The sequence below is a fragment of the Sphaerodactylus townsendi genome, linkage group LG01, assembly GCF_021028975.2.
Source record: "Sphaerodactylus townsendi isolate TG3544 linkage group LG01, MPM_Stown_v2.3, whole genome shotgun sequence".
Classification (NCBI taxonomy): Eukaryota; Metazoa; Chordata; class Lepidosauria; order Squamata; family Sphaerodactylidae; genus Sphaerodactylus; species Sphaerodactylus townsendi.
The window spans coordinates 19,603,485-19,664,882 of record NC_059425.1 but is presented as its reverse complement, the minus strand read 5'-3'; the positions used below and the strand labels follow the sequence as shown (position 1 = coordinate 19,664,882).

The following is a 61,398-nucleotide window of genomic DNA, read 5'->3' as shown; positions in this document are numbered from 1 at the left end:
CACTATTTCCTCTTTCTCATTACTGAAAGCCCCCATAGCCTCTACTTCATTCTGGCTTTATTCTCTTATTCTGATCCAGCAGCCAACCTACTGTCTTCAACTTTCCTTCCTTTCCTCAGGCAGGATCTACCCGAGAAAACGACAGCCAAACCATGGTGTTGCCACCAGCTCCAGTTGCACGGCGGGGAATCTGCAAGGATTTGTGGGGCCCCTGTGGCACTTCACTTTTTCAACTATCCCCCTCTACACTAAATTTCCTCTTTCCCTCCTCCTGGCAGCACCCATGTCCTTAACTTTCTCTGCTTCCTTCTCCCCTTCCTACCCACCAGCAACCACACCTTTATCTCCCCCCTATCTTGATCTATATTATTTATTTACTTCATTCATGCTCTGTTTTATTCTACATGGGGGACTGAAAACATGAGGATATCATTCTCCTCTCCTCCATTTTATTCTCACAACAATCTTGTGAGGTAGGTTAGGCTGCAAGTTTGGGTTTGGCCCAAAGCTACCCAGTGAGCTTCCACAGCACAGTGGGGATTTGGACCTGGGTCTCCCAGATCTCTAACTGAAACTTTAACTACTGCAATTATACTGCTTTCTTGGGGTGACTGCAAACAGCTTGGCCTGTGTAAGATGTGGTCCCATATCTTCAAGGATCCCAGACTGCTCAGGGCTTTAAAATTAGAACCAGAATCTTAAACTTGATCCGAAATTCAACCAGTAAGCAGTGCAGCTGCCACAGTCCAGGATTTATCCGAGGCCCCTGTAAGGACTTTTTGCTGCCCTGTTCTGGTTGCAGTTTCTGGAGCAATCTCACGGAAGCCCAGCATGGAGCAAATTACAATAATCCAGTCTGGAGGTGACCATTGCATGGATCACTGTGGCTAGGTCAGGGCAAAGCAGATAGGGAGTCAGCTGCCTCACATGGCAAAGATGGTGGAAAGCCAATTTGACTGTCCGTGTGACATCCAAAATCACACCCAGGCCATGGACCAAAGGCGAAGGTGCCAACGTCACCCCGTCCAATTCTTGCAGTCGACAACCCCTTTCCAGCCCTCTCCGATTTAATTTCAGCCTGCTCTGATGCAACCATTGCATGACGGCTCCCAACATTCTGCAAGATTTCCTGGAACAGTGCCTGGCCCGTCTCCCATTAATAGATAAAGCTGGGCAAAGGGTTGCATGTAGAAATTAAGTAACGTTGGGGAAAGGATTGCCTTTCCCTCCAAGCACCACCTTTTGTCCCCAATTCCAGAGGAACAAGGTCAGCCATTGCAAGACTTTTCCTGGATCCTGGAAACTGCACAGTGTTAGGTCAACGGGTCGTGATCGACTGCACCAAACACTGCTGTCTAAGAACAACCGCAGCACTGATCCACCTCTATTCATCTGGCACTGGAGATTGTCTGTGAGAGTTACCAGCATGGTCTCCATCCCTTGGTGGGATTTGAAGCCAGACTGAAATGGGTCCAATATTGAAGTCTCATCCAAGAACACCAGTAGCTGAGCCACCATCTCTCTCACAACTACCCTTCCCAGAAGAGACAAATTCAAGACTAGGCGGTAGTTGGCTAGATCAGACAGATCTATTTTCAAGAGTGGTTTCACCATTGCCTCCTTCAGCACCCCTCCTCCGAAAATCCCCATCTCTAAGGACAGGTTGACAATCTTCAACAGTGAGTGGTGTACCTCATCACAAATGGCCTTAACCAGCGATGAAGGGGCACACATCTGGGAGGTTGGCTTTACAGCTGTCAGATTCTTGTCCACCTCGGCTTGGGAGAGGAGGCTGAAATGGTCCAGTGTAGGACCTGAAGATGGAAAAGGGGCCTCCAGTTCACTTACTGTATCAATAATGACAGGGAGGTCCTGGCGAAGCAAGAAGACTTTATCCACAAAAAAGCTTGCAAAACCCTCACAACTATTGCCAGATCACAACTCGGAGAGGTATGTAAGTGATTAAATGACCCTAAACAATTGAGCTGGGCATGAGATAGCGGACGCAATGGAGGTTGTAAAAACTTTTCATCAGCCTTCAGAGGACTTCATAACCTCAAAGGACTTCATAAACATTCTAAAAGATGTTCTTGCAGCCTCGTCACAAGTTCACCGCCAACTTTGCTCTAGTTGTCTCAGGTCCTGTTTCATTATCCTCAGCTTTCCAGTATATCAAGGGGTCGGTTTTCAGTGAGTGCAGAGAGGACATCGATGGCTTCAGAGAGACAGCCGTGCCAATCTTCTACAACTCATTCAGCAAGATGCCAGGAGGCATCAGATCCTGAAGAACATTTCGAAATCCAGTAGGATCCACGAGTCTCCAAGGGTGAACATAAATCCGCTTGTCACCTACGCAGAGAGGGAGTAGAACCCCCAGCGGGGCCTTCAGGACAAAGTAATCTGACCATGGCACTCTATCTAAAGAGATTAGATCAACATCTACCTCCATGCCAAAAATCAAATCTAGTGTGTGGCTTGCTTAGTATGTGGGATCTGTCCTAACCAGGGAGAGTCCCAGTGCTGCCATGGACAACATTAGGTCCAAAGCTTGAAATGAGGAGGTCGAATTCAAATGGGCATTGAAATCCCCCAGCCCTGCCAGCCTGGGGAACCTCAAGGCCCAGTCCAACACAACCTCCAGCAGACTTGGCAGGGCATCTGCCGGTGCGGTAGGCAGCCGGTATATCAGCAGAATGGCCAAACTCTTTACAGAATTCCACGCCAGGTCAGTACAGTCAATGCTGGTGATTGCTGGAATGGGGATTGCACTGAAAGAGAAAGACATCCAAACAAGGGTTGCTACCCTCTTCCCACCCTTTGTCCAGGACTGATGGAGCACTGAGAACCCGGGGTGTGCAGGGAGGGCAAACTCTTTCAACGTGACTGTTTGTCCTCCCACACCTAGGTCTCCATCATGCATGCCAGGTCCACTTTATTCTCTGCAAAGTAATCCTGCAGTGCCCCTGTCTTATTATTGACAAACCTGGCACTACACAGCATCAGTGTCAGAGAAGGGTGCATATTCCTAGCCCACACCTCCATCGCTTCTCAGAATTCGACAAAAGTTCTCCCAGAAATTCCCATTCTGTAGTTCTTTGCTTGTGGGAAGAGATGCTTCGGTGAACAAAGTGGGCATCAAGCTAATCCCTGGTGGGCGTCATGCTGCCCATGGGTGCCACGTTGCGATAACTGTAGTAAATATACAGTACTCATACCCCTCACTCCCCCACCTAATTTTTGAGCTCTGCTTCAGCCATGCCAGCTAACTACAAGACATTCCCCAGGAGAAAATTTCTGAGTTCACGCTGATGTTAATCACAAACCAGTTTACGTTCTTCCCAGCTCACTGTTTACCTGGTCGACCTCCCAGATTTTTCCAGGTGGGTTTGTGGCAATGTACTTTACCTTAAGGACAGTTGCAGTGCTGAAGGCACCTATGTGAACTATTATGGCGCTATGTTCTCTCAGCCAACCAGGGGGAGGAGTTTGGTTAGGTTAGTCATGGCCCCACAAAATATTACCTGAATCCCAGCAGGACCTGCATTTCCACCTGGTCACACCTTGCCAGCCTTATCTAACCATTTTGTCATCTACCCCAGCAACAACTGTGCTAACTTGGCTTGCAAGATCTGTCACCACTACTATACCTGAAAGCCTGCTTGTTTTCCCCCACATAAATTTTGCTACACACCTTCAGATCTACAGAACTAATAATTAATACTGTGGGTGGTTCCTATTGCCTCATTCTCATTTTTACTGCTTGTGTATACGAACCTCACAATTCACTGCTAAGCAACAAATGGTGGCATTTCTGTTTCCTTTTCCCCCTACATTTTTTTCCTTTTCCCGCACAATGGTAGAAATCTGTGTGGCATCGAACTACGTAGGCTCATAAATTCACTTTGTGTAACCTGCTTGGTTAAAAACAACAACAACAGATATCCACAGGAGACAGATACCTGCACAGATCATTAACCACAAAGGTTTGCAGCTGCGTGTGTGTTACTTGTTTAGAAAAAAGGGGGAGTGGTCTTATCTGATCATGCCCACATGTGACATCAGTGAGCCCCCCCACCCCCATCAAACATGACCTACCTCTTTCTACAGTTGACACTTAGATGACGATTTGGAGAGTCAATGAACAATGCAACACAATCTTGGCCAAGGTAAGGAAAAAACTCTTTCTGGTTACAGCGAGTGAACACTCCCTCAGAAGATCAATGCGGTTATTATATGGAACTGACCTCAGAGGTTTCTTGATTCTCTCTGACAACCAAAATCAAGATCAAGGAGTGGGGGAACCCCCCACAGTACAGTTTGACAAATCTGTGTCCACCATATCTGCTTGCAGTATGCTAGAAATAAATAAATGGACTTGGTTGTGCAACCTTGGGAAAGGAACATTCTGTCAGCCTAACCTACCTTGCAGGGTTGCTCTGAAGACATTTGTTTAAATAAATGCCTGATGCCCTAGAAGGGGCTTGGAGAGAGAGCCGCATGTAATCATGCTAGAAGGCCAGGCCGACAAGGTTGTCCTTTCAGAAGGCAATCACTTTCTCTTCCATCAACCAGAATAAGATGCCACTGCCCCCACACCCAGTAGCATCCTGAATCTCACCCTTTACAAAGGGGGACCTTTCCCCACCCGCTTCTTAGACCCCTTCGGGTAGAAGAGAACCCAGGAATCCCAGTGCCTGCCTGCCTGGCCTTCCCCCAGCACCGATGCAATTTTCGGGAAGGTTCCCCTCTGCGGTGCTGATGTTGCGTTGCCATGGAAACCCCATGTAGGCAGCACATCTCCCCCTCCCATCACGTGACCGAGAAGATGCTCGTAGCAGGGTCTCTTCTCCCCCCCTCCAAACTAAGGGAAGTAAGACCCGCCTCCTCCTCTTCCCCCTCCCTTCCTCAGTAGTTGCAAGGGCGGAGTGAAACCCGGAAGAGGCAGATTTTGGAGAAGCACAAGAAGGGGTGGGGAGAAGCAGGAGGCGGTGATCAAGTGCAGTCGCGGCTGGGACCATCTCAGGTGTTTTGTTGGTCTTCTTCATTCTCTTTCTGTGGCTGGGACCCCGGCGGCTTGGCTCTCGATCCTTTGCCCCCCCCCCCCCCCCACCCGCTTGAAACTATTTCTTTCTTTCTCCCTATTGTAACTGTAGTTCTTGTCCTTCATCTGTACTCCCCGCGGTTGTGCGTGGGACCCAGGCGTCAGGGGATCTCATTTACCCTGTTTATCCCCCCCCCTCGCCCCCGTGGCTGGAGTCCGGGTAACCAGGCTTTTTAACCCCCCAATTCAGATGAAGGTAACATTTAGATTTCTCGTGCTTCCCCAGTGCTTCTCTCTCCCATATCTGTTCACTGTTGGATGCTGGTCTTACTTTTTCGCTCCCCTTCTTTTTCTGCCATATCACGACTTTTTATCCTTCCCTATTACATTTCTAAATGTGTATGAGTGGCTTTTTTTTTTAAACCCCCATCCCATGTTGCAGCTGAACTAGAGCTTTAACTTTCTCCCCCTCATCTCTCAGAGGTTAAAATATTAGTATCTAAGTTTCTTTAAACTATCTTCTCTCTTTTCCTCCCTATCCCCCCCACCCCCAAAGTGTCCTGGCTCTGTGTCCCAATGTGAAGTTGGAAGTAGGGTACCCCAACCCCCCCTTCCCAGCACAGACTGCAGCTTTCCCCTTCTCTTCCTAATAAGCAGGTGTGTACAGACTACGCCTGAAATTGTTTGCTCAATTTATGGCAGTGATGGTGAACCTATGGCACGGGTGCCAGAGGTGGCACTCAAAGCCTTCTCTGTGGGCACGCGCACACATTGTTTGTCATGTGTGGGGGCGGAAAATCATACCCTCCCTGCACACACATCTAGGCTGGCCTGGGCCACTGAGCACGACGTGCACACACAGCAGTGAGAAGGGAGGACTCGGCTGGTGGGCCTGGTGTCTGTGCTCCGGGTGGCTGCTGCCTTGGGGGGGGGGGGCGCAGAGGAGGAAGAGATGCTAAAGAGGCACAGAGCAGTGCGCTCGGGACTTGCTGGAGGCTAGAGCAGGCTGGCCCCTGCTTGAGGTGGGGCGGAGGCACTGGAGCAGTGAAGGGCAGAGCGGCTGGTGCACACAGGACTAAAACCTCAGTATTCAGGTTAAATAGCCATGTTGGCACTTTGCGATAAGTGGGTTTTGGGTTGCAATTTGGGCATTCGGTCTCAAAAAGGTTCGCCATCACTGACTTATGGAATTTGAGCATTGGGAGTTTTTCCTTTCTGAAAAATGATGGCCAGAATGCAGCTGTGCAGACATAACCAGAAAACTCTATCTGCTTGTCTTGTCTCGTCTCTGTTTATCCTCCAACAACACAAAATTATCTCCCTTTGGCCCACCATCCTTGTTTGGGGGAAGAGTATCGAGCACAGCTGGATCCTGGCCTTTTGTTGTTCGCGACTTAATGTGCCTTTTAAAAAAACTTTCCCTTAATTGGGGATGAATTCCAGGCTAAAATGAAGTGCCTTATCTATAATTGGGTTTTAATTGCCACTGCTCTTGTAGGAGATAACGGCTTTTTCGAGGTTGATAATCTGCCAGATGCGTTTCTGTTTCCTTTCCCATCCTGTCCCCGCACCCCAGCAGGAAATAGATTCTGAGAATGTTTGTTCTGTTTGGTTGTTAATCCAGAATCACCACTCCCACCCCCAAGCAAGAGAAATTCCAGAATATCTCATCCCTTCTCTCCCATTTCAGTAACAAGCCATGCTTGATTAGTTGCCCAAATTTGAAGCACTCCCTTTTTAGCCTTTCTCTAGAGTCCTTTATAACCCACCATATCCTTCTTGGGCCTTCTCCAGGACTCCGCCTTATCCTGAGCACCCCCTTTCTCTCAAATTCAGTGGCATCTTGGCTTTCTTCTTTGCTCACCTGTGTCTGGAATTATGGTTTTGTGTGTGCTTGGAGCGCTGCTAACCCTGGCTGCGGATTCTTTTCTTGTCTCCTCCAGGGTCCCTCCATCCCATGGCGATGCTGAGATTGCAGAGTGCCTGATTCCCAAGGGCTGGTGAGCTAGACAAAGCGACTCTGCCGCCTGCCATGCTCTGGAGTCATTGACTTCTGGGCTGTCCGGTATCTCTTGATGGATATAAACAGTATTCAGAAAGGCAAGAGGCACAGATGGCGTGGCATGCGAACCAGGAGTCAGAGTTTTTTCCCTGAGTAGGAGGCCTTCTCGTTGCAGCCCAGACGAGATCAAGGAGAACGCCTTCACTCGCCTCTGCGTTGCATAAATAATTGCTGTTCCATTCCGATCTCCTCCCAGTACCACAGGACAGCATTTGTTGCCCAGTTTGTTCCTCAATTCCTAGCATCCCTGGATCCTGGTCTGTTGCCTTTCTCTGCTGGTGCCATGGCAGGCAGCACTGGCCCCTTCCTGCTTTGGGCCCAGGATGTCACAACGCTGCTGATTCTACGGGTGCGCCGCACCGTTCTTCAGACAGCCATTCTGCTCTGTGTTTTACTGCTTCTCCTCTGGATCTCTATCTTCCTGTACGGCAGCTTCTACTACTCCTATATGCCTACAGTCAGCTACGTCAGCCCCGTGCACTACCAGTTCAGGTCAGTGGCTTGGGTAGGGAATGTGGGCGGAGAAAGGGGTTCATGGCTGGTATTGGACCACAGTAGTGGCCATCACCTGTGAATGGCTTTGTGATTTTCTGGTAGATAAGAACATAAGAACTAGCCTACTGGATCAGGCCCGAGTCCATATAGTCCAGCACTCTGCTACTCACAGTGGCCCACCAGTTGCCTTTGGGAGCTCACGTGCAGGATGTGAAAGCAATGGCCTTCTGCTGCTGCTGCTCCTGAGCACCTGGTCTGCTAAGGCATTTGCAACCTCAGATCAAAGAGGATCAAGATTGGTAGCTATAGATCGACTTCTCCTCCATAAATCTGTCCAAGCCCTTTTTAAAGCTATCCAGGTTAGTGGCCATCACCACCTCCCGTGGCAGCATATTCCAAACACCAATCACACGTTGCGTGAAGAAGTGTTTCCTTTTATTAGTCCTAAGTCTCCACCCCCCAGCATTTTCAATGTATGCCCCCTGGTTCTAGTATTGTGAGAAAGAGAGAAAAATTTCTCTCTGTCAACATTTTCTACCCCATGCATAAAGTTGTTTGAAGTTTGCAAAGGCATGTCAACTCAGTAAGTCTTCCAGCTATTGCAAAATACTTTTTTGTTTTGCTGTTACACACTTACCCAGCTTCCCTTCTGGAATTTAATTTCCAGACTTTTTTGCAGGATTCTTAGAGAAGACTTCTATCTCCACCCCTTGAATAGAACTCTTAAAATAATTACTTTTAGTTTGTGCACAAATAAGAACTGTGTACCTTCAAGAAAGCACATTCATTGCGTTTCTGCGCAAGTCACCATTCTGGGTGTATTTTGCGGTTGTAGTTTTGGTGGGTTTGCATCTGAGGCTGCCCTGCCCACCCCTGATGGAGGCTGATTGGAAAACTGCAAAGCCAGAGCAATAAATCTTTTATTCCTCCTGTGGGGATAAGTTGGCTGCACAGGAGTGTAGCAAAAATGTTTTTTGTAATTCATTTCTATAAATGCAGTTGAGAGTTTATGGGAGGAAGGGTTGAGCTAGGTGGGTGGAAGGTCTAACTGTACATATCCATGCATGCATGCCTTGGCTTGATTTTTATTGTGGCAGTCAATCTGGACTGTATGGTGTCAGGTTGCAAGTCTCAGTTTTGATGGTTGAATCACAGAATCATTGAGTTGGAAGAGACCACAAGGGCCATCCAGTCCAACCCCCTGCAATGCAGGAACACACAATCAAAGCACCCCTGAAAGTTGGCCATCCAGCCTCTGTTTAAAAACCTCCAAAGAAGGAGACTCCACCACACTCCAAGGTAGTGCATTCCACTGTCGAACAGCCCTTATTGTCAGGAAGTTTTTCCTGATGTTTAGGTGGAATCTCTTTTCCTTCACCTTGAACCCATTTTTCCTGGTTCTAGTCTCTGGAGCTACAGAAAACAAGCTTGCTCCCTCACCAGCATAACATCCCTTCAAATATCTAAACATGGCTGTCATGTCACCTCTTAACTTCACCAAACTAAACATCCCCAGCTCCCTAAGTCTCTCCTCGTAGACGTAGGACATGGATTCCAGACCTTTTACCATTTTGGTTGCCCTCATCTGGACCCATTCCAGCTTTTCAATGTTTCTGCATTCTTTGTTTTATTTAAATCAATTTTTAAAAAATCCTTCCAGATAGAATTGAGGAGCTTCTGCAAGCAAAGCATGTTCTCTACCACTAAGACCTTCCTCTCCCCACACAGTCAGAAGTGATAAAGCCAACAAGTGGGCTCCACCAGAAGAGCCATATTAGAGTCTGGCGGGTATTTCAGGAGGCGTGGGTCTCTTGAGTAAGGTGACCAGATTGTCACCTTTTAAAACCGGGATGGGGGTGGGTGCGCGCCCGTGCGCAGCCGCAGGAGCGCACTGCCTTTTGGGGCGCTCCCCGGATTCCCGCCCTGTCACAGAGCGGGAAATGGGAGCGCCCCAGACGAAATCGGGACAGGTACAAAACCCTGCAGAATGCGGGACAGGTTAGTGTAAGGCAGGACTGTCCCGCCAAAAGCGGGACGTCTGGTCACCTTACTCTTGAGAGGCAACCAAAACTCCCCAAAATGTTGGTACCTGACTTGGATCTTGGGGGGGTCTTCTCACTTTTTGTAGGTCAGATTGCAGCTTGTCTGGACCAGAGCTGTGCTCTTTTCCCGTTGCCAATGTTTCCTTCCTCAAGAACAGCCGCGACCAGGTAAGTGGCCAGCATCTGTGTTAGGTGTTTGGACAGTGAGTGTGATCCTAGGTTTTATGAAGGCACGATGAACACGTCCATGTATTCCAGGGGTCCCCCTGAGCCTGAGGGCACATTTGGAATTCTGACACAGCATGGGCACCGCAACAAAATGGCTGCTCCAGGAGGCAGTGCCAGACGCAAAACGGTTGCCGCAGGTTAACTTCAGTCACGCAGTGCAGATACTTGTGTTGGGGTGGCAGCTGCCAGCACCGCACATTTTAAAAAATATGCACAGCCAATCAGAAGGCTTGGTGGGTAAAAGCCCCTCCCACTTCATAAAAAACACTCTGCAGGCGCCAGAAAAGATCTCTGTGGGCTGTATGGCACTCATACGCATTGTGTTGAGGACCTCTGGATTTTATTCAGTAGCTTTTAGTATTATGTGCTCTGATGACCAGCAGTTCTTGGGTGAAGGATCTTTCTTAATATTTACCAGTAGAGATATTTTTAGACGTTCATCGCAGGAATTGAACCCAAGGTATGTCATTAGGAGGAGTTATGCAGAGCTAAAACAATCTCCTCCATCAGTCCAGCATTTGGAATCATGTTTTGAGAAGGTTTGTCTTCATGCAAAGTTTGAACTCTCATTGGGGCAAAAAAAAAAATCCACCATCTTTTTTGAAAAACACACAACAATGTTTTTGTGATTCTCAGTATTCAGAATACTTTGTTTACATTGTGTGGTAATCCTATGGGAAAGAAAGCTTCCTTCTGGGCCAGGAACTTCTGGCTCGGCTTACAGTCCCAAGTCACCCTTCTTATAAAAAGGCAGATGGACGTTTGAGGTGAGATGGATGAACATGGTTATTCCCTCCCCTCCCCCAAGATTTAGTTTGAAAAATTGAGAAGCAAAAATTCTTAGCCATCTGTTACACTTACGGTATTTCTGTTGCCATTACAAAACTGGAAATCACCTTTCCACTGAGTATGAAAGTTACAATTCGCTCAGGAGCAGAGACAGAGGCGGAGGCTTTCATCAGTGTTGACCAGGACAGTTTAAAGTAATGTTTCAGTTCAGAAGTTTATTATTATTATTTTTTATTTCATTAGATATACCTCCCTATCCCCAAAGGGCTCTGGGCGGTGTACAGCACAAATCATCATACATGAAATCATCATAAAACACAGGCATAACAAGAGGAGCGAATAAATAACTGACCAATAAATAAATAAATAAATACCTAAAGTTAATAACTCAAGCTCCATGAACTATAAAATACTAATTTCCATTAAAACAGCAATTACTACACTAAATTGGCGTCCCGTGAAAATCCCTTACTTAAACCCTCCTAAAGAAGAGGATGTAGGATGTTTCTGTATTGTCTAAGGCTTTCATGGCCGGAATCACTTGGGTGCTGTGTGGTTTCTGGGCTGTATGTCCGTGTTCTAGCAGCATTCTCTCCTGACATTTCACCTGCATGGTGGCTGGCATCTTCAGAGGATCTGATGTTGGGAAAGCAAGTGGACCTGTTGGAGTGTCCAGGGTGGGTGAAGAAACATTGTCTGTGAGTAACAAAGAAGACAGCCAGGTCAATAGGTGAGGCCATCTGAATAGAAGTATGAGTAACAATGACATCTGTAGCATGGGAGTAACAATGAAGATTGCAAGGTCAATAGGTGGGAGCATCTGAATAGAAGTATCCTGGCCTTTGTTTCTGTTTGATCACTCAGTGCTTAATTTAGTTCTGAATTCATCTTCATGCTTATTAACATGGAAACAAGTAGCACAAATCCAGATTTTCACAAGCTTGCCTCTCAAACTACCGTCCACATCATCAATATGAACTGACTTAGTAGAGAATTATTTCTCTACTAAAGGGATCAGTTCCCTCTCTTCCCCGCCCCATGCCAAAAAAATTACATTGGGGCTTCAGTAGTTCCTGAAACAGGGAATGTGTGTTCAGCTTCATGTCAGGGTTCCTTTGCTTGGATCCATTCAGCTTTTCTGTGGGTAAAGTAAAGAAAGTGGGTCTCCTTTAATCACCAAAAAGGGGGATCATGGGCATGCACAAGTGTCATGTGAAACAGGGGCTAACAGTGAGGAGACATGAATGAGACCAGGTGAAAAAGCTGGCTTGATCCAACTCTCTGAAATTATTTCAACTTGGACGTTAGGGGAACATCTTTCTTTTAACTTATTTGCTCAGTACCACCTTGCAAGTTCAGTGGTTTTGTTTTAAAAAGTTCCCATTTCTCAAAGTCAGGAATGTAAGTACCACCAGCTAGGATAACTGTGTTCTTGGAGTATATGGGGTAGTGAGTCTTACCAAATGTTATCTTTCATATAACAGAAACTGGAGTTACAAATAAATGATTCCTTGTGCTTCTTTAAAAATTCAAAACTCTCCTCCTAGGCAGGCTAGTGTGCATTTTTAGACCTGGCACGAGAAGGACACTAGAAGGCCACAAGCTCCATTAAGAATGTATTTATAATATAATGGACATGAAGGAAGACTGCAAGAGCTAAGATAAGGAGTCAGTATTGTGATTGGCATAAAACAACCTACAAAAACAAATAAACCAAATAAAATATAAGTTCAAACATTATGTCTTCAAGGATACCCAATTTCATGACTAGAGCAAGGTGTAACTCTTTTCCCTCAGCACATCTTCAAGGTCGCTTTTCTAATATTCCACAAAATGAGCGTTGCTGTCGATTCTGTCCTGATACAACTGATTCACTTTCTCATATTTTACTGTTCAAAATACAACAACATTAGAACTGATTTGAGGACTGCATTACCAACAGGATTTATGCTCCTTTCTGATAAGTTAAAAATGGCTAAGCTTCTAAATAATTCTAATGCTGAAATCTTGGAAGCTGTTGCTATATTTTTACTCTGTGTACTACAAGTTGTGCAATAATGACCTTCTTATTGTATTTGGAATTCTTGACACACACCGGTTTTATGCCTAATAAAGGTTCTGGAATGGAATGGATACCCAATTTATGTAATAGAGGGTGGATAAAATTTTCCAGACATTACCATAAAATTTACAATCAAAAAGCACGTGAATTTCAGATTCAATGCATTAACTGTTAGAACAAAGATAACGCACAACTATAACCATTAATAAAACCAGCTGCTGTAGTATTACCTGGCATGGGAGGATCAGTCCCCCTCTGCAGATGTTTCAATTGTTTCGGGGAGAGGGGGGTTGCTTCAAAGGGACCCCAAAAATAGCTTTTAAGGAATGTGTGGGTGTTGAGTTTCTGTGTGTGGGTGTGGGGTCTCTTTCCTGCTTTCCAGTGACAGCATGACCTCAATTCTTCTTGACAGTACAGTTCGGTGTGTGGGAAAGATGAATGCTTCTCCCCACAGCCTCTCCCCTGAAATCCAGATGCAGAATCCTTAGAACAATGCTGTGAAGCAGGGTTGTGTGATTATTCCCATATTACAGATGGAATGGCTGGAGGCAAAAAGAGAGAGTGACTGGTTTGAAAGCCACCCAGGGAGCTGACACTCGAGGCAAGATGTAAAGTGGGAACCTCCCATCTCAGGATCTTAGTCACTGTGCTAGACTGGTTTTGGAAGCTTTGTGCTGAAGACCATATAACATACTGGCCCACAAATCACTTTTGTTCACTCATTTCCCGATGCTGGCTGTTAGTGGCCTAATAAGAGGGGCCTCAGACAGTGCTAAAGCTTTTCCTAACCTACTTTACCATAGGCAAATAGTTGTTTCTGTTCCTGTGACTCTTGTTTGTATTTGAGGTGGAAAAGTGAACAGAATACCTTGGCTAGTCTCGGGGGTCCCCACCTTTAAGACAATGGGCAGCTTTGGAATTCTGGGAAAGGGTAGTGCAGTCACAAAATGGCTACCGTGTAGGAGCAGTCAGGAAATCACCAACCAGTTATTCTGTGATGAGAGGAGAGGCTATTTCCAAGGTGGCACTCTATGCAGACCCAAAGGTGAGTCTGTGTGGTATAGTGGTTAGTGTCAGACTAGGCTCTGGAAGAACCAAGTTCAAATCTCCATTATGTCATGGACTCTTGCTGGATGACCTTCCGGTCACATACTCTCAACCTAACCTACCTCATAGGAGTTGTTGTTGTGAGGGTAAAATGGAGGAGAGGAGAATTGTAAGCCACTTTGGGGCCCTATTGGGGAGCAAGGTGGGGTATAGAAGAAGTAAATAAATATTGAATGAATAAAGGCGAAAGGCCTTCTGAAGTATCTCTAATGATGTTGAGGAAAGCCCTGTCTCTGTGCTTTGGGGAAGAAGCAAGGGGGGCCCTAAGAAGCACATTGGCAGACCACCATGACATACAGAAATGCTGCATGGAAGGGAGAGGGGGTCACAAGACTACATCAGGAGAGTTCAGAGTCTTCTTCTTGATCAAAAATAATGTATTTATAACATTAAATGGGCTCCAGAATTGCTCAGTGGTGAGAATCTTCCCTCTAACGTGCTGTGTGTCTGCAGGTCCTCATGTACGGGCAGCCGTATCGCATCTCTGTGGAGCTGGAGCTGCCGGAGTCTCCCGTCAACCAGAACCTGGGGATGTTCATGGTGGCCATATCCTGCTACACCAAAGGCGGCCGCATCATTTCCTCCACAGCTAGATCCGTATGTGCCAAAAATGGGAGTGGGGGTGGGGGGCGCGAGAGGTGACTGCTGTGATGTGTGTTTTCAACTTGCTTCAGAATGAGTAGCTTCACGGCTGCCTTCTGTAGTTGTTCCATCTCCTGGAAACAAGTATACCCGGTTTTCCCCTGTCTATGGAAGCGAAAGGGGTGTTTGCATTAGATAAAATCTGACAAGGTGATATTATCTGAAATTATGCCCTCCTAGTTCTGTTGCTGGCACCGTAAACCTGGGTTTATGTGGAACCGGGCTTAACCCAAGAGTGTGGCTGAAAATTACTGCTTCTGACCTGGAAACTTGACTTAAAAGCTGAGGACAAAAAACTGTACCCTCTGCAGTGACATGTATATGACTGTGAGACTAAAAAGATAACTTCTAAAAGTCATGCTGGAGGTAGGTTGTAGAGGAAGAGCTGGACACTTTCTCCACATAGTTCTTTCAGCAGGATTATTTATAATGGTGAAATGGAACTTCCATGTACAGAGCAGTATACCTTTATGGTAGAGACAAGTAACAAAGGATGGCTCTCTTTGTCCTGCCTGTGTTTGTGAGCTTCCTGAAAGAATCTGGTTGGTTGCTACTGAAAACAGAACTTTGAACCCTTCATATTCAATTCTTAAATGAAACATTCATATGCAATTCTTAAATGAATTTTTCCATTATGTCTCTTCTGTTCCCTCATAAACATACTGGGTCATTTGTGCATTGTGAGGCGCTATGCTATCCTGACTATCATTTCAGAACTTTGTAAGAATCAAAATATTAGCGGTTCTAGAAAACTTCTGCTTGCCCTGGGAATTGGATAGAATGGGGGATGTATCTTAAAAAAAAAAAACTTCTTGCAATTTTTAAAGTCTTATGCTATTCCGGAAAAGTTACCTAACAAATAGGTTGAAATCAACCTAAGACATTTAACATAAAAGAACTGATTTCTTTTTCGGTGAATCTGGCCAACAGTAGAAGCAAAAATAAAGCCATTTTATACTGTCATAAATTTGCTTGGAAGAAGATTAACTTTTTATAACAGTAGATGGGGGGCAGCTATGCCAATATGCAAACCGCAGAATAGGTTAACTTCAAAAGAATGCTAGAAGAAAGCCTTGAACGAATACTCTAAGTTGTTGTATGTTAAAAGATATTCACTTAGCCAAATGAAAGGTTTTTTCCACAACTGCTGTAGCAGCTGCAAACCCAGGAGGATCATGACGGCTTTCCTTAGTCCGTGTGTGGTTCCATTCTCCCTTCAGGTTCCTTCTTTTTATTCCCAAATCTTTCTCCCCCTGGCTTTTCTTCATTTCTTTTTATTCCCCTTTTGTAATTCTTTTGCAGAGCAAGGATGGAGGTATTGGCTGCCACCACCTATGGTGGCCATTTTGGGTTTGGATCCGCCTCCTGCAGCAGCCATTTTGTGGTGGTGCTGGCCGCCTCCTTTCAAAATTAGAAAGGTACCCACTCAGAAAGGTTGGGGATCCTGTGTTGTGCTTTTATGGAAGTCTAGTTCCATAGTTACTTGGATCCAGTGACAGAAGGGGGGTGGTGAATTTCACTGACTCTCCCTTCTTTCTGTACCTGGAAGTCCATTGTCGTCGCCCCCCCCCTCCCCCCGGCAGCATTTTGGGCTGCAATGGGATAGGGAGGTAAGAAGGGAGAACATAAGAAAGAACCTGCTGGATCAGACCAGAGTCCACCCTCAAATTCTTCTTTTGGACGTCTATTTACAAGGTTAGCTAGTTTGGCCGTAATAGCATATTCTCTGATTTTGTCTTCCCAGCATTCTATCATGAGACCTTTGTCAGATTTCCAGTTCGTTGCAATTCTGACTCTTGCAGCAGATATTGAGTGCCAGCTCAGTTCATTCAGTTTCTTGGAAAGCTTTTCTGGTGGAATACCCAGCAGCACTGTTTTTGCAGTGAGAGGAAATGTAAATGTAATCATCTGCTTTATCCTCTTATGTACTTCTATCCAGAACTTCTTGGTTTTTTTTACAACTCCATCACATGTGAAACAAGGTTCCAGCCTCTTCGTTACATCTCTAGCAGATATTGTCATGTTGTTTAGAGAAGAAGAAGAAGAGTTTGGATTTATATCCCCTCTTTCTCTCCTGCAGGAGACTCAAAGGGGCTTACAATCGCCTTGCTCTTCCCCCCTCACAACAAACACCCTGTGAGGTGGGTGGGGATGAGAGAGCTCCGAGAAGCTGTGACTAGCCCAAGGTCACCCAGCTAGCGTGTGTGGGGGTGTACAGGCTAATCTGAATTCCCCAGATAAGCCTCCATAGCTCAGGCAGCAGAGCTGGGAATCAAACCCAGTTCCTCCAGATGAGATACACGAGCTCTTAACCTCCTACGCCACTGCTGCTCCTTGAGTTTTAGTCATCTTCTTAACCATTTCAGGTGTAATATGCCATTTAAAAACATTTTATACCAGTTCTCTTTCAGTACGTGACTTCCACTGTTCAATTAGTTTTAGTCCATAATGATTCCCACTGTCAAAGAATTATCTCTTCCTTAAAGTTCTGCATCCAGATCGTGTGTTAATTCAGTGTACCTGTTCCTCAAACACATTAGCCATTCTGAGTGCTTTAACAAATATTTATTTTTTTTCTAGTACATTTTTGTTCTTACAGATAATACCTTATTTCTTACTGATACAAAAGAGAAATGTCCTCATTTCTTCATGAATATTCCTGCTATATATGCAGGAGGAACATTACCTCTGCCACCCATTTTATCATTTCCTTGATCCAGTTGTTCACATCTAATGGGGACATTCTGTACCAGTGGCATACTGTAATTCTAGCACTTTTAAAAAGAAGAGAGCAAGCTAAGCATAATTGCTGCTGTTCTCCACTTAATTCCCAGAGCGTGGGGTATTCTCCTAGGATTGCAGGCAGACATGCAAGTAAACAATCATATTTAAACATACTTAAGCACTTCCTCTCTGGGTGATAATTCTACACATATTAATGGTATGATTCAGGCTGGCGTGTGAGTGGGGGGGATTTTTATGCCTCTTCCTCCCCCAGGTTAAAAAAAAATAAAGCAAAATACAAGACAGAAATCTATGCAGGAAATCATAACAAACAAGGATAATGAGAAAAATGTAAACGAATAGTCTATTATCTTGATAAGTCTGTAACATTTATACGTATCAAAATGTAATACTTTCATTTGGTTAATTCAGTTCTAAAGGAACACAGAAATGCTACGTGACACTAGTCACATGACTATCCATAACATTTTCCTATGTAACAAGGTGCTAAAGCCCTGCATGTGCCAGAAACAATGTTTTGTAAGAATATGGTACAAGATAAGAATGCCTAGGAAGCTTAGGTACACGATCCAGATGTGGGAACTTCAAGTTAATGAAATGGGTGGCAAAATACATCTTTATTTTTCCTGCCAGGCTGAAGTATCCTTTAATTGGCTGATGGAAAAAAGCAAAGCCTCTCACTGTAATTCTCCAGTTTTCTAATGTTTTCAATCTCCCACCCCACTCCCAAATCAAGTTCTTGAATTATGATGGAAAGCATATTGTATTTCTTCTTGCCACACATAATAATGTGTGGCTTGTGTCAGCTGCAAAAGTAAGAAAGGCAAGCCACCCACAGGAAGGGCAAGGGCTTCTGTGTACTCAGGCAATGCCCCAGACATGCAGGAAAAAATGACATTCTATAGTAAACAAAAGGACATCCCCAAAAGACAGGACCTTTTAATGTAAGTCTCAACCTTCTCATCTAGTGATGACAACTCAGTAGGCCTCCAAAACATTTTGAGCAATGTGCGTATACAAAAACGGTATTTTTATTAAGATGATATAGACCTGTGGTGGCGAACCTTTGGCACTCCAGATGTTATGGGCTACAATTCCCATCAGCCCCTGCCAATTGGCCATTCTGGCTGGGGCTGATGGGAATTGTAGTCCATAACATCTGGAGTTCCAAAGGTTCGCCACCACTGATATAGATTCTATGAAGGCTGAAAATTTGTGGGTACCAAAAGTATTACATAAACATCAGATATGCAACGTCCAAAAACAGTTTTTTCTGATACAGTTTTTTCGGGTACCAAAAGTATGTCATAAGAAGAGCCCTGCTGAATTGAGCCATCTATCTAGTCCAGCATTGTATTTTTCACAGCAGCCAACCAGATGCCCTTCAGAAAACCTGTCAGGCTGTTTTAGAGGGTGAAGCTTCTTTGGCTGCTCCTAGCAATAAGCACAGCTAGGCTGCGTCTGAATATGGATGGTTCATTTAAGCCATTAAAGCTACTGATGGGTTTAACCTGTGTGATGTCAGACTGAGCCAGTTACCTAGATGGACTCATAAATGTGTTAAATGTGTATATAAATGTATTGATTGAAAAGGTTAACAGTCTGTGGCTGTCTCGATCCATGGCAACTTCTGTGAAAGCTCCTTCCATCCCCCACACAGAGAGTGTAGGACAAAAGGGCTTCCATTGCAAAAGGCTGCTCAGATCTCCTGGGTCAATCCCCTCCACTAGCGCTGGGAGCAGGCCAGGGAAGTGCTGAGCTCAGCAGGCTGCCCTTTGGCTGATCTTCAGCAGCGTCAGGCATGCAGGCAGGTGGGCAATGGAGAGGGAGCCCCCGTGAAGAACACAGGACAGGAGTCAGCCCACCTGCGGGGCCCTCCTCGTGGGTGTCTCTTGGAGGAGCTTCCCACAAGGAGATGTGGTGGTGCTGCTGGGCACCTCGGGCATGACATCGCCCTGGTGGGAAACCAGCTCTGCTAAACAAACACGCACAAGGTTGCTATGAGGAAGGCAGGCAGGCGCTTGCCCTCCATAGCTGCTTGGCCAGCTTTGCCAGGCTGTCTGCAGCACCTGGCTGCAGAAAATCTCTTCTATGCATCCTGCAGTGTTTTTACATCAATGTATTGATTTATCATTAGAAGAAGAGTTTGGATTTATATCCCCCCTTTCTTTCCTGCAGGAGACTCAAAGGGCCTTACAATCTCCTTGCCCTTCCCCCCTCACAACAAGCACCCTGTGAGGTAGGTGGGGCTGAGAGAGCTCCGAGAAGCTGTGACTAGCCCAAGGTCACCCAGCTGGCATGTGTGGGAGTGTACAGGCTAATCTGAATTCCCCAGAGAAGCCTCCATAGCTCAGGCAGCAGAGCAGGGAATCAAACCCGGTTCCTCCAGATGAGATACACGAGCTCTTAACCTCCTACACCACTGTCATTTAATTAAAGATCTAAAGATATACAGGAGGGAGGAGGCCATGAGCGATAGAAATGATCCCACAGAACAAGAAGCGGGAAAGTTTGTTTCCTGAAAGGACAGGTGCCGAGACTCCTGCTTGCCAGAAAAACATGTCTAGCCTCTGAAAGCCTTTTCTTTATCCCTTGTTTGTGTGCAACAGAAAGGGCTGGCCGTGGTGCTCTGCATGGGCTCAGAGGCAGCCTTTCTGCTTGCTCTCTATATGTCTCTGCAAACAGATTCTGGGGCTCAGACCAAGCCTTCATACTACCTGTCTTCTCACTATGCACAGAAACTCCCTTCCCACATCTGCTCCTCTTTGGAACCCCAAACCCTTCTGTTCCTTTAAAGGCGGCAACTGGAAACGAAGCCTGCCTTGCTGTCACGGCCACTCCATGCACACACACACACCCCAAGACCCAGGTCCAAAAAGCCAAAACTCTTCTGGTGGCCCCACTTGCGAAGCCAGCTGTTCACCCCTGCAATTCTTGTTTTCCTCCCTGGGCCGTGTCCTTCAGCTGGGTGTAGAGATGAAATGACAGCCTGCGCATCCGGATCCTTCAGCTTCCTTCCCAGAGCCTCAAAATCCTTTTTGGATGTCCCGAAAGCTACATCTCGCAGTTTCATTTGTTCCCACGTAGATCAAAAGGAAAGGATAACAGTCAGCGGACTTGACAAGTCTTGTGTAAGGAATTCCAAAGAGCAGAAATAAAAAGGCTTTTTGATTATAAGTCCGTTTATTCAGACATCCTGGAAAGCACACACACACGACATGGCAGGAATGAGCAACCCCGCTCAAGCAACAGATTATAATGCTGACTAACCCATCCCCCCGGCTCCGTTCTCATGAGAACGGAATTCTACTATGCGAAAGCGAGATAAGCATTCTCACAAGGTTGGTGCAGGTCCTGGCCGGACGCCCGGCCAAGAGAATCTCCGTCAAGGCCAGGTTTGGCTGTAAGGGAAACAAGAACGACTGAGATCCTTACACTCTGCCTCTTCTAAAAGAAATCTCCCCCTTTTTCCCCCTCCCGGTTTGTCCGGGAAAGCTTGGTGAAATGCAGCAATTAAAGAGGGGGCATCGATATTCTCCTTATACACCCATTGATTATGGCCAGAAGAATAGAAGCCAACCCATGACACTCAGATATTGTAGACGCTATGAAAGAAGTCCAGGATAGCATCTATTTCATAATGCTTATGTCCATCAATTATAACTGGGCGGGGTGTCTCCCGAGGGTCGCGGGCCGGTATAATCTAAAGCGGAGCCCTGCTGGAATGAAAGGCGGGATGAATGTTACTTAGTGAATTAGGCAGATCTAAAGCTGCAGCAGATCACATCACTTTTGAACCAAAGGGACCCACAAATTTCTTGCCAAGTTTTGAATATTTGTGCACGCGTCTGGAAGGTTTTAGTGGACAAATAAACCCAAGCCCCAACCGTAAGGGGAATTCTACGTGTTTACCCGCCTGAAACTTTTGGGCTTCTTGAGCCTGTTTAAGGTAGACTGAACTGTTTTTCCAGCCTTCAGCTAGTGACAAAATCCATTGATTGAATTCTGGTGGCTGCAACACCGCAGCTGGGGCAACGGGCGGAAGGATCGACCAGAGACTTCCAAATGGGTTTTCGCGTTACTGCTATGAATTGCATTATTGTAAGCATACTCTGCGAAGGGAAGCAATTCACACCAGTTGTCCTGATGGTAGTTTGTATAACAACCGTAAATACGTTGCTCTAGTGTTCTGTCTCCGTTCACTTTGCCCTCGTCACTTTCGAGCGTGGTAGGGGCGGCGACTGCTGGTGTGGTTCCCAATAACTCCAGGAAAGCCTCCAAAATCGAGAAATGAATTGGGGCCACGATCCGATACCACCTTCTCAGGAGGAATGCAGGCGGTAGATGTGTTGAATGAACAACCGGCTGGTTGGGGAGCTGAAGGTATGGTGGTGCGCGAATGAAATGCTTGTTTGGAAAAGAGATCCACCACCACCCACAAAAACAGTGTTCCTGACTGTCCGCAAGTCAGTGATAAAATCCATTGAAATAACCTGCCAGGGTCGGAGGCAGCGGGAGGGGTTTCAGTAATCCATGATGCTTTCCTGGTTGGACTTGGCCTCGCGCATATGGAACACCCTTTAACTTGTCAAGATCTCCAGCGTCGCTTGAAAAGCATAGAAGCGCCATTCAAAACTGGCGGCGGAAAGCTAGAATGAAGGGCTTTTCACAAACCGAAGATGCCCGGCCTGACGGAAAGCATCATGGCATGCTGGAAGAATCTGCTGGTTGAAGGAGGAGGAGCGATCAACACACCTGCCTTCTTCCAGACACTGCATCCTCAAAGCCGTGGCTGTGCATCTTTTCTCTGTTGGTAGCTTTCGTGGTAATCCCGCCTCGCTTGAATTCCCTGGAGGAAGTGGGGGAGGCCGATGGCTGCAGGATGAAACGGGGAGACGAGAAGTTGTGAGCTGGTGACGAAGCCAATCCCTAGCTGGGGAGGAGAGAAGCGGTCGCGTGGAATATCTGGTAGGGATCGTGCGCCCTCCCCGGGAGGCCGGGACAACGCATCAGCCAGCTTATTGCTTTTACCACAGGGAAAAAAATGGACCGTAAAGGAAAAGCGAGAGAAAAATCAGCCCAACGTAATTGTTTAGCCGGACATTTTGAAGGGGGGGGGGTGTGGAAAGCGCCCAGCCAAATTTTCTTATGATCCGACCAGACTTTGAAAGGGTGCTTGGCTCCCTTCTAACCAATGGCTTCGTGCTCAACGCAGGTAAGTTGATAGCAGCCAGTTTCCTTATCTCCGACAGTCCAGTTTAGTTCGGGATCCAGAAAATTTTTTGGATAAATAAGCACACGGCGATTTACCAATTTATTGTCTTTATTTTTTTTTCTGCAAGAGGGCAGCCCAGTGCGCTTGTCCGAAGCATCCACGTGAGCGCATGAAAGCGGAAGCTCAGGGTCGGGGATGTGTCAGAATTGGTTCAGTTGTGAAAGCGGTTTTCAGCTGCTGGAGCGGCTAATTGGCATTCCTGCGACCATTAGAGGGGTTCGGGCTTGGCGGCTTAGCGCGTCCTTTCGCTTTTTTAGATGCTAAAAGATCAGTGAGCGGTAAAGGCAAGTTTGGCAAAATGGGGAATGAAGTCACGATAGAAGTTAAGCAAAGCCTAAGAAAGATTGCAATTCCCTTCTATTGGTGGGGGCAGGCCAGTCAACCACTCTTTGCGGCACACTTTAGCCGGGATTCCATTTCTAGACCGTCCAGAGGATATTCGATAGCTCAGGTAGTGGTCTATATGGAGGATTGGTGAAAACAGCATCTCTTTGACAACTTGGCAAAGAGAGGAGTTATCGGGTAAACGGCGTTGTAAAACTTCCTCGGACTAAAGCCTCATGCTCTTCCAGGGTCTGTGAGTAAAATCAAAACATCCCATCCAAATATCACCTAATTACCCCTTGTACAACAAATCATGTGTAATTCTGCTATTATGAGGGCCATGAAGGCCCCTGGGGCCCCAGATGTAATCCGAAGGGCATTATTAAATATTCATATTGCCCTAATTTTGTATTAAATGCTGTTAAATGTTTCATACCCCTCACATCTTGGACACAGTATCAAGCTTCTTCTTCCATAAATCCAATTTGGTAAAATCCGGCCTTTGCCTAGGGCATCCAAAGAGGTCCCTTTTATTAAGGGCAAAGCGATATTTGTTGGAGATGGAAACAGCATTTAGTCCACGATAATCGAGTACAAAGTCTTAACGAACCCGTCTTTTTTTCTTGAATCCTATCAAAAACAGAGGCCGACATGGGTATGTTTTGTGGCTGCACCCGTGTATGAATCCAGCGGGCTAAATTTTTATCTAAGAAGGCCGAGCTCCTTTTTCCTCGCCGGTGGGGACTCATGCGATAGATCCTACCCTTAGGTAATTGAGTCGGGTTGTGTAGCAGGATCTTGCAATCCAGGATCCTCATGGGGAAGTGCGATCGACTCCTTTTCCTGGAAAACTCTGGATAATGAGTCTTGTTGATATGCTTTGGGATCTCTCTACCACAGCAAGGAGCCCGACAGTGCATTGAAAGCTGTAGAGATCGCGTTGGATTCTCCCCCTGGTACCGATGGGATCTTCCCCCCATCCATGTGATCTCCTCAAGAGGGGGGATCTGAGACTTGAAAAGGATTAAGTTCCTTAAGGATTAAGGATTAAAGATCCACTCAGGTGCCGCTGAAAGAGCTGCTGCGGTTTCTTCCTCTTCGACATCCCTCATCAAATGTAGCTTTGGACCTATATCCTTGAGTTGGCAGGCTGGATTTGCGTGGAGGCTTGGCAGAAGGAGTGCGCGGGCCCGGGAGGGGAGGTAAGTCTTCTGCTTCTTGCCGGGCAGTTGGCAGCCAGGTGGCCCAGGACCTCCGCGAGTAAAGGCACAATCCTGGGAACGGGCGACGGCGTTCGATGGTCTCGCCGCCTACGTCAAGCAGTTTTCTGGCGTCGCGGCGCAGGCGCAGCTACGCTGGTTTCGAGGCGTGAAGCTGACCTCCTGCTTGCCGGGTATAGGCAAGACGGGCAGCAACCTATGAGTTGTTCGCATCCAACTTAAGCGCTATCGCGGGATCCGGCCATGATCACTGTTACGGGAAAGTTTAATATCCATAGCTTGAAAAAGATACCGCGATTTTCATGCGCTCAGGCCAGTCCGAGGAAGTCTACTGGCCGCTGCATCGAATTCACAGGCAAAATCAGCAAAGGAGCGTTGCCCTGTTGGATGGTTTACTAACAATAGGATGGCATCGTTTTCCAGCATTGGGATCTTGGGAACCATATGAACGCTGAGGAGAAGCCCGCTACCGTCGCGAAGGGTATCGCCCCCTGCAATTCATAAAGAGTGAAAACAAACCACTCAAAGCGGTTACCCGGCATCCAACACTGACCCAATAAGTCTCGGTGATATTTTTCGGCGTTCAGAACTGACATATAGATCATGAAAATTCTTGCATAAGGGCATCGAGAGTTGCAGGATGAAGTAAAGGAAGCTTAGAAATGCGGTGCCATCAAAGCTTGGCGAGCTGGGATGGGGGGTCTGTAGAACCCTCTTTCAATGCAGCTTCTAGGTGCGCAGGTTAGGGTTGCTGCTGCATGTAACCTGGTTGTTGTACTGGGATAGGTGTAGCTGAGGAGCAGGGCGAAGTTGAGGATATTCCCTAAGTTGAAGAGTTGGAACTCAGGACGCTTTGCCGCCAGCGGCCCGGCAGAAACGGCCGGTGCGGGGTGAAAGGTGGTAGGCACCAACTGGGGGCTCTAACCAACGCCTTCGTTACGCGTCGTCAGAGATTTGTTCTCGCTCAGCCAATTCCCCTTTCCTTGTGTGTTAAAAGGCATCTTGGTGCCGCGTAAATTTTTAGCTGCCCTCTGCGGATTCCGCTAATTTGGCTCGCTTCGTCTGCTGGAATGGCTAAAGTCCCAGTTCATTCTGGGTTTTGGATGGTTGTGATGTTTCGCTGGCGCTGTAAATCCAGATTTGGACTGATCCAGTACTTTGTCATGAATCGTCAGATTCTGTCGACACTGCTGGACTTGGCAGCTTCTCTTTTCCACGGTCCAACTCCATTTGCAGTTTCCTTGCTGTTGCTTTTCCACCCGGTCCCGCTGCAGACTTTTCGCTCCTCTTCAATACACAGTTCGCTCGGGCCCCAGGCAAGCTTTAGCGTCCCTCGCGAAAGATGGCCACCGTGCATGCGCCCCAGGTATTTTCTTTTCGAGGGCATAGGTAATCCATTCGATCGGGGATCCAGTTCCTCCTCCGATGGTTTTTCCCCATGCCTCCGACTGCCCACGGATTTTCACCCATTCGCTCGCTTCGGCCTCCCCGGTTTGGAACTGTCGAGGTGGTGGGAACCCTCTCCTCATCATCGATCCAACCCTCGCCATCGCCCCTGCTTCCGCTGTAACTTTGGGGACGAGTTCCCGGGTGTTATGCCATTGCTGATCTTTGGGAATATCATCTAAGTATTTGTCCAGGAACCTTTCAATGGACTCCTGGGTGTCAGCATGAATGGTAGTTAATCCTAACTCCTCAGGGACTGCCGCCACATTCGGGGTTTTGCTTAATCCACACATTGTCGGGTGGAAACGGAATCCAGGTCAACAGGCCGAATCCATAGATAAGCTCAAAAGCTCTCATGCATCTCCACCACGATTCGAACCTTTCATTATGTCGATCGCCCCAAGGAAGAGAGGCGTAGACTCGAACTGACCGAGGTCGGAGAGAGTCGACCAGCGAATCGGATCATCCCCCCGATCCTTCGAGGAGTCTGGAAGGGAAGCTCGAAACCCTCTATGGGGGCTATGCGTATTTCCACATGGGTCATATTACTCAATCTCTGCATGTTAGGAACACCAGAGATCCAAACACATTCAAGAGAAAAAATGAGTTAGATTCCCGCCATAATGGGCAGGAATTCCAGAAATAAATAAAAGGCAGTTTTGCAGTCCGTTTATTCCAGACATCCTGGAAAAAAGCTTACACACCTGCGACATGGCAGGAATAGAGCAACCCGCTACCGGCAACAGATTTATAATGCTGACTAACCTATCCTTCCTCGCCTCGCTCTCATGAGAACGGAATTTACCATGCTAAAGCCGGTAGATAAGCATTCTCATACACCAAGGTTGGTGTAGGAACCTGGCCGGACGCCCGCCAAGAAGAATCATCCGCTGGCTGTGGTTGGCTGTAAAGGCGGAACAAGAACGACTGAGATCCTTACATCTTGTCAGCCTCTCTGACATCATGGATTTTTGCTCCAGGGAGACAGCAGACCTCTCGAGACATCTTGTCAGGCCTGCAAATCATTGCTTCTGTTCCCCTCAGCAGGGAGTCCCCTACCACCACCACCACCACCACACAACCCCCTGTGGGGTTGTGCAAGGGCCATTCCATGGGCCTAACCTTCTGTCTCTTGCACGTTCTCTGGGGGCTGACTCTATTGCTTCTGTGCCTGTTCCCTATTCTCACTGACAAGGGAGAGAACTTAAAATCTTTAGCTTTAAACTCACAGAATGCTCCCTGGTTCCTCTGCTTCCATGTGTCACATTCCTCCAGTTTTCCACCTTTTGTGTTTGAGAACTGCCGTCCTCCTCAGACAGATCCCAGTGTGTTCCCCGCCCAGTATTGTCTGCTCCACTTTGTCATCTTCTTAATGTGCTGAAGAATAGATCCTCCAGCTGCTGGACCGTCTCTTCCAAAAGAGCAACCAACTTGCATTTGCTGCAGTTATAGCTACCCACACCCTCCAGCAAAAAAACCCAAGCATACCACAGCTGTTGCAGGTAACTAAACTGCCCCACAAAAAAATAAGTGTTAGCATTACCTGTTTAGTCAAGCCCTGTTCACTGAGCTCCAGGGACTGAGACCTAATGTCTGAAGCCTCTGTCCCCAGTCAAGTTTCTAACTCACCTTCTGCTCTCTACCAGAAGATTGGTTCTTACTGATACCAAGAACTTTGGCTACAAAAGCAGACATTTAGTTGAACTAGAACAAATAACATCCATGAATTTGGTCGGAGGATCTCTGGAACTGACAGTAATGGACAGGGAGTATTAGTGTAGGGGAGCGGTGGAAGTTTATTTCTAGAAGAAGAAGAAGATGGATTTATATCCCCCCCTTTCTCTCCTGTAGGAGACTCAAAGGGGCTTACAATCTCCTTTCCCTCTCCCCCCTGTGAGGTGTGAGGGGCTGAGAGAGCTCTAAAGAACTGTGTCTAGCCCAAGGTCACCCAGCTGGCATGTGTGGGAGTGCAAAAGCTAATCTGATTTACCAGATAAGCCTCCACAACTCAAGTGGCAGAGCAGGGGAACAAACCTGGTTCCCCAGATTAGAATGTACCTGCTCTTAACCACTACACCATGCTGGCTCTAGTGCAGTGGTGGCAAACCTTTGGCACTCCAGATGTTATGGACTACAATTCCCATCAGCCCCTTCCAACATGGCCAATTGGCCATGCTGGAAGGGGCTGATGGGAATTGTAGTCCATAACATCTGGAGTGCCAAAGGTTCGCCACCACGGCTCTAGTGGGATTTATTATAGTGTTAGGCAGAGTGTGGTAACTTAGAACTGCTTAGTCTGGGCCTGGTGTTAAGGAGAGGGTGCCTACAAGATGGAGATGTTCCATCGGGCCTTCGGTTGTAGCAGCTGCAGTTTCTTTTCCAACTTGCTGGCCTCCCGATTCCATCTCCCCTTTTTCTCCCACCCCCAATGCTATTGTAAATTACATTTTAATGGGCTGGGGGGTGGGTGGGGTTAATTTAGTTATATTAGGGTCCTTTTGCTGGAGCCCTATCAGTGTTTTAAATCTGTTAGCTGCCATCACTGGTAATGTTAATTTAATATTTTAAGATTTGTTATCATCTATCGTCATTGAATTGTACATTGAATCATTTTATATGTTACTTGACTGTGTATGTGAGCCGCTCTGAGCATGGCCATGGGCTGGGAAAGGGTGGGGTAAAAAGTTTAATTAATTAAATACGTGGGTTTTTTTTTACCCAACTTGTTTTTTAAAAGTCCTAAAGTGGTAAAAACTAAAGTAACAGTGAAAGCATTCACAAAACTTATTTCTTTCTTTCCCTAGGCTATGCTGCATTATCGTTCAGACCTACTGCAGATCCTGGACACCGTAACTTTTTCCAGCCTCTTGTTGTCGGGTTTTTCGGAGCAGAAGCAAATGGTGGAGGTTGAATTGTTTTCAGACTATAAGGAGGACTCGGTGAGGGACAGTGGGGTTCTGACCCCTGGTTCTTGGTGTATGGGGAGGAAGGTGTCTGAAACTCCCTAGATCCTGTCTCCTGAATAGTCTCTCCCAAGGCTGATATCTCCCCCACCCAGACTTAGAATCATAGAATCATAGAGTTGGAAGAGACCCCAAGGGCCATCAAGTCCAACCCCCTGCAATGCAGGAACACATAATCAAAGCACTCCTGACAGAGGGCCATCCAGCCTCTCTTTAAAAACCTCCAAAGAAGGAGACTCTACCACACTCCGAGGTAGTGCATTCCACTGTCGGACAGCCCTTACTGTCAGGAAGTTTTTCCTGATGTTTAGGTGGAATCTCATTTCCTGCACCTTGAACTCTTAACTCCTGGTCCTAGTCTCTGGAGCAGCAGAAAACAAGCTTGCTCCCTCACCAACACGACATCCCTTTAAATATCTAAACAGGGCTATCATGTCACCTTTTAACCTTTTCTTCACCATACGCAGCTCCCCAAGTCTCTCCTTGTAAGGCATGGATTCCAGACCTTTTGCCCTCCTCTGAACCCATTCCAGCTTGTCAAAAGTTTGTCTCTACCTATTGGATGTAGAGCAGGAACATCTAATGCCCCCATGAATTCCTAGTGAGCTTCCAGTGTACAGATCTAGCTAGTTGATGCTGGATAACGAACGCTGTTCATGGGCCTTTGCTTTTCCTCTGTGGATGTGACATTTTCTAGCCTCCTTTTCCTCATTGCTTCCACCTTGGGGGTGGAGAACTAGAGTTGCCAACACCAGGTTTGTAAATAACATGGAGATTTGAGGTGGGTGGCCGAGACTATGGGGTTTTCGGAAGGGAGGGATCTATAATGCCATAGATTCTACCTTTTGAAGTGGATGCTTTTTCCAGGAGAAGTGGAATAAGTGTCGTAAATAAGCAAGGCATTTATGTACGGAAATGAGTCGTAATTCCAGGAGATCTCCAGCCCCCATCTGGAGAACAACTAGGTTTGAGTTCCTCAGAAAGCACTTTAGAGCATCCAGCAAGATTTTTGCCCCGGGAGTTCTGGAATATGGCACTCTCGAGCTTTTTTGACTGTGCTCCCCAGCTATATCCACTGAGGAGGTGTTGATTTTTAGCGCTGGCTGTGAGTGAGTTTCTTTCACCATCCTGCGTCTCTGAACAGTTGGAGACCCTAATTTGATAAGGGGGGGGGGGAACCTTATGGGTCCTCTTCCCTGGCAAAAACAAGATCAGTGGATTTTAGCAGCCTGGAAAGCCTACAGAGGCTGCCTCCGACATTCTGTTTTACATCTTTGCATTTCCTTTTACTTTCTTCTCCCCTACCCTATAATCAGTTTGAATCTTAAAATCAGAGAAAAGATAGAACTAAAAATTAATCCTTAATGATGAATCTGTATTGCTAAGGAAAAAGAACTGCATTGGTAAACAGGGGTCTACTCATCAGAACATTTGCCTATTTCAGCATTTTGAATAAACAAAGCGAGTCAGGTATGTAGTCCAGGAGATCTCCAGCCCCCATCTGGAGAACAACTAGGTTTGAGTTTAATAGCACCTGAGAGTCCAGCAAGATTTTCAGTGTTAACAGCTTTCATGAGTCAGAGCTCTGTCTTTGACTCTCAAAAGCGTGGAGCCAGAGTGGTGTAGTGGTTAAGAGCAGGTGGATTCTAATCTGGAGAACCGGGTTTGATTCCCCACTCCTCCACCTGAGTGGTGGAGGCTTATCTGGTGAACCAGATATGTTTCCACACTCCTACATTCCTGCTGGGTGACATTGGGCCAATCACAGTTCTCTCAGAACTCCCTTATCCCCACCTACCTCACAATGTGTCTGTTGCTTGTAGGCCACCTTGAGTCTCCTTACAGGAGATATAAAGGTGGGATATACATTTGAATTCTTCTTCCTTTCTTCTTCTTCTTCGCTACAGTAGTTGTTCTTCTGCAGACCAAGAAGAGGAAGAATAGGTTTTTATACCCCGCTTTTGTCTGCTTTAAGGAATCTCAAAGCTACTTACAATCACATTACCTTCCCCTCCCCACAACAGACACCTTGTGAGATAGGAGAGGTTGAGAGGCTGTGGCTGGCCTGAGGTCTCCCAGCAGGCTATGTGGAGAAGTGGGAAATCGAGCCCGGTCCTCCAAGTTAGAGTCTACCGCTTTTCACATTACACTGTACTGATTACCACAACATCATAGCTATCCTCTGAAACTATCTTCATGGTAGGGGGGGGGGAGGTTGCTTTCATAGGAATGACATTAACCATCTTGGTAGAGCCAATCCGTCTAGATCAGTGTTTCCTCAAGCTTAGACTCTTATGATACTGAATGGCAGCGGAATTTATCAGGAGATGACGCGTGGAAGAGAAAAACCCACTCTGGTTCTTCATCCAGAGTTCTTCAAGCATTCTGGTTCTTCATCCAGAGTTCTTCAAGCATTCTGGTTCTTCATCCAGAGTTTCTTCAAGCATTCTGGTTTTCATCCAGAGTTCTTCAAGCATTCTGTTTTCATCCAGAGTTCTTCAAGCATTCTGGTTTTCATCCAGAGTTTCTCCAAGCATTCTGGTTTTCATCCAGAGTTTCTTCAAGCATTCTGGTTTTCATCCAGAGTTCTTCAAGCCTTCTCGTTATTGCATTGGGTTCAAGAGCAGGCAAGAAAGATGAGCCCTGACATTAGGGAAATCCTTTCAAGATGTATGATGAGCAGGTTTGTTATGAGGGGAGGGCTCTGTTCATTGCCACAGATGGGGGATCTTCTTGCACTTTACAGAGAGGACAGCTCTTGCCCTCTTCACAAGGGTCGGGTTAGTTGCTGATGTTGTGTCTCTGTCCTTTCCAGTATACTCCGACAATCGGTGCTGTGATTGAGATCCAGAGCAAGAGGATTCAGATCTATGGGGCCCAGCTGCGGATTCATGCTCATTTTACTGGCTTGCGGTAAGGACTGAGTAACCGGCTTGTAATATTTCGGGGTGGGTGGGGGGTGGGTTATCTTTTCTATCTTGGACTTGGGTTGGGAAGACTTCTCTTGAGAGGCTTCCTAGGTGGCCCTCTCTGGTAGACAGGGGTCTCAGACCACAGGAATTTAAGGCTCCTAAAACATAATACATTTTTAATTGAAACAAATACAAATATTGCCTAAGCTTACTTTTCTTTGCTGGGAAACGCTGTGCATAGGCAGTCCTAATTGCACACAGAGTTGTGTTGTGCACACAGTATAAATCAAACTGTTACGTTCTGGTTTGTGCAGCCTTAGTTGAGAACCAGAAATTCTGCAAGGCAAGATTTCTTGTCCTGACGCGCTTCCTCTTGCCCCGCGCAGGCTTCTAAACTTTCAACAGGGAAAGAAAGAGCACTTCTGGTGCAGTGTTTTGCGCCAGAGTGGGGCAGGGCTGGGGAACACCAGTAGTGGGTAAATAGCCAATGTATCATGTTAGCACTTAAGCTTTGCTTCAGTTCTTTTAGGCTGCCGGTTGGTTCTGTAACCCAAATCCTATTTCATTGTTTTTGAATGTTGCATCTTGTTGATGGTATTGGCTCAGTCTGTGTTACCTGCCTTGACAGACTATAAATAACAGGTTGGAACTATAGTTCCAGTCTGGTGATGGGATCGCTTTGTCTCTCTCTTGGGCAAGGAGCCTTCCCCTGACTTCAGACAGCTCAATATTTTGTGACCCTCATACAGAGTTCCTGGGAATTATGTTGAAATGACTTATAAAAGCACAACATAAAGACCTGGGCCACTGCCTGACTGTCACCTCTCTTCCTTCCCGGTGCCTCTCTCACACAGATACCTGCTCTACAACTTCCCGGTCACCTCGGCCATCTTGGGTGTGTCCAGCAACTTCGTTTTCCTCAGCGTCCTTGTCCTCTTCAGCTATCTGCAGTGGATCTGGGGCAGTGTGTGGCCCCGAGACTCGCTTTCAGTGCAGGTGGGAGATGAGACTTTACCTGTGGGGGAGGAGGGGAAGGTGGGAAGTTGCTTCTTGTACCCCCCCCCCCCTAATTATCAGAGTGCCTAGACTGAAGGCATCTTCGAGCTGTTTCTCAGCATTTCCTCTTTACTGAAAGGTCTGTGCCCCACGGAATTTTTCTAGTTGTGCTTAAAAAGCAACAGCCAGTAGTCCAAAACTCTCAGCTTATGGCACCTGAGTGATTATCAGCATAAAAAGAAGCAATGAAACAACTTAATGAAATAGCAAAAGCCAGCATGGAATAGTAACATGTCAGTCTGAAGAGATGTAAAATCCAACAGTAAGAGCGTCTGTTGAAACAAGGGTGGTGGTGGTGGTGGTGGTGGGGATTTATTTTTCTTCTTCTCTAATTGAAACAAAAACCCTGCATTCCTTCAAAGCCCTTGCCAAATATTTGAATGTCAGTCCAAACTAGGACTTTTCGGCTGGAATAGAGGATGCAAATTAAATATGGTTTGTTCAATTGAATCTAAGCTGCCAGCTTCAGTCAGGACGATGTGGTGGCTGGTTGTAAATGGAATGTAGACCAGGGTGTTCATTGCCGGTCTTCCGTCCCCTCCTGTAGGTAACTGGCCAAGAAGGACCTGGAGGGCCGCAGCGAGAAGATGGACACAGGCGGGTTGTGATCCACAAAACAGGTAATATGGGAAGAGGAGTGAGGTCAAGAAGGTGGAGCCATCTGTAGGGAAAGCCGCTGGGTCAAATGCTTTTTGTTTTATTAGAATTTTTTAAAATGTAATTATTATATTTACTTTATTTTGTTATTTTGGGAAGCATAAGCATTTATTGTCATTGTGCCCGCACAACGAAATTTACAGCAGCATTCCTCGATGCACACAATTTCAGACTCATACCCCATCCTCACTTTCCCCTTCCTCCACCCATCCCTACACAGCCCTAAACACATCAACACGAAGCCGCGGAGTTTAGCATAGCCACAGCTCTAGAGTAGAAGCTGTCTCTAAGCCTCTTTGTCCTAGTTTTGATAGACCTGTATCGTCTGCCAGATGGTAACAGTTCAAAAAGAGAGTGTGCTGGATGAGGCGGGACTCTCAGAATATTTTGGGCTTTCTTTAGGCTTCGGGAATTATAGAGTTCTTCCAAGGAGGGGAGAGGGCAGCCGATAATCCTCTGTGCAGTAGTGATCACCCTTTGGAGCGCCTTCCTATCTGCCACCACATTTTCTATGCTGCTTTCCCTTTTGAGGGTGTATGTGCACAAAGCAGACGACAATCCCACCGTCGCCATCCTCTTGTGTGGCGCTCCCAACCCACGGTCGTGAGCACCACAGCCCTCGTCTTTCCAAAACGTTGCCATCAGTGGTTCGGGTCAGACATTACTCTAGTGATGGATCCCCAACACCTCTCAGCCTGTGCTGGGAGCTTTGGAATTCTGATACAGTATGGCAGGCAGAGCCACAAAATGGCTGTCGCAGGAGGTGGAGCCAACCACAACAATGGCGGCTGCTGCAGCTTACCTTCAGTCAAACCTTCAGTCTTACCTTCTGAGGGGGGATATGATTGAAGTCTATAAAATTATGCATGGGGTAGAAAATGTTGACACAGAGAAATTTTTCTCTCTTTCTCACAATACTAGAACCAGGGGGCATTCATTGAAAATGCTTGGGGGGAAGAATTAGGACTAATAAAAGGAAACACTTCTTCACGCAACGTGTGATTGGTGTTTGGAATATGCTGCCACAGGAGGTGGCGATGGCCACTAACCTGGATAGCTTTAAAAAGGGCTTGGACAGGGCTTGGACAGATTTATGGAGGAGAAGTCGATCTATGGCTACCAATTTTGATTCTCCTTGATCTGAGATTGCAAATGCCTTAGCAGACCAGGTGCTCAGGAGCAGCAGCAGCAGCGGAAGGCCATTGCTTTCACATCCTGCATGTGAGCTCCCGAAGGTGTGGGCCACTGAGAGTAGCAGAGAGCTGGACTAGATGGACTCTGCAGTGAGAAGGGAGGGCTCGGTTGGTGGGCCTGGTGCCTGTGCAATTTGGTGGGCCTGGTGCCTTGCAATTTGGGCACTCAGTTTCAAAAAGGTTTGCCATCACTGGACTAGTCTGTGCCTACAGGGAAAGCAATGGCAAATTACCCTACAAAAGCAGCTTGCCTATAAAAAACACTGCTTGCAGTGCTACCGCAGGGTCTGATACGACTGAAGGGGAAAATTTTTAGTCTGTGCTTAGGTATGGATTTGAACTCAAGACTTCGGAATCCTACTCTGGCACCCCAATCATTATTCCACAGTGGCTCTTATCATGTAGGTTTCCCAGAGCCAGCATGGCTGATAGGCATGGATAGACCTCTCTTCCTCAGTTTTAGATGAAGGCCATGGGTATGTCTTGAAGCTATGAATTCTATGAGTTTGGAATCACTGAAATCGTAGAAACGTAGAGTCGGAAGGGGTCTCCAGGGTCATCTAGTCCAACCTTTGCACAAGAAATTCACAACTACATGTCCCCACCCCCCACAACCCCAGCGACCCCCAAGTCCATGCTTAAAAGGTGGCAGAAAAACTTCCACAATTCCCGGCCAATCTGGCTTGGAGGAAAATTCCTTCCTGACCCCAAAGTGGTGATCTGCATTACCCCGTGCATGTTAGAAAGGGCCACAAAAGCCAAGCCCTGACTCACCCCTTCTGTCCCTCCTCCTTGTAATCACCCGAAGTTCCCAGAATCAGCACAGTTGTCAGATGGCCATTTAGCCTCTGCTTTAAAACCTCTGAAGGAAGAGAGCCTGCCACCTTCCAAGGAAGCCCATTGCACTAACCATCAGGCATTTCTTCCTAATGATTAGCTGAAATCTCTTTGATTTAATTTCAACCTATTGGTTTTGGTCCGATCTTCTGGGGCAGTGGTGGCGAACCTATGGCACGGGTGCCAGAGGTGGCACTCAGAGCCCTCTCTGTGGGCACGTGCAAACAGAATGCCCCCCGCCCCCATCTAGGCTGGCCTGGGCCACTGGACTCGATTATTAGCCTTAAACCTAAGACCTAGTTTTGGGGAAGCAGTGTAGGTAACCCTGTTAAGCGCTGTTAAACCCCACTGATTTTCATGCGCTGAACTAAAGTGCGATCCTTTACCTGGGAGTAAGCTCAGTTGCTGACAATGGGGCTTGCTTCTGAGTAAACCCTCCTAGGGTTGTGATTCACCCATTCAAAGCAAAGCCACCGACTACCACCAAGCTTACTCCCGAGTAATGCATGCCTCGGAGCCAACCATTTTTTCTAAACTAAAACCTCAGTATTCAGGTTAAATTGCCGTGTTGGCACTTTGTGATAAATAAGTGGGTTTTGGGTTGCAATTTGGGCACTCAGTCTCGAAAAGGTTCGCCATCACTATTCTGGGGCGACAGGAAACAACTCCGCCCCATCCTCCATGAGACAACCCTTTAAGAACTTCAAGTGGGTCATGTATTGTGTGAGGAACTGTGGTCAGTAGAAACTGTGCTCTGGTTTTGAGGTGTGAACTGAGATGACTTTTTAAAAATGGAACATGAGACAAATTGCACGTAGCTCGTCCACAGCCATTCTGTCCCTTCTCATTGGTTCTGCAGATGCTGAGGAAGCAGAAGAGGTTCCCCCAGAAAAACCTGAAGATGTCGGGGCTGCTGAAGGCTCAGAGCTGTTGGGAGAAGGTAGGAGCTTTTCTTCGACGGAACTCAGGCTTTTAAGGACGTCCCTCATCTGTCAGGTTGAACTGGAAGTCCCATCTTATTCACCCTTCTGTTTCCAAAGAGGTTGAAAACTTGGGGTGTATGTGTGTGGGGGAGAGCGTAAGCAAGGGATTGTATGTGGGGTTGTAAAGAAGAGTGTGTGTCTGTAGGAGAGAGAGAAAATGAACACTGCTCGACAAGGAAACATTTCTTCACGCAACGTGTGATTGGTGTTTGGAATATGCTGCCACAGGAGGTGGTGATGGCCACTAACCTGGATAGCTTTAAAAGGGGCTTGGACAGATTTATGGAGGAGAAGTCGATTTATGGCGACCAATCTTGATCCTCCTTGATCTGAGATTGCAAATGCCTTAGCAGACCAGGTGCTCCAGAGCAACAGCCGCAGAAGGCCATTGCTTTCACATCCTGCATGTGAGCTCCCAAAGGCACCTGGTGGGCCACTGCAAGTAGCAGAGTGCTGGACTAGATGGACTCTGGTCTGATCCAGCAGGCTAGTTCTTATGTTCTTATAAGTGCTGTAAGGCTGTGTGGTGTTTTTTTAAATCAGTGGGAAGGTTTGGGAAGATCTAAGAGCTAATTGGAGTCAGGAGTGAGAGTTTGCTCTTTGGCTTAAATTATTCTCATTTGATGTGTTGTGGGATGCTTTCACAGACAGAACCAACTGGCTGTTGTGGGTTTTCGGGGCTGTCTGACTGTGGTCTGGTGGTGTCGCTGAGAGAAACACAACTTACTGTGACACACCTCAGAAGATGTCAACCATAGATGCAGGTGAAATATTAGGAGACTATGGCCGGACGTCTGGGAAAACCCACAACAACCAGTAAAGCTTATTTGGTTAGCCAGCGAGGGAGGAGCCAGGCCACTGAAGCCTCACCAAGTGGTGTCGGAAAGCGCCATCAAGACATGGTTGATTCATGGCAACACTCCTTGGGGTTTTCAAAGCAAGAGACGTTCAGAGGTGGTTTGCAATTCCCTGCCTCTGCATGGGCTGAGAGAGCTCTGTGAGAACTGGTCCAAAGTCCCCCAATAGGCTTCATGTGGAGGAGTGGGAAATTGATCCGTTCTCCAGGTTAGAGTCCATGGCTCCTAACCACTACACCATGCTGCCTTGGCCCCAGCAAGTACTGGGCCACATTCCCACTCTGGCATCCGTAGTTGCTAGAGACCTGACACTCTTCAAAAATCTTTTTTTTCAATATCTGAAAAATTGAAAGGGCCTAGATAAGAAAAGGGCCTAGATAAGATATTGAAAGATAAGATATTGAAAGGGCCTAGATAAGAAAAGAAATTTATTTAAATTAAAATATGAAGGACATATAGCATTATGAAATACAAGGTATATTTGTAGGTTAAATATTAAAAATATGAAATGAAAAATAAGGTAGTATAGTATAGATATTTAAGTTTAATAAAGCTAAAGAATAAATTACCAAAGAATAGTGAAGTAACTGATTTGATTTAGATGTATTGAATTATGTGTTATTGTTATGGGTAGTTGGGGTAGGATAGATTATGTTTGGGTAGCTGTAAATGTGGGTCATTTGTTACTTGTTACATGTTAATATTTGTTGATGTCTTATGTGTTTCAGTGGTTTCATGTATGTTTTACGTTCAGTGTGTTTTTTAAAGAAGGAAATTAATAAAAAGTATTATGTAAAAAAAAATAAAAAAAAATAATTTTTTTAACCCCAAGGCCTCAAAACTTCGTTGGAGGAGAGATGGACTGAGAGTTGAATTTTGCATATGCTACGATCTGTTGGCTCTCCAAATACAACCTTGGGCATTGCGTTTTTTAAAAAGTGGAGCAATTAAAACTGCCAACAGAGCTGTGTACGCACGCTTAGCAGAACTGAGCTCCCCCTCGTTGCCTTCTGACTGTTGATCACTCTTAATTTTACACAGTTCCCTTGATGCAAGCCAAGAAGAGCAAACCTGGAGAACCGGATTCTGGATCAGAAGCCAGCTTAGGTAAAGGGGGAGGGTAGTTCCATCTTTGTGATTCCTGCACGAGAGCCCCCAACACTGTCCTTTCAAAGATCCATCCCTGTATATAGAGAACACAGTGCCTTCCGGAGCTGTAGCCAAATTTTCCTTGCTAGATGGGGCCGCTGCATCTCCTGGCAGGCACTCAAGGGAACACAGAATCAGTAGTTTCCTCATAATTTTTACTTATTTTGTTTGCAGTACAGACATTTCTGCTTCCTTATAAACAGACATCTTCTTTAACCTACACCTTAACCCACTTAGGCACCCTATGAAACCAAGTGATAATAGTCGGTTCAGAATTGTTTAATTATTTCCTTCCTCTGCCTTTCTCCCCAATGGGATCCAAGTCGGCTTACATCGTTGTCCTTTCTGTCATATTATCCTCACGACAGCCCTGCAAAGTAGATTAAACTGCGAGCATATGACTGACCTAAGATCACCTAGTGAGCTTCAGTGGCAGACTAACTATTCAAACCTGGGCCTCCCTGTTCCAACTGAATATTAACCACTACACACTGCTGTCTCCCAAGCAGAAGGACGGTGATGACCTTGGAACATCCTCTTTGATAGGGAGAAGATTTGCTTTGGCAAAAGGGGACAGATAGCGGGGGCACCAGCTTGCATTTATGGATTCAAACCAGGCATCTCCCAATTCTAAAAATCTCCCATTCTTTAAATGGAACACACTGGACACAGTGTGTAACACACTGTTCCCTCTGTGATACACCTCTGAAGATGCCTCTGAAGAGTTCCAAACTCAGCGCGCGGCATCCCTGGCGCTCCTCGAAACAGCGCCTTCTGATGACCCCGCGCAGAGCGTGGGGTCGTGGGGACGCCCGGGCGCACACCAGAGATGCCGCGTGCTGAGAGTAGCGCGCAGCAAAGGGCAGCAAAGGTAAGTGGGGAAACGCCCATAGTCACATCGCGGTGCTTCAAGGGCAAACCAAATTTCTTACAAGAAGAGAAAAGAAAAACTAGACCAAAAATAGGCCATGTTTTCCCCCTTGTCTAAAAACAGACGAGACCATAAGATGTGGGGAGATTTAAACAAAATGCAATAGCCATGTCAAATGGACTGTCCACACCAGACAAACTGCTATTGAGGTTTCTTTGGTTACTGTCATTTTAAATTTTCTCCCTGCTGCTCGCTTATCTCCTAACATGTTATCCTGAGTTAACTGTTAATGTTGGGTTGAGGGAGGAAATTCTATCCTGCTTTTCACTTTGCTGCCAAAGCGAACGTTCTGATTTCTTTATAAGACACTTGTGAAATGTCAATAAAGGAATTAAACTGAACAGCTCTGCATGGTGAAAAGTAATACCTGATTCTTCCCCTCCCCTGAACATGTGAGCAGCAGTGGCATAGGAGGTTAAGAGCTCGTGTATCTAATCTAGAGGAACCAAGTTTGATTCCCAGCTCTGCCGCCTGAGCTGTGGAGGCTTATCTGGGGAATTCAGATTAGCCTGTGCATTCCCACACACACCAGCTGGGTGATCTTGGGCTAGTCACAGCTTTTTGGAGCTCTCTCAGCCCCACCCACCTCACAGGGTGTTTGTTGTGAGGGGGGAAGGGCAAGGAGATTGTAAGCCCCTTTGAGTCTCCTGCAGGAGAGAAAGGGGGGATATAAATCCAAACTCTTCTTCAAACTCTTCTTGATAAAAGGAGGGCTGTTCTCAGACTGCCATCTATGGTCCAGAAAAAGAATTTGGCAGTTTCAGAAATGCTATACAGAAAATATTTCTCTTTGTTTTGCAGTAGAGGCAGATTTTGAATCGGTGGACAATTCTTCGCTGCTCTCAGAGGCCAACTTCCCAGCTGCTTCCCAGGAGGGGCCTCCTTTGCTGCCGTTGGAAGGAAGAGCCCCATCACCTGGGGCAGAGATCCGACAGAGGAGTGTTTGCTCCAGCTCCTGAGAGATTGCTCAGCCTCCCTCCCCTTGGTATTTTGCACTTCTAATAGCATACGCCCAGCACAGGCCTTGCTTGCCCCAGGGAAGCAGCAGCTCCCCGCTTGTGTTTACATTCCAGCCCCATTTCCCTTAATGCCCGGAGACACTGTAACTTAATAAAATTTATCTGCTAACCACTAAGCTAAACCAGTGTGTACTGGGCGGGCGGGCTGGGACAGGGGCTGCTTGCTGTGGTTGGAAATGGCAGATCTTTAACAACGTCTGCAGCCTGCCTCCATTAGGGAGGTAACCATTTGCTTGTTTAATATAAATATAATATAAATATAATATAAATAACAGACAGCAGTCTGTTCAGATGTTTCTGAGCGGATAGAACGTATTGCCTACACATTATCAGGTTTATGAGTCATGAAGACTAGAAGCTTCCTGTTTGAAACCTGAAAGCATAATTTGTAAATATAGTTATCTGAAACTCTCTTATATCAAGTTGGACTACTGGCCTATCAAGCTGAGTATTGTCTTCTCTGATTGGCAGCGACTCTCTGGCATCTTAAGCAGAGATGGGTCTTCTCCATCCCCTGTTCGCAGAGATCGTTTAACTGGTGGTACTGGAAACTGAGCAGAAAGGTCTTGTGCACGGCCGTGCTACAATTCTGTGGCATTTCAGCCAGTATGGAATAAAGTATCCAGGTGTGGAATTTGGTTTCTTGACAAATCTCTGCATTCCATTTCTTTATTTATTAGTGAAACAAGTTTAGTACTCTGCAAGATTGAGAGCGCAGGCTTGACAAAATACAGGCAGTGGCTCTGAAGCCAAAGTTGACCAAATAAGATTTCAGATGGTGTAAAAAGAGCCAGTGTAGTAGAGCAGTTAAGAGTGGTAGAGTCCAATCTGGAAAACGGGTCCTTGCTCCTCCGCATGAAGCCTGCTGGGTGACCTTGGCCCAGTCACAGTTCTCTCGGTACTCTCAGCTCACGAGACAGGCAATGGCAAACCACCTCTGAACATCTCTTGTCTTGAAAACTCCATGGGGCCACCACTAGTCAGCTGTGACGTGACAGCAAAACACATACACAAGGAGAGCACAAGGACCTTGCTCTTCACACAGCACAGATAAAATAAGTCAGTGCAGTCAGTGTGTATAATGAATCTGCCACCATGCACCGTTTTAACCCTTGGGGGCATTTTAATTTCATTTTTAACATTGAGGCCTGTGTCTCCATGTTAAAAGCATCTGCTTTGCCTACAGAAGGGTTCCAGGTTCAATTTCTAGTTTTTCCTGTTCTCGGGCAGCAGATTTAGGGGAAGAAGTATTTCTCCGCCTGACTCCGCCTGGAGAACCACTGTTTGTGGTAACTTCATATGCAGACAGGCTTCGCCCAGTGCCGGTGGTGGTGTTATGTTTCTTGGCTGGCTGCTGCTTTCTGGATTAATAGGATTTTCTGAGCAGTCTGGAGGGTCCCACCCAATTGGATTCTTTTCCACCCAGCTTGGGGGAAAAAATCCATGTTCCTCCTTGCTGCGAAGGAGAGGGGGTGTCTGCATTCCACAGGTGGCTAGTAACCCGTGGGTCAGATTCCAAGCTGGTAGTAGCTGAACTCCGTTGCTCGACACCATGCGGGGAGGAAGTCTGTGTCTTTGGTGACGGAACAAGCTGGGCAGCGTTTCATTCCAGCGATGATGTACTGGAATCATGTGTCTTTCTGGAAATCGCAAGATACTTTGTTGGTATGCTAAAGTCTGTGGTGGAATGTGGATGAAATGCATTGCTAACACTCAAAAATGCTCTCAATGGTACTTGCCCGTACTGTGTTGCTTTGGAAACCATGGGAAAAGGACAAAGAGGGGGAACATCATTTAGCTTTCAGGAACTAAGTTTTTTAAATGCGTAGGCAAAAACAAACCAGGGATAAGGGCATAAATGGCTGTAGTTGAACAGATTAAGGGGTCTAGCAGCAGTGGCGTAGGAGGTTAAGAGCTCCTGTATCTAATCTGGAGGAACCGGGTTTGATTCCCAGCTCTGCCACCTGATTAGCCTGTACACTCCCACACATGCCAGCTGGGTGACCTTGGGCTAGTCACAGCTTCTTGGAGCTCTCTCAGCCCCACCTACCTCACAGGGTGTTTGTTGTGAGGGGGGAAGGGCAAGGAGATTGTAAGCCCCTTTGAGTCTCCTGCAGGAGAGAAAGGGGGGATATAAATCCAAACTCTTCTTCTTCTTCTTCCTGCCAGCAGTAAACAATGAGGTATTTTTGGAAAGCTTGTAAATAGGGCATGAAGGCTACAGCCTTTCTCTGTTTCTTGTCTTTACTGTTTTTCTACTTTAGAGGTAGAGCTGCCTGTGAACGTGGAGGTTCTAATACAGTTAATTACTTTGCTGACAACTCTTCCAATGTGATTAGTGCCCATGAGGCTAGGCTGACTTTCCTTTCCGTGTTTTGCCTAGATGAAAGTACTTCAGTTTCCATGGCCCTTAGTCCTCTGACAGAGACCTGAACCTTCAGGCAGTAGGGACAGAATTTGTTCTGGCAGAAGGAGGGGAAACAAATTCCCTACATCTGCTTATCCTTTAGCAAATCAGGCTTCCCTTTGGCACAGTCCCCTTTCTAAGAGGAAAAGGGTCAGATACCATATGCCTAATAGCTGTTGATGTATTAATGGAGTCTATCCAGAGGTGGGATCCAGCAGGTTCTCATAGGTTCCTGAGAGCAGGTTACTAATTATTTGCGTGTGCCTAGAGGAGGTTACTAATTGGTGATTTTGCCACGTGATTTTTGCCTTAGTTATGCCCCTCCTCTCAGCAGTAGCGCGCAGAACTGGAAGCAGTCTAGCAGAAGGTGCACCGGCGTGCGTGGCAGCCTGTGCCTGCGTGCATTCGTTTCCCGCCCAAGGACCGGCGCAGCGGCTGCGTCCTTGCCACAGCCCCGCCCAGGAATGCCCCGTCCCTGGAATGCCCCGCCCAGCCCCATTGGCGCTACACCACAGTTTGAATCCCACCACCATGGGAACCTGTTACTAAAATTTTTGGATCCCATCACTGAGTCTATCTACTGAATCCATTCTCGAGACACCTAAGCTAACAGCCATTGTAGCATCTGGCGGCAGTGAATTCCATAAGTGTGACCGAGTTGAGCGGCCGTCTCCTAGCACCAACACTCGGGCAGATGGGGAAAGGGCCACTAACATGCTCGCTCCAGCTGGTTGAAGATATCATGGTGGTGGATATCAAAGCCCACCCGATGGTCCAGGAACATCCACGGGGTCATGGTCTTTCTCCTGGTAAAAGTACTTGCTTTTTAAAAAATTAATTTTAATCCCTATAAAGACACATACAAAAATAAGAATTTGTAGGGGGGAAAAAGAATAAACAATGGTAGAAAAAACATCAAACTATACAACACACAACCGATTAACTAATATTCAAAGAATATACACCGGTATGACCAAAAAGTAATAGAATGGATCTTATGTTCAATGAAGTATAAACATGATACAAATTTAAGAGAACCTCCCATCTTACTTTTTCACCTGATATTCTGGTAAAGGTACTTCAGAGCTTCATTTGCAGGTCACAAATGAACCTGGGTTCGTTCAGGGCTGGTTTGTGGCTGGCAGAAAGTGGGCTTTCCCTTGGGTGGCAGCCTGGAAGTTGCTGAAGACTTCCCTTTTGGGTCAGGTCTGGATGCAAGAGACCTAAGGAACTGAGGTGTTGCAATTTCTTTGTTCACAGTGATGGGACTTTTGAACAAGCTAGAACTGTGGTCAGGGCTTCCAATTACTGGGAAAGATACTACAGTCTCCAGTTAAAGCACTGACTACCCCATGTCTTTCCAAACTACAGTTAATGGAAGATGGCCTAGGCCAGTGATGGCGAACCTTTTCGAGACCGAGCGCCCAAACGGCAACCCACTTATTTATCGCAAGGTGCCAACACGGCAATTTAACCTGAATACTGAGGTTTTAGTTTAGGGAAAAAACGGTTGGCTCCGAAGCGTGCGTTACTCAGGAGTAAGCTTGTTGGTAGTGGGTGGCTTTGGTTTGAAGCAACCGTGCAACTGTTCCAATGGGTGAATCACGACCCTAGGAGGGTTTACTCCGAAGCAGGCCCCATTGCCAGCAACCGAGCTTACTCCCAGGTAAAGGATCGCACTTTAGTTCTTCGCATGAAAATCAGTGGGGTTTAACAGCGCTTAACAGGGTTACCTACACTGCTTCCCCAAAACTAGGTCTTAGGTTTAATGCTAATAATCGAGCCCAGTGGCCCAGGCCAGCCTAGATGGGGGCGGGGGGGGGGGCTCTATTTGCACATGCCCATAGAGAGGGCTCTGAGTGCCACCTATGGCACCCATGCCATAGGTTCACCACCACTGGCCTAGGCATATGAGATAAGGGCAGAGGGAATGATCCTTATAATTGATCAGGTCTGGGCTGATCAGAAACAAGCTTCTGTTCAGTAAAAATGAAGCTCTCTTTTTCTAAATCGGAAAGCTCTAACCAAAAAATCAGACGGAGATTGAAGAAGAAGAGTTTGGGTTTATACCCCACCTTTCTCTCCTGTAAGGAGACTCAAGGTGACTTACAAGTTCCTTTCCCTTCCTCTCCCCACAACAGACATGTTGTAAGGGGGGGGGGGGTTGAGAGAGTTCTGAGAGAACTGTGGCTAGCCCAAGGTCACTCAGCAGGTATGTAGGAGTGCAGAAACATATCTGCTTCACCAGATAAGCCTCTGCCACTCAGGTGGAGGAGTGGGGAATCAAACCCGGTTCTCCAGATTAGAATCCACCTGCTCTTAACCACTACTAGACCATGCTGGAAAGGGCAGCCCTGGAGGAGCTAGAAAAGATTTTTAAGTGTAAGGAAGTGTCATAGGCAACCAAGATTGAGTTAATTCATGCTATTACTATGTATGGGTGTGAAATTTGGATAGTGAAGGAAGCTGACAGGAGGAAAGTTGATTAATTTGAAATGTGTTGGAGGAGACTTGTATGGATGCCAAGAACCGCCAAAAATTCATACCAATTTTCCCTAGAAATAACAAAAGTGAGGCTATCGTACTTTGGTCACATTATGAGAAGACAAGAATCACTGGAAAGAACAATAATGCTAGGAAAAGATGAAGGCAACAGGAAAAGGCAACCCAACATGAGATGGATTGATGATAAAGGAAGCCACGGCCCTCAGTTTGCCAGACCTGAGCAAGGCTGTAAACAGCAGGACGTTTGGGAGGAGATTGATTAATAGGGTCGCCATGAGTTGGACACTCACTGACAGCACTTAACACATACACATACATTTCTGCCTTTCCACATTGGGTGGGTGCTCATTTCCTTCGAAGTAGTGTGGGTTTGGAGTTCAGCTCCTGTTAGGGCAAACGAGATCTGACAGGCCCTGAGTAAGACAAGCCTTTGGAACAGTATGTGATGAAACCTCCCTTCTAAAATAATACAAAACAATGGAATTTCTAGCACAGTTTCAAGTGCCAAGGGCAGAGCGGAAAGGGTAAGGGGGAGTGGGAGCAGTTTTGGAGACTTTGGTGCTCTTTGAAGCTTAATCACCCTTGCTGGATATTTCAGGGTTGATTCACCCCGGTCCAAAGGCCCGAATTTGCCAGCGTCTGCATTCATCCAAGAACTGCCCCCTTGCTGGTGCTGAGTCAGAAACTCATGGCGATGACTCAGCACAAACGGAACGCAGGCTCGTTTTTCTTAAAAATGTGTCAATCGTATCGTCTGTCTCTAATTCTTTGAAAACTAATTAATATTCCTCTGTCCTGGATTATGTCCCCTGTAGATTATGTTCTTAAGCATGTATTTTAATTACATTTGAATGTCTTTTCCCCTGACTCAGAAAAAAACGGCTGTTATGTTTTGTCTCTGAATTTTGAAATGGCTTGGTATAAGGTGGCTTGGTATAAGGAGATGTTTATATGGGTGAAAAGTTGCAAAAGCATATGATATAAGTGTAGCCAAGTGGGATCAGACCCAGCGACCACCCCATCATAGAGCAGGGGTTTCCTGCATTCTGTGTGTGGGGGATAGACTAGAGGATTGCAAGAACCCTTACAAAAAGGACGCAATAACCTCGATTACACAACATGATTAAAAAGGAATGAGGCACTGATGAAGGGCAATGAAAAGCCAAAATAATGTGTGCTGCTTTTGCTACTATCATTCCTATGGAGATATGAAGTTTCCTTGGATGTATCAGTATTGCAAGATATCTTTTCTATGGTAACATCACGTTCATTGAAGAAAAAGGCGATACCTCTTTAAGGCAGACAGGAACGGACATATAAGCAACAAACCTAAGTATATATTTGGCAGTCATATTGCATACAGAAGAATTACAACAAATAGACAACAACGATTTGAAAGTTCATTGACTGTGTTGCAAGAGGAAAGTGTGTCATCAAGTTGAATTGTTATAAAGAAAGTAGCAGGCCCAGCCACGCATTGCTGTGGCTAAGTCTGGTGAAGTGGAAAAGAAAGAAAAGGGAAAGCGAACGGTTCCAACGTGTCGTTGCACAATGATTGCAAGGGAGGGGAGGGGCAAGGGGCCCCTCGCTCCCCTCCCTCTCTCCCGTTCCCTTGCATGGCAACCCGGCCGGTCCCTCCCTAACGTTCCCCTTCCTCTGCTAGGGTGGGTGGGCCATGTGCAGGGGGCTGGTCCTGTCCCTTTCACTCCCTTCCCTTGCAGGCGAATTATCTAGCGTAAAACACGCTGGGAGGCATGAGCTACGTTGTGTTCAAATTTCAGAGCATTTGGTCCAGCAAACCCCGGACCCTCCCTCACTTTCCCTTCCTCAGCTAGGGTGGGTGGAGCCATGTGCAGATGGCCCGCCCATCCCTTTCACTCCATAAGGCAGTGGTTTTCAAGGAAGGCATGGATTGGTTCCTTGGCCTTGCCTATCAGAGGGTGTTGCTTTGACGGCCAGCAGATGCGGCGCTGTTCGCGGAACAGAACTGTGGTTCTAACTGTCCCAGGTTTGGCATCTAAACAATCACTGGCACAGTTGTGACATGTACACACCAGGACGCGTGGAAACAGTATGGAAACCTGGCCGCACGCGAATGCGATGTTGTGTGAAAATTTCAAAGCAATCGGTCCAGTAGTTTGGGAGATGACCTGTCAGCAGAAAAACGCACTGATAGATTTTTATATATATAGATCAGTGATGGCGAACCTTTTTGAGACTGAGTGCACAAACTGCAACCCCACTTACTTATTGCAAAGTGCCAACACGGCAATTTAACCTGAATACTGAGGTTTTAGTTGGTTGGCTCTGAGGTGTGCGTTACTCGGGAGTAAGCTTGGTGGTAGTTATTGGCTTTGCTTTGAAGCAACTATGCAACTCTTCCAACGGGTGAATCACGACCCTAGGAGGGTTTACGCAGAAGCAAGTCCCATTGCCAGCAACCGAACTTACTCCCAGGTAAAGGATCGCGCTTTAGTTCTTTGCATGAAAATCAGTGGGGTTTAACAGCGCTTAACAGGGTTACCTATACTACTTCCCCAAAACTAGGTCTTAGATTTAATGCTAATAAACAAGCCCAGTGGCCCAGGCCAGCTTAGATGTGTGTGTGTGTGTGGGGGGGGAGCGATTCCCCCCCCCAACATGATGAACACTGTTTGTGCGTGCCTACAGAGAGGGCTCTGAGTGCCACCTCTGGCACCCGTGCCATAGGTTCGCCATCACTGATATAGATGTATGGTCTGTAACTGACAACAGGTGATGTTGGAGAGTTGGGAAGTGATCTGGGGTACCGCTGCGATATCTGCAAATGTAAAATGAGAGGTTGATACATGTTCAGCAATATTGCTTTTTAATGTGTCTTGTACATTAGACTAAGGGGGTCTTCAGCAATAAGACAGTAGAAAAAGCCACTTTGCAGCAAACGTGCGTTGCGTTTTCATTCGGTCCATAGCTATACTGGGTAGACTAGATAACCTAGCATCCAGTTTCACACAGTGCCCAGCCAGATGCCTCCAGAAGGTCTGCAAGAAGGATACAGAAGTCAAAGCCTCTCCCTGTTTGACAGCCAACGTGGTGTGGTAGTTGAGCAGCTGGACTCTAACCTGGAGAACTGGACTTGATTCCCCACTCCTCCATGTGAGCAGTGAACAGTACAGTACAGTAAACCTTTATTAGGCATAAAGCAGTGAACACAAGAACTAGCCTGCTGGATCAGACCAGAGTCCATCTAGTCCAGCACTCTGCTCCTCGCAGTGGCCCACCAGGTGCCTTTGGGATCTCACATGCAGGATGTGAAAGCAATGGCCTGCTGCTGCTGCTGCTCCTGAGCACCTGGTCTGCTAAGGCATTTGCAATCTGAGATCAAGGAGGATCAAGATTGGTAGCCATAGATCGACTTCTCCTCCATTAATCTGTCCAAGCTCCTTTTAAAGCTATCCAGGTTAGTGGCCATCACCCCCTCCTGTGGCAGCATATTCCAAACACCAATCACATGTTGCGTGAAGAAGTGTTTCCTTTTATTAGTCCTAATTCTTCCCCCCAGCATTTTCAATGAATGCCCCCTGGTTCTAGTATTGTGAGAAAGAGAGAAAAATTTCTCTGTGTCAACACTTTCTACCCCATGCATAATTTTATAGACTTCAATCATATCCCCCCTCAGACGTCTCCTCTCCAAACTAGAGTCCCAAATGCTGCAGCCTCTCCTTATAAGGAAGGTGCTCCAATCCTTCAATCATCCTCATTGCCCTTCTCTGCACTTTTCCCTATCTCTTCGATATCCTTTTTGAGATGTGGACTCTTACCAGGTGAGTCAGATTTGTTTCCCCACTCCTACATTCCTGCGGGGTGACCTTGGGCTAGTCACAGTTCTTTGGAACTCTCTCAGCCCCACCTACTCCACAAGGTGTCTGTTGGGGGGAGAGGAAGGGAAAGAGTCTGTGAGCCGCCTTGAGTCTTCTAACAGAGAGAAAGGCAGGGCATCAATCCAAACTTTTTGATCTCCGGCACTGGCATTCAGCAGCTCATTGCCTTTGACCATGGAGGTTTCATTTAGTCATCATGGTTACTAGCCATGAGTTATCCTTTATGAATTTGCCCAGTTCTCTCCCCTCCTCCCACTTTTAAATGCATCACATTGGCATGCATGTATTTACGGATAACCGTCTTTTCTCCCCAAAGGGGACTCAATTTGATTTAGATGCGCAGCCCCACCCCCACCCCTTCCATTTCTCATACCAACAACCTTGTGAATGGTAAGTTGGGTTGAAAGTATGTGACTGACCCCAGGTTTCTGTGGTGGAAGTGGGGATTTGAACCTGCGTTTCCCAGGATCCTAATCTGACACTGTTTCTGGCTCTCAAATCCCACTCAGTGCAGATGGATGGAATTCTGCTGCCTGAGAGGTCAGCAGTGCCAGGGGATGTAGACAGTGGTGGGATCCAAAAATTTTAATAACAGGTTCCGATGGTGGTGGGATTCAAACAGTGGCGCCACCGCACACACGCACCTCCAGTCCCTATTGGGCAGGGAGGTTGCTTTAGTAACCCCTTCTCAACACTCAGAAAAAATTAGTAATTACTTCTAGAGAAGTGGTGAGAACTGGTTGGATCCCACCTCTGGTGTAGATTCAGTTTTAGCTGGAAAGGTTAATCGTAATTCCTTGCAAGCCTTACTTTTCCAGTGCTGAGATTCCAAAACTCAGGGTCAGGCCATGCTAACCTGCTGGCAAGCGGGGCTCAAGAGTTTTTGGGAGCGTTTAAGAGACAATATATGGCCTATGTGTATCTATTAACATTTTTTTTTTGCTGTCAAGTCACAGATGATTTATGGTGACCAGTAGGGTTTTCAAGTCAAAGAGATATTCAGAGGTGGTTTGCCATTGCCTGACTCCTCATCACACATGGGGGAAGATTTATACCAGAACAGAAATTCCCTAATGCAACCTTTGCTGTGAAACCTGTGTGCGGGAGAATCCCAGGACCACCCCATAGCCCATCTTTGAGCTCTGATAGGCTGGACAAATATAAGACTGGAAGGTACCGTGTTTCCCCGAAAATAAGACAGTGTCTTATATTAATTTTTGCTCCCAAAGATGTGCTATGTCTTATTTTCAGGGGATGTCTTATTTTTCTGTGTTCTGTTCGTCAAGCATGCTTCCAAACAAAAACTTTGCTACGTCTTACTTTTGGGGGATGCCTTATATTTCGCACTTCAGCAAAACCTCTACTACCTCTTATTTTCAGAGGATGTCTTATATTCGGGGAAACAGGGTAATGCTTTGTTTACCCAGAAGGAAGATGACCCTGAGTTATCAAATGACCAGCCCCTGTGAAAAAGTTGTACTACAATAAACTTTTCCTGCATATTACAGGTAATATGAGAGCCAGCCTGGTGTAGTGGTTAAGAGCAGGTGCACTCTAATCTGCGGGAACCAGGTTTGATTCCCTGATCTGCCACTTGAACTGTGGAGGCTTATCTGGTGAATCAGATTAGCTTGTGCACTCCAACACATGCCAGCTGGGTGACCTTGGGCTAGTCACTCACAGCTCTTTGGAGTTCTCTCAACCCCACCTACCTCACAGGGTGTTTGTTGTGAGGGGGGAAGGGAAAGGAGATTGTCAGCCCCTTTGAGTCTCCTACAGGAGAGAAAGGCGGGATATAAATCCAAACTCTTCTTCATGAGGGAGTGTGGATTTGAACCTGGTCCTACCAAGTCCTGATCTAACCACTGCACCACTCCACCTCAGCAATGCCTTTTGGACTCATCATGCAGTCTCAGGTCATGCTGTCCTAATCTGCAGAGTAGTGTCCGCGTTTTACAGATGAAACAAACAATACCTGAGGCTGAGAGGGTTCTTCATATGTATTATGGGACCACTACCCTGGTGGAAAGAGAGATGGGCTTTTGACCTTTCGACAGTGTTCCCCCTGGGGAGAGGGTAGGGTTGTCAGATCCAGTTTGGGAAGCTTCTGGAAATTTGGGGATGGAGCCTGGGGTGCACAGGGACTTCACTGGGGTACAGTGCCATAAACTCCACCCTCCAAAGCATCCGTTTTCCTCAGGGGATCTGATTTCTGTAGTCTGGAAATGAGTTGTACTTCTGGGGGATCCCCAGGTCCCGCCTGGAGGTTGGCATCCCAACTTTGGACGATCCTCTTTGACAGACTTGCCTGGACTGGTGAGAAAAGGACCATCTTGGAAGCTGTTCTGCCTGGTGACTGTGCTGGTATATACAGTGATGGGATCCAAAAATTTTAGTAACAGGTTCCCATGGTGGGGGGATTCAAACAGTGGCGTAGCGCCAATGGGGATGGGCGGGGCATGATGGGGGTGTGGCCAGGTATTCTGGGGGCGGGGCATTCCTGGGCGGGGCTGTGGCAAGGATGCAGCCGCTGCGCCGGTCCTTGGGCGGAAACGAATGCACCAGGCACAGGCTGCCACACACGCCGGCACACCTCCTGCTAGACTGCTTCAAGTTCTGCGCACTACTGCTGAGAGGAGGGCGTAATTAAGGCAAAAATCATGTGGCAAAATCACCAATTAGTAACCCCCTCTCGGCACACACAAATAATTAGTAACCTACTCTCGGAAACCTGTGAGAACCTGCTGGATCCCACCTCTGGTGTATATACCTGGTGCCTGTGTGAATGTACAGCCCTGGGTCAGGACTGGATTGGCAGCATGAAAAATCTGACCGGGATGAATACTTTCCATCTATGCAGAATCTCTCCCTTGGGGGTGCCCCCTCTCTCCCCTTTTCTCAGGTTGGGTTTTTTCTTCCTTTCCCCATTCTCGGCTCATCTCATACGTTCACAGAGGCGAGGTTTGCCAAGTAGAAGAAAAGCCCTTATAAGGCCCTGTTTGTTTTCTTTGCAGGCACCTGCGCTGGGGGGCCCAGCGTAGGGCAGCAACCGTTTTCCATCCCTCTGGCTTCATTTTTGCTCATTCCCGCTGGCTGGGACTGGCTGGGAAGGGGTGGGGAGAGGAAGACGCTCAGGGGATGAGGTCATACCGAAAAGAGTATAAAACTTCTTCTCCGCCGTGGCTGACACAGAAGGCAAGTGTGCTCCTTCCAGGCAGGGAAGAATCTGCGTCTGCCACAGGTGCCCCACTGCTTGGAATGTCAAACAGCCGTCCCAGCTGAGACACCACAAGAGTTGGACCTCCAGCCCAAGCAGCTCCTGTTCCCACCAAGGGCCGGTGGGTGATTATTCCAAAAGATCACTGCATCATCCTTCATCCCACAACACTGCTGTCTTGGTAACTGGCTGTTGCATTGCTCAGATAACCATACTGTTGCGATTGTCCTGGAGACCCTTCATCTGATACCTCTGTTGCCCAGCAATCCCAAGTCAGTCTCTCCCATCCACCTGAGGATACAAGGTGAGTGAACAGCTGTGAATGATGTGCTCACTGGGTTTGATTCCCAGCTCTGCCACCTGAGCTGTGGAGGCTTATCTGGGGAATTCAGATTAGCCTGTGCACTCCCACACACGCCAGCTGGGTGACCTTGGGCTAGCCACAGCTTCTCAGAGCTCTCTCAGCCCCACCTACCTCACAGGGTTTGTTGTGAGGGGGGAAGGGCAAGGCGATTGTAAGCCCCTTTGAGTCTCCAGCAGGAGAGAAAGGGGGGATATAAATCCAAACTCTTCTTCTCTTCATCTGCTGTTGGATGCACAGAGCCAGCATGGTATAGTGCAGGGGTCTGCAACCTGCGGCTCTCCAGATGTTCATGGACTACAAATCCCATCAGCCCCTGCCAGCATGGCCAATTGGTGTAGTGGTTAAGAGCAGAAGGCTCTAATCTGGAGAACCAGGTTTGTTTCCCCACTCCCCCACATGAAGCCTGCTGGGTGACCTTGGGCCAGTCACAGTTCTCAGGACTCTCTCAGCCCCAAGGTGTCTGTTGTGGGGAGGGGAAGGGAGGGTGAGTGTAAGCCACATTGAGAAAAGTAGGGTATGAAAACCAACTTCTTTTTCTACTACTACCATTGGTTATCGCCATTGGTTTTGGCGTGGAGATGAGTGAGCCAGATCATCTATGCTATCTATGAATTCTCTTACAACTTAGGTTACAAGCTATGTTTTATTTATGTTTCTTTACATTGTTTTGCCCGCTTGGGGGATTCAGAGCAGATGACAATGTTATCTTCTCCTGAGCCACTCTGAATTTTGCATGTTCCTCACAGGTAGATAAAGCTGGAGGTGGCTGAAGTCTGCATATCTTATCTCTCTCATAACAGGAAACTTTCCATAGGAATGAAAAGGGTCTATTTTTACTTATACCTTGCATTTTATTTTTATCTATACCTTGCTTTTCTCTCTAGCGGGGACCCAAAACTGTTTATATCACCATTCTTCCTTCCTCCATTTTTATTGTAAACATTTGTATGCCACCTTTCCACCTAATATAGGGTCCCCATGATGGCAAACAAAATGATGTTAAAATTTAGGTAAACTTACATTAAATATTTAAATAAAATACAAACACGGGCACCTAATCAGGAAGGAGGGCCACTGGGAGCTAGTGAGGGTATGCAGAACAAAACAAAACAAAAAGACTTCCCTCATTAGTGGAAGACAACAGCAAATGGAGAGAGACCAATCTTCCTGAGGATAGAGTTCCAAGGTTTTGGTGGTACAACTAAGAAGTCTCTCTCGAGGATTGCCAGACAATATGAAGGAGGGTTTGATTCCTCACTCCTCCACATGAGTGGAGGTCTCCAATCTGGTGAACCAGGTTTGTTTTCCCCACTGGAGTGGCTGGTTAGGTTCTTGATCGGAGGCAGTCATTTTGTCCTTACACAATGACATCCCTGTGAGGTGGGTTGGCATGAGGCAGAGTAAGAAGGAGAGACGAGTTCAGATTTTTACCCCATTTTTCTCAACCAAATGGGTCTCAAAACAGCTTACCATCACTTTCTATCCCCCTCCCCACAACAGACACCTTGTGAGGCAGGTGGGGTTGAGAGAGTTCTGAGAGGACTGTGACTGGCCCAAGGTCACCCAGGAGGCTTCATGTCAAGGAGTGGGGAAAACAAACCTGGTTCACCAGTTACTTATCCACGGTCAATCCACAAGTTCCACGGCACCCTAGTCCAACACTTCAACCACTGTCCCACACGAGTTTTCCAAGATCCTTCGAGGAGATAAGAAAACCTTGTAAGTAAAAAACTGAGGCAAGAAAAGTACCCTGAGGCTCTATGATCCCACCCATCCTTCTTTACTTATATCAGGTCTCCTGTGGCTATTTATCAGGAGATGGTATATCTAACATGTAGTCACACACTTCGATGGTCTTCAGCAAATCATTCCTCTGATTTAACCCTTGTCCGCCTGGCTGCTCTATGGGAGTAAGAACACCAGCCTTTTTTATGGGGATGTTGTAACAATGGCTAAAGCAATTTATGTGAAGCACTTTCAGATACTTGATACCTGCTACAGAAATGTAAATTGTCATTTTTCTGTTAGGATGCACTGAAATGCCACATAGATGGGGAAACTCCTGGGTTCTCCATGATCCTTTTTCAGGCTGGATGTGAATCAAAAATTCAATTGTTATAAAAAGTGAGAAAAATACATTATGGGGCAGGACACTCCCCAATCCCCCCTTAAGCAGTTAGTAATAACCTTAAGATAAAAAGAAAGAACAACTTGTACAGAGAAGTATAATTACATAATCTATCTCACTCCCATTCCAAGGCAGATTGTGTAATTCTCCATCCTCTTTCTCCATCCATGAACATCCATACTGTCATCCATGCCAATGGCATGTGATAACTAAATTGAACTTCCATGTTCTTGGAATTATGGCAGCATATCTTCGTCTGCCGATTAATCCCACCCAGAGGAGAGCCTTGGCTACTGCAAGATGTAATGTGCTGCCATCTTCTCTGCTGGAGGGAAGATTCAAGAATATGGAACGTTCTAAAAGAGTTTGTTCATGTGATCTGATTACGGTTGAAACACTTGACCATTCTCTGTTTGTATGCCCTAAATATGATGAGATACGCATGAAATACATGAATTCCATTTTCTTGCAATGTTCTCAGTGGCAAGAGTGTGATAAGATACCCAATCTCCTGAACAGCTCTGATGTGCTCTTTTGTGAAACTGTTGCAGATTTTATCCTGGAAATTAGTAATTTTAACTGTATTTCTCAAAGTTGTTTTGCTTTAAAATATTGTCCTGTTTTGTATGCCAATAAAGGCTTGTGTGTGTAACTTCCATGTTCAGAAGAAGACTACAGGAGACCAATGAGATTCTCTTTGTGCCCTGTGTGTGAACTTCCCACAGCCAGATAGAAGCAGATAGATTAGAAGGGTTTTTTTGCCGAATTCAGCTGGGCTCTTTTTTTCTGTTTTAAAATCTCTGTAGGAATCTCAACAGAAGCATGTTTGTGCTGTGTGAACTTTGGAAGGAAAAAAAACTGCAATATTGGTTCTTTGGAATGTGGAGGAATAGATTATATTTCAGGGCGGCAGAACAAACTATTTAGCTGGCACCTCGGGCTAGGTTTCTCAGTGCCTGAAAATATGTTTTTGCACATCCTCAAGGGAGTCACTGGATGGTCTTTAACTATGCTCCATCAGCCCAACCATGGACAATCTCCCTCGGTAATTTACCTGAGGTTTGACCAAACATGGTCCACACACACCTTCAAGCATTTCTTGGCAGCGTTTTGGAGAGAAATTTCCCTTTTTTATATACAAAGGAAATACAGCCAGTTCCAGCCGGAGCTGGGAATGTTCAGTCTGGAGAAGAGGAGGTTGGGGGGGGGGGGGGGCATGATTGCTCTTTTTGAAGTATTTTAAAGGCTGTCCCTTAGAGGAGGGCAGGGAACTGTTCCTGTTGGCAGCCGGGTTACCCAAATGGCCCAGATGTGCAAATACCTTGACCATAGGAATGTCCTCCCTGTAAGGAGTCAGAAGCCAAACACACCTGTGTTTAGGGCAAATATTATTGGGGCTGCATAGTCTGATGTATACCAGAGTCTCAGAGAAAAATAAGCAAAGGGAATTAGCAATACTAGGAAAAGCTCTACACACCCTAAATTCTACTAGAGCCTACTTAGATCCTGACCTATGTACACAATATGGGGAGGGGGAGAGGAGAGCAGGCTAGCAGACATCTCTGATCCAGCGAGGCTGAAGTCCAAAGTTTGTGGATGAAAGGTGGAAAAGCTGGCTAGGTGCAAAACAGGGCAAAAGGAGGGGCACGATCTTTGCAGATGCCTTCATTGGGATAGCAGAGCCGATGCAAAAGACGCATCCCTCACAAGACATTTTGACACTTAGGAATTTGAAGCCAGTTGTGGGAACCCAATAGCTGGAACACATCTGAGATTCTCGGGGATATCTTTATACCTCACAGGTGTACAGATAGAGAAATCAGATGCTTCTAGAAGCAGATTGGGTTGAGTGAAAAGATTCCAGACCTGACTGGTTGATCAGTAAGTTAACAAGGAAGGGAAAGTTGGAGGTATTGGTTACTCCTTTGATAAAGTGAAGACCCAATTGGAATAGCAAACTTAGTTGTATGGCGCCCATTTGTTGGGGTCTTAATTCCTGAGGAGATATGGTGAGGGAAAATAAATATATCAAGCAGGGATTGATGGGTTGATGTATCCAGTCTAAACCAATAAGGCAGATCCTGTTATTGTCTGTGAAAGGCTGAATGTAATTAACCAAGACTGTTGCTATCTTAGGGTGGGGTGATGGTGGTCGAGCTCATGTTTGTTTTTCCCCCAAGCCTAGGCTGACCAGACGTCCCGCTTTTGGCAGGACAGTCCCGCCTCCAAACAATTTGTCCCGCGTCCCGCGGGTAATTTCAATTGTCCCGATTTCTGGGGCGCAAGGCAGTGTCACAGGGCGGGAAATGGCAGTGCCCCAGAAGGCAGTGCGCTCCTGCGGCCGTGCACGCATGCACGGCCCCCCACCTACCCACCCGTCCCAGTTCACAAAGGTGACCATCTGGTCACCTTACCCAAGCCCAGTCTCTCTTTGAAGCCCCCGACTGCTTCATTTCCCCTCCTTCATCTTCCAGATTAAAGGCAGACACTCTAATTTACTATCTCCCACTTTAGTGAAGGCCAACTTTAAGAAATAAAATGAGCAGGATGCATAACTCCAACCTCAAAGTGGTGCTTGGAGATCGCCCAGAGTTACAGCTGCTTTCCAGACTACAGAGATGAGTTCCCCTGTAGAAAATGTTTTGAAGAATGGGCTCTAGATATTACAGCTGTTAAGGTCCCTCCCCAAACTCTGCCCTCCCCAGTTTCCACCTCAAACCTCCAAGAATTTCCAAGCCTGGAGTTGGTAATTCTAGGCTACTCAATACATACACATACTTCACAAGTATCCTACTGCGTATGTAGAAAGCTGCTTTATCCTGAGTCAGACTTTTGACAGATAATTCAAAATTATCTGACTGGCGGCAGCCCTTCAGGGTCTCTAGCAGACAGAATTTCTCCCGGCCTAAATGTCTGCCTAGAGCTGTAGAGCAAGTGTGGTGTAGTGGTTAAGAGTGGTGGACTCTAATATAGGTTTGATTCCCCACTCCTCCACATGAGTGTATACCCTAACCTGATGAACCAGGTTTGTTTCCCTGCTCTTTCACATGAAGCCTGCTGGGTGACCTCTGGTCAGTCACTGTTCTCTCAGATCTCTCTCAGTCCCACCTGCCTCACAAGTAAGGTGACCAGATGGTCACCTTTGTGAACCGGGACGGGGTAGGCGGCCGTGCGCGCGCAGCCGCAGGAGCGCACTGCCTTCTGGGGCTTGCTGTTTCCCACCCTGTCAGGGCGGGAAACGGCAAGCCCCAGAAGGCAGTGCTCTTGCGGCCCTGCGTGCGGGAGGCTGCTGCACTGCCTTGCGCCCCAGAAGGCAGAGCGGCAGCCTCCCAAAAATCGGGACAAATTAAAGAACCCGTGGGATGCGGGACAAATTGTTTGAAGGCGGGACTGTCCCGCCCAAAGCGGGACGTCTGGTCAGCCTACTCACAAGGTGTCTGTTGTGGGGAGAGGAAGGGAAAGGAGTTTGTAAGCCACTTTGAGGCTCCTCCAGTTAAGAAAAGCAGTGTATAAATCCAGACTCTTATTCTCTATAACTGCCAGGACCTTTCTGTTTGCAAAGCAGACGTTCTATTACTAAGCCTCTACCTTGCTGACACTAATTTTGCCCCTCAACTTTGCTCTCTCTTTTAATAGGAACCATGGGAATCCAAAGACCATTTCTGGTAGCCATCTGGATCCTGCTGCTGTGCCCTCGGGGTTCGCCAACAAGCGTAGGGCACCCTTTGCCTGTATTTCTCAAAGATAATCCCGTTCACTTGTCTCCCTCGGGGAGCAACCCCCCAGCAGTGGTCAAAGACAAGCCTTTGTTGCCTGCTCCCGCCAAATCTTCTCAAGAAGAGGAGGATTATTACGATGACTATCTTTTCACCACGGACCCTCTGGAAATGCCTCGCTCTCCACAGACGCCCCCTCCGCACTGTGACTACCACCACTGTCGCCATCTTCAAGTGCCCTGTGCCGAACTGAAAAATGCCCACGGGTGTTTGTGCCCAGGCCTCACCAGTCCAGATGTGGCCCCAGAGCCACCGCACCTGCAAACTGTCCACATTAGCGAGGGTGGCATCAGTTTATATTGGTGTGCGCCGTCCTCTCCGGTGGAGAAATACCATGTGATGTACCAGGCGGTTGGGGAGGCCATTGAGTCTGGCCCGGCCCTCAACAGCACCTTCCGATTGGCGACAATATCGGGGTTATTACCTGATAAGCAATATTTGGTCTGTGTTATTGCTTCCAACCAGGCTGGTCACAGCCCCACAGACAATGGACAGAAGGAACATGGCCCCTGCCGTCTGGTCCACACCCCTTCTCATCAGATGCCCTATGTCTATGTAGCTGCGGGACTGGCTGCCGCCCTCATCCTCGTGGTAATCTCCGCCCTGGGTTGGCATTTCTGCTTACGCCGGAGGAAACATTTGCTCCACGGATCCCGGGACAATATTTTGGACGGTGAGCCGGGCCTGGATGGCACCACAAACAGCACCTTCCGGAGTGAGGAACACTTATAACCGGATCTCCAACAGATCTCTCTCCAGAGTGAAGTGGATTGGACCAGGCAGACATTTCTTACAGACCTGGGAGAAGAACAGGCTCTTCAGGTTCTTGCTTCTGGTGGTGGAGACAGCATCTGCATGAGAGGTGTTGGAGGGAAGAAAGGGAATAACTTCTTGCTGCCCCACAGCTTTTGAAAAAGCAGGTGCTGCCTCAGGGATGGAGGAGTCCATTTTGTACTACCAATACTGGAATTTGCATCTTTTGCATATATCCATCCCCGAGATCTTTGTTTGAGGAAAGGTGCTCATGCATAAACCGTGGCAACTCGGCCAGTATCACAGACATTGCCTCCCCCACATAAATATACTCAGGGACAAAAAAAAATGCAATGAACTTAGCATGTCCCCACCACACCAAATCAGCATGAAGACTCCAGAGTCTGCCTTTTGATCATTTGGGAGTGACCAGAAAGTAGAGGAGTGGAGGCACCCTGGTACTAAAGATTCCCTCAAGAGAAGGATGTTGTATGATTTCTGCCTATTTATGTATTTATTATTTAAGTTTGAAAATAATGCAGAGGTACAAAGTTGATCGGGGGTGAAACAAGAGATAGTTAGAGCTGAAAATAAATACCTGTTGTGTGTGTCCTCAGCCAGTACCATAGTGGAGAAAATATATATTTAAGGTGTCAAGTTTCATAGCTGTTCTGGGGATAGAAAAGTATATACTTGCTCATCCAGAAGAACATGGCAGCTACAAATGAGTCAAGATATGTACTTGGCAACTGAGTCTGATACTGGTTTACTAGGTGTGGCTTTCCCTATAGCATCGTTGAAGTTGTAGTTTCATTAGTTGCTTTCTTCCCACATACTCCCCTTTTTGAACTATAGAATTCTGAGTTCTTTGGGATGGGGGAATGGCTGTTTATACCAGTCTGTACCATGTGTGCATTGAAGGCAGGCTGGATCCCATGAACCTGTTCTGCTAAGGATCTGTTCTGCTTTGGCAGGAAGCGCATCAACATTAAGCTCTTTGTGCCAAAAGACTGTTAACAGAGCAAATGGATCGGGCACAATATACCTAAGCTCAGCTGTAAGCTCAGTGTGGATCTCTTATCACAGTGATGGCGAACCTTTTCGAGACCGAGTGCCCAAATTGCAACCCAAAACCCACCTATTCATCGCAAAGTGCCAACACAGCAATTTAACCTGAATACTGAGGTTTTAGTTTAGAAAAAATGGTTGGCTCCGAGATGTGCGTTACTCAGGAGTAAGCTTGGTGAAGCAATCGTGCAACGCTTCGAATGGGTGAATCACGAACCTAGGAGGGTTTAATCAGAAGCAAGCTCCATTGCCAGCAACCGAGCTTACTCCCAGGTAAAGGATCGTGCCCAGGCCAGCCTAGATGCACGTGTGTGTGTGTGGGGGGGAGTGATTTTCTGCCCCTCCACATGACAGACTCTGTGCACGCGTGCCCACAGAAAGGGCTCTGAGTGCCACCTCTGGCACCCGTGCCATAGGTTCGCCACCGCTGTCTTTGCCATCGCGTTCTCCTTTCCACCACGAATCCCGAAAACTGTGATTTTATGGGAAGCTGCCCATTTGGGACCCCTAACTTTTGGGTTATGGAAGTAATGGCTCCATGTTGTACAACAATTATTTTATTTGAGAACCACCTTGAACACGTGTAGAGACAGCAAAATGTAACTCAGTTCAATAAACAGTTAACTTGTAATAAGTTTCCTGAAAAGTGGGGGGGTCTTGTGGTACACTAAATACTAACTTTTTCATTCTAGCATTCTATTTGACTTCTAGTGGGTAATGTTGAACTCTTTGCTCCCAGATAAGGTGGGGTTATTTTTACGCTCAATTTCTTGTTCCTTTTGTGGTTAAGGATACAGAACCAGAGGCCAAGAGACTGTCTCCTTAACCCAATTAATTTTTCACAATGGTACATAGCAGCTAATTTGTTGTCATTAGAAGGAGCAGAATGGAATCAATAAATGGAATCAGTAAAATTCCAAATGATCAAGCACTCGGGTTGCATTCCTTTCTTTTCCTACAAACTCTCACATTGGCGACGACAACAGGATGGACTCTGTTCTAGGCTAGGAATTTCCGTTGGCGGCATTTCTCACACAGTCAAGAAGCTGTTGAACTGCAGCCTGGAAAACGTTATGTTTTCCAGATGTGTGGAAGAAATGGATGGGAACATCTGGAATATCAATGCCTACCTCTTGCTAGGACAACATGTCATAGGCTGTTGGGAATATTGGGGTGGGCTTCGTCTGGCTTTCTCCTGTCTTGGAAAGAATTGTGGGAAAGTATTCCCATGTCAGATTTTGTGAATAATATTTCTTCACTCTCACCAACTAGGAATATTGACATT

General features: G+C 46.7%; 2 protein-coding genes across 4 annotated transcripts; both read left to right on the top strand.

Annotated features, from left to right (window-relative positions):
* The first annotated feature begins 4,147 nt into the window (after positions 1 to 4,147).
* Positions 4,148 to 40,686, top strand: BSCL2 (BSCL2 lipid droplet biogenesis associated, seipin). 3 transcript variants are annotated; one of them, XM_048512702.1, is made up of 12 exons: positions 4,950 to 5,023; positions 5,598 to 5,698; positions 6,985 to 7,595; positions 9,727 to 9,808; positions 14,280 to 14,423; positions 28,283 to 28,417; positions 31,257 to 31,354; positions 32,208 to 32,349; positions 32,957 to 33,029; positions 35,956 to 36,036; positions 37,978 to 38,043; positions 39,818 to 40,686. In XM_048512702.1, the coding sequence occupies exons 3-12, from the start codon at positions 7,387 to 7,389 to the stop codon at positions 39,973 to 39,975; spliced, it is 1,188 nt and encodes a 395-aa protein (XP_048368659.1). In that variant the 5' UTR covers positions 4,950 to 5,023; positions 5,598 to 5,698; positions 6,985 to 7,386; the 3' UTR covers positions 39,976 to 40,686. The 3 variants fall into 3 exon arrangements, with proteins under 3 accessions (XP_048368673.1, XP_048368665.1, XP_048368659.1); XM_048512716.1 differs by lacking the exons at positions 4,950 to 5,023; positions 5,598 to 5,698 and adding an exon at positions 4,148 to 4,166; XM_048512708.1 differs by lacking the exon at positions 5,598 to 5,698 and having other exon boundaries at positions 4,921 to 5,023.
* An 11,243-nt stretch (positions 40,687 to 51,929) lies between these two features.
* On the top strand, positions 51,930 to 60,228 carry LRRN4CL (LRRN4 C-terminal like). Its single transcript, XM_048519510.1, has 2 exons — positions 51,930 to 52,328; positions 58,153 to 60,228. The coding sequence occupies exon 2, from the start codon at positions 58,158 to 58,160 to the stop codon at positions 59,022 to 59,024; it is 867 nt and encodes a 288-aa protein (XP_048375467.1). The 5' UTR covers positions 51,930 to 52,328; positions 58,153 to 58,157; the 3' UTR covers positions 59,025 to 60,228.
* The last annotated feature ends 1,170 nt before the right edge of the window (positions 60,229 to 61,398 follow it).

Bases quoted from the DNA above. Each gene is read 5' to 3' on its own strand.
- LRRN4CL (XM_048519510.1), top strand. From the start codon at position 58,158: ATGGGAATCCAAAGACCATTTCTGGTAGCCATCTGGATCCTGCTGCTG.
- BSCL2 (XM_048512716.1), top strand. From the start codon at position 7,387: ATGGCAGGCAGCACTGGCCCCTTCCTGCTTTGGGCCCAGGATGTCACA. The intron at 33,030-35,955 runs GTAATATGGGAA...TTGGTTCTGCAG, and splicing joins GGTTGTGATCCACAAAACAG to ATGCTGAGGAAGCAGAAGAG. The intron at 36,037-37,977 runs GTAGGAGCTTTT...AATTTTACACAG, and splicing joins CTCAGAGCTGTTGGGAGAAG to TTCCCTTGATGCAAGCCAAG.